Here is a 72089-nt window from a genome sequence, read left to right as displayed (position 1 = left end):
AATAAAAGAAACTACAAATATAGCATCAGTTCTCGAATCATGAGGACTCACCAACAAGCTAGGAGAAATAATCAAGTCCAAGCTTTAGTGACAATGGGGACCACCTTGAGAACCGGACCCTTATGGGTTAGCACAAAATTGCACTAAGTATGATAGCCATGCATAAAAATATTGAAAACATGCAAAAAGGACATTTTATTTGAATGCATGCACTTTGCTAAGTTAAATCATCATTTTGAAAATAGTGGAAATACACAAGTAATTAGCATAAAAGACACCACAACAAGACATAGGCTATAACATGGTAGACAATAATCATAACTAGTGAACATAAGATATAACATCATAGACATAGACATAGTCAATACAATCTAGTTTTAACATAACATAAGAGAAACACTTCATGAGCCACCACAAGGCAAGCTTGGGCAATGCATGGATAAGACCCCATAATCCCACCCATGCTAAGAAAGTCATTTTAGGTCCTCATTCACGTATACCATCTTTAGATCTCATTCTTAGCTTATTTCTCATAGACAAGTGAATATTCACCTTTAGTCAATCATACCAAGGAAATCAACTCATGACAATAATCCAAGTTAAACAAACATCATTACAAGTAGTCCTCATATCAAACATACTTAGCACATAGTCATAAGCATATCCATTACCTAATCATCATAACATAAGGGGAACATACCATAACTACCCTCAAATCATACTTGTGCAATGCATAAATAAGATCCCATACTCTTACCCATACTAAGTAAAGCTCTTTGAGTAGCCATAGTTCATACTAGACTTGACCTTGTGGGAAATTAGCCTTAACCGACATAGACCACGTGAGCTTAACATGGAATTTATCAAGTGTTACCCACACCGAAAAGGGTTGTCCTACTTAACTAAGGTAGAACCATTCACTTAGTTTAGGTGGATCAATTATCTAAATAACCTACGGGGGCACTTAGTTATGGGACAAGGAGATTGTTCCTAGATACACGGGCTTAACTTTCGTGAGGGCATCCATCTCATATCAATATCCACTTGGTGATAAACATATGTGCCACAGAATACTTCATTAAGTCATAACTTCATTCATGTCTTATGGAAGGATGTCCTTGACAATGAATCCAAAGAAGTTCATTAGGATAGCTCTTAGATCATGCGTGAGAATAACCTTTCATCATCCATGTCTTCATTTAGATTAAATTAGGTGAGAATAGCCTTTCAACCTTAGAATCATCATTATGTGAGAAAACCTTTCACATCTTGTTCATTACGTGTTCAAGACAATAGCCTTTCAATCAACACAACAAAATTATAATAATCATGGATACTTCACTCTGAAAGTGTTCTTAAAGCACATACATAAATCTCATAATCTTGCATAATTCTCATACTTTTACCCGTAAAGGATCAAAGATCATATTCAATAAACAGATCTAGAATTACTACATTATACATGGATAATAATACGATTCAAATAACTCAATTACTACAAGCATAATCTCATAATATCCTTCTTCTATCAACAAACCTGCATTCACAAGATCATAATTGGGAATTTAGGGGATTTCATTGATTCTTGGGAGATTTCATCATAAAAAACATAATAATCATCAATTCAATCATAATATAAGGTATATAAATAATTAGATTCGTTTTAAAAAGGAATCCATGATTTGGAGTCAAACACCTAGTTTTTTGGGAAAATTTCTATCTTTGAAATTGAGTTTGGAGGGACTCCATGGATGAAGGACTACGATACCTTCATGATGAATCCACACGAAATTGAGAAGAAAACCCTTGCCTTTTGAAACCCTAGGCTCCAACTTCCTTCTTCTTTTTCTTCTTCCTTGAGTTATAGTGAGAGAATCTTTTGTGAAAGTGAGTACTTTTGGGAATTTAAAAATAATGATTTGGATGAGTTAGTTTAAGGGTCTAAAATACATATATAGGTGTTTAAAAATAGGCTAAAAGGGCATCACTTAATATTAATTAAAAATGGAAACCCCCAAAGTACCCCTAGACTTAATTGACAAAAGGCAGTTTCCAGGCCCCATCCACGACCCTCACCGATGAACTGTGGTTTGACCCATGACCCGTGATGGTGAGGCGTGGGTTGAGTTACTGGAACTGGAAACTTGGCCCTTAACCCACGAGACAAGACCACTGGGGTGGCCACACCTACAAGGTGTAGGTTTTGCCGTAGGTCATGGTCATAGGCAGATTTTGGGGTGGTTTGCTAGCGTCCTCTTCAAGGACCTTTGGTTGGTCCTTGGGGAGTCGTATCTTTACGTATTAACCTTGAAACACTTCACTCTAAGTACGGGACGTTAAATTCACAACTCTAACCCTCACGTCAAGCCCTATATTCCTCATGTAAAGCTCTAGTGTAGCCTACTAGTTCCCGGGGTGTTACATTATCTCCCCCTTGGGAACATTCATCCTCGAATGACAATCTAGAAACCTTACGAAAGTAAAGACTAATGATTCGCAGCCCACCATGCATGAAACATCAAAATAATGCACAATTAAAATGAGGAAACCTCAACTCCATCTCACACATACTCAATGCAACACAAGGAAGCAAGAACTACATCTAACAACCCATTAAGCATGACACTCAACATTTCCCATGTTCATCGGATGAACTACCTTCTCCAACTAAAAGCATACTCGAAGTAATCCATGAAACCATTAGGAAAACTATTCAGGAGAAGCATATACATATTAGGCATGTTCATCAATACATCTCATGAAGTCAAATAGGAAACTCATACTAAAAGCACTACAACATGAGGAATATAAATCATGAAAACTCATTTTCTTTCTAAACATGAATTTCTAAAGAACATGCATATCATAAGAAAACCATGGAAACACATAAATCACACATGAACCCTTACTTCAAGCCCTAAAACCCTCACCTAAAGCTCTAGTTAAGCCTACTAGTTTCCGAGGTGTTACATCTATAAAGTTTTGGGGATCCTCACCAATCTACGACCCTAGAAACTCAGGTGGATTCATCCTAACAAAATACAAAACTCTAGTTGCAGCTTACCCAACATTAGTGTTAGTAGGAACTTGGCCTACTGATTGTTCTGGTTGGTCACACTCTAAGCCAAAAGCTGAATGGCGTTTTGAAACTCTACATTCTAAACTTCCTGATCTGGGATTGGAGAAGTTGTGTTAGCGTTACGTGCATTAGCATTCCTTCCATAAGCTCTATGAGGAGGCATGATCTAAAATGCATAACATTGGATTAGAAGGAGAGATCATACCAACGCACGATAAGAAGATCAAGAAAGTGAAGTTTTCCCGTAACACTTCGTAGCCTCCCTCTCATTAGATGTGGTTCACTTTACACCCATGAAAAAGACTCTACTTAGTGTGGCTTTTCATAAATCCTAGGACTCCTAAACCTAAGGCTCTGATACCAAGTTTGTCACGCCTCGAGGCTACCCTCAGGACGTGGACACGAGACTAGGATCACGAGTGACCCCAAGCTAACCCTGAGCTGGCATATCATATCATACTAAGATAAACTGAAATAAGAAATACTATGTGGAAGCTTAAACATGAAATAAACTAAATGATGGGGAATACCCAATCGAAGTTTGAATAAATAAACTGTGAGTTTAATGACATATGGAAGATCAAACTCCAAAGCTAAAGATGAAACTAACTATGTCTGAAATAAAGCCTTAACTAACTAGAGATGATGGGACATGCCCAAACTAAATCTAGCAAAACTGAAACTTAGGACTGAAAGTAAAAAGATAATCATGTCAATCGTCCTCAAAGAATGAGGACTCACTGTTGCTACCAATTGCACATGCAAGTGTACGCGGTCGCAAGTAATATAGTGACTCTTAAAAGAACCAGATTATCGAACCCAAAGGACTTGTCAATTAACTATTTTTACTAAATTATACTGGTTTAATTATTGATTTAAGAGTGTCAAAAGAAAAGAATGCAGGAACAAAATAATAAAATTACTTACACTAGTTGGAAATTCCAAGGCTGCAACATTCAATGAATCTCATGTATCATATTCTTGGCTTAGAACTACTTTTAGTTGTTAAGTTACTGATTTATAGGGTTAATTATATGAGTCGGGCTATACACCTCTCGTCGCCTAGTCCAGTTAGCTATCTAACTACATCGTTGAGCGGGGATAAATAGAATAACTGGCGAGCATTTATACTTCATCATACTTCGTAACCAAGCAAGGTGTTCGTCTGGGTATCACTCCTGAACACTAATCACCTCAATCTAATGGGTGGATCGAGCTCTCCATATTCTTTGGTCTATCTAACCCTCTCATCACCCTATTTTAAGATTAGACGATAGATTTATCTCTAGTTGGCTAGTCAAAAAATACTAAAACAAGAATATAGAAGTAACTTATAATGACAACCAAGAATTAATTCATAAACCTTAAATATTCAACATTCGATTCGTAGCTATAGCCCCAGAACAAGGGTGTTTAGCCACTAATCTCTAAGAAAGCATGAAGAAGAAAAGAACACTAAAAAGTATTAACGACTTTCTACTTGATGCCCTATAATTGATCTCCTCTCCTCTTTGATAATCTCTATAATTATTTCTATGAACTATTTATAGATGTATAACTATTTATAGATGTATAAAATAATTGAGTCCAAATTAAATTATGATTCCAAAACTAAATGGAATTCGACTTTCGTACAGTGGTTCGCCGCCTCAAACTCTTTGCTCTCTTCAGAATCTGCCACGTGGCAGCAACTTTGCATTTCAATTAGAATTTTGCCGATCTTTTCCATATATATATATATATATATATTAATATAATATTCAATTTAATCCATTTAGCTGCCTACTTGATTTTCTTATTCAATCTTCCATCTTTAATTCATTTTAGCTCCAAACGTCTTCAACTTTACACCAATTTACTCCTATAAATAAAATACACTATTTAACACAATTCATAAAATTAATGCTGAAAAAGAACAAATATAAATAATAAATCTGAGGCAAATAATGATTAAAAATATATATATTTGGCCTTACATCAACACCCCACACTTCAACTTTTGCTCGTCCTCAAGCACACATTAAAGTTCATGTCAAATAAATCATACTAGATTTGTCATCACTTGGGTTAATACAAACAATTGGGCCATATACCAATTTCAAAACATCAAGTACACTTCTCAATCATTATGAAAGACATCCAAATAAACAACAAACCTCTAACCTCCTAACCTCACGGAAGGACTTTAAACTCATCAAATTTTAGCTTGCTCACCTACTCTCATCAAAGAAAGTTAATAAAATCACCTATCCATCATGAAAAAAGTGCCCTCATAGGAAGAAAAAGTCCACACACTCAATTCAAAGGATTGAATATAAATTAAGGACTTCATATCAAGAACAACTCTCACACTCACAAATAAATTACATGTATGCACAAAGAACCATAAGCTTGCCCATTATGTATATCTCCACTAATTAAGTATGCTTGAATAAAATCAAATAGGACTTTAACGGGTTGTAATGTAGGCTAGGGGACACGTAGGAAAACTATATAATAGTGACTTACACTTCCTTAAGCACTTTGCAATTTTAGACTTCATCACCCATTATTTTCTTCTCTTTATTTTCAGCCCTCTCTTCAACAATTATTTCACAAGTAATTCTCCTCATCTCAAGAATGTTTCAATCATTATTTTTATCTTATATATATATATATGTGTGTGTGTGTGTGTGTGTGCCTTTTCACTAGCCACCCTCAATTGAGGTGCACAATATCCTTGGTAGGACCAGAGCCATGTTTGAACATACTTTTATTTTCCACACAACATAACAGAGCAATTTCTTTTTCACATTATTTCAAAGAGGGCTTTTTAAGCATTTTGATTACCTTTTCACTCAATCATCCATTTTCTCAAAATTGATAATTAGAATAAGTTTATGCTATAATGCTCAAGGAAGCAAGGTGCAAAAACTAGGAATTCAACAAAATAGTTTAGGCAAAATATGGCTACCAACAAAAGGCTATAGGCTCAAAAGGGCTAACTAGTGATATAATATCTAAAAAGGCTAAATTTTACCAGACAAGTCAAAAAAAGCCTATTATCATCTCCTAAACAAAGCAACACTTTTTATTTTGCTTCAATAACATGCATGGCAAGTTATAGACTAGGATGCAAAACATGGAATAAACAAATTCTCACCACACATGGCACAAGTATCAATCAAGATGGATAAATTCCACTTCTAAGAGATATAGGATCATAACAAACTACAAAATAAAATAACCTATATACAAAGTCACAACCATGAGCTTAGGTGTCAAAGAGTCTGCATTTTTTTTATCAAGCATTCACAAGAAAGTACTACTCAAAAATTAGACCTAAATAGCAAGTATCACACCACTCAAAAGAGTCTTTTCTTTTCTCTAAAAACACAAAAAAAAAAATATTCCTAAAAATAAATAAAAGACACTCGGTTCAAAGGGACTATCCTCAGGAAAAAAACCGAAAATAAAAGCCAAGGAACCATCCTAAGAAAAATAAAAGACTCAATAAAATAATAAAAACTAGGAATTTATTCTTCCACACCACACTTAAAAAGATGTTATGTCCCCAAAGCATCAAATACAATTAAAAACAAGGGTTAGAAAAACTCCCTCAAGCCTTTATGCCTAGCTAATAGCATGTTCTATTAATTTTCATCAAGGGTCGTACGCACCCCACAGTTAAGCTCAAACGTGCTCCTTAGCTTCAAATTTCGGATACTCAAACTTCTCCAAAACCTGTAAAAACCACACAAAAAATGACACTAAAAATAAAATAAAAAAAGTAAAAAATAAATAAATAAGAAATTACACTATAAATTGGGTTGCCTCCCAAAGCACCTAATTTATCGTTGCAGCAACCACAAGTAAGTTCACCACTTTTCTTTCCACTTTAAACTTATGAATTGTACCCCTAAATTTACATCTATTTTTTTGCTTCTCTCAAGGGGTGGTGGTATAAAGATAAAAGAACCAAGTAATATATGTCGCATTTTGCACTTCTTGTCCCTTGTGTGAGGAATATTTGTTTGTCTACGTGGACTAGAAAACCTTCAGATGTAGGGGCCTTGTTCCTCATCTATACAATTCTCCATTAGTTCAGATGACTCGAATGATACATCAATATCTAAACATAATGTAAAAAAGTGATTGGAATGGGGCCCAATACGTCCCTCTTCGGAACTTACACCAATTGCAATATGCTTAGGTTTATACTCTTTCCCAAATGTGGCATCTTTAAGAAAAGTCTGATTGCATTGCATCTCCTCCCGTTTTAGATCCTCAATTTGATTTCTGAGTGCCTTTTCAGTATCACAAAACTCATAATTGAATTGCTGAGCGTCAAACGCAGTAGCCTTTCCATTCAATTCATTGCTTAAGTTCTGAGTATGCAATAAAAACATATTAACATCTTGAAAGTGCTTCATTTTTCTATTTGTAAGGTGTGACATCACATATATGATTCTCCTACGGCGCTCTTCATATTCCTCTATTAATTTCCTACAAGATTCCATATTATCAAAGGAACAAAGATTATTAGCATCATCATGAGGGGGTTTTGGAGTAGGGTAGCAATACACGGTGCAACCGACCCACAACCCCCTACAAAATTCATAGGATAGAGATGGTGCACACAATTCTCCATCGAGAATATAATTACATTATTGTCAAAAGTGAGTTGCTTTGCAATAAGGACAAGGTCTTACCACTTGTGAATAATCTTCATTCCCGTTCATCCCAAGAAAAGTATTAATTAGTAAAAATAATATGTATCAAAATAAATAAATAAATAAAAAGAAAAAGTATAACCTAGAAGAATAGTTAATTTCTAAGTCCTCCGCAGCGGCGCAAAAAACTTGTTGTTCCCAATTGCAAACGCAAGTATAAGCGGTCGTGCAAGTAATATAATGGCTCTTAAAAGAACCAGATTATCTAACCCAAAGAACTTGACAATTAACTATATTTACTAAATTATATTGGTCTAATTATTTATTTAAGAGTGCCAAAAGAAAAGAATGCAAGAACAAAATAATAAAATTACTTACACTAGTTGGAAATTCCAGGGCTACAACATGCAATGAATCTCATGTATCATATTCTTGGCTTAGAACTAATTTTAGTTGTCAAGTTACTGATTTATAGGGTTAACTATATGAGTCAGGCTATACACCTCTCGTCGCCTACTCTAGTTAGCTATCTAACTACATCATTGAATGGGGATAAATAGACTAACTGGCGAGCATTTATATTTCATCGTATTTCGTAACCAAGCAAGGTGTTCGTCCAGGCGTCACTCCTGAATACTATTCACCTCAATCTAATGGGTGGACCAAGCTCTCTATATTCTCTGGTCTATCTAACCTCTCCTCTCCCGATTTTAAGATTAGACAATAGATTTATCTATAGATGGCCAGTCAAGAAATACTAAAACAAGAATATAGAAGCAACTTATAATGACAATCAAGAATTAATTCATAAACCTTAAATATTCAACATTCGATTGATAGCTACAACCCTAGAACAAGGGAGTTTAGTCACTAATCTCTAAGAAAACAAGAGGAAGAAAAGAACCCAAAAAAGTATTGACGACTTTCTACTTGATGCCCTATAATTGATCTCCTCTCCTCTTTGATAATCTCTAATAATTATTTCTATGAACTATTTATAGATGTAGAAAACCCTAAATAAAATAATTGAGTCCAAATCAAATTATGATTCCAAAACTAAACGGAATTTGACTTCCGTACAGTGGCTCGCCGCCTCAAACTCTTTGCTCTCTTCAGAATCTGCCACGTGGCAGCAATTTTGCAATTCAATTAAAATTCTGCCGATCTTTTCCATATATATAAAAATTAATATAATATTCAATTTAATCCATTAAGTTGTGTGTTGAATTTCCTTCTTCAACCTTCCATCTTTAATTCATTTTAGCTCCAAACTTCTTCAAATTTACACCAATTTACTCCTATATATAAAATACACTATTTAGCACAATTCATAAAATTAATGCTCAAAAAGGACAAATATAAATTATAAATGTGAGGTAAATAATGATTAAAAATATATATTTTTGGCCTCACATCACTCACCACTGATGCAAATAAACTGGAGATCAAGAACTGATCTATGTGTGATCTTAATGTTGATGACCTGAACCTATATCACGAGAAGATGTAGCGCAAAGTATGCATCAGTACTTGAAAGGTACTGAGCATGCAGGATAGAATAAAGTTGTATAAAACATATAACTGAACAAGGCGATAAAGCGATGATATAATTTGAACATGATAAATATGGTAAACATGCTGAATATGAACTAACTGGATGTAGTGACCAAGATTATAACATACTGAAACTGAATACTGAACTGTAACAGATAACCTGGTCAATACACTAGAATCTGTCTGTGGGAGCTACTAATAATCGATTTAAAACCACATGAGCTAAATGTGGAGTCTGATGTATACGCCTCATCGATAGGACCCAATATACCTTGCCAATGATATAGAGGCATGACTAACGTGATCACTGAGTATAAAGCTCGCATAGGTGACTTACCTACGGGGGAACGTAGTTCTGGGACTATAAGGGTGACTGACCCTAGTCTAACTCGGTATTAAATCTACTCCCAACTGAAAACGTGGAAATTATATCATAGCTGAAGTAAACTGGATAGATCAATAATCTGACATGCAATTCTGAAAATGCAACATTTATTTATGATAATGCAACATTCAAAATTTGAAACATGTATATTTGTGTATCTATCCTAGCAAATGTAATTCATGAACTAAAAGAACTACATAACTTGGGTTCTGAGTTTATTCAAAAATCTACGCAAAATAATACTAAAACGTGATAATCTAATTAAGATCGTTACAATAACTAAATCATAGTAATTTGCTAAAATTCTAGAAACCCTAAGTCTAGATAGTATGGAGGGAATCAAGAATCTGACTAGATTCTAGGGACCTAATGGGTGAAAGGAACCCACTAGTGAAATCCCACATATTTGGTGATGAATTTCACCGAGAAATCTTTCTATTTTGGGGCTGGAACTGACGAAACCTTGTTGCATTCTTTGACTAGGGCTGCTCGACTTTTCCTCTTGTTTTGCTCTAAGATCGATGAATTTTGGTGAATGATTGATTAGGTTAGGTTCTAATTTAGTTCTAGGCTAAAACTGACAAAACTATGTAATTTAGTGGTTAAACGACGAAGTTAAGGAGTCCAATGCATAGGGAAAAGACCAAATGACCCATGACTTAAAAGTTGTCGGGGGTCACCGACAGACAAGAATGATGGACCGTGGACGGATTGACGGTCCGTTCTGGTCGTCCGTCTTTCGCTACTGGGATTTGAAGACTGAGGGTCTGACCTACGGCCCTGGACCACGAACCGTAGTCTGACCTATGGTCCATAAGTCCTGGCGTAGGTTGACCCTTAGGGAAAATTTTCTGGTGTTCTGGTATGGGGCTGCAGGTGGCCAATCCATGGACCCCACCTACGATCCATGGACCCCACAACGGTCCATGGGTAGCAACCGTGGGTTGCACCTGTAACTTGTGGAAATATGTTGGTTGGTCTATTTTTGGATACGGGGTGTTACACAACTACCCATATGTTAATAAAGTACAAGAAAGTAAATGGAAGTCAAAGAACCTTAATTAAACAAGTTGAGGTGAGGATATAAAAAGAAAATATCGATATTAAAGTTGATTTTGAGTCTGAAGTGGATGGTTGGGTCAAAAGATGCTTAGTTTAGTGTGTCAAAAAGTTCATTGAAAAGAAACCCAACCTACCTAGCATTAGAAGACTATCAACATCCAACTGGAAATCTAATTTTGTGGTGAATATAAATGAGATGTATGGAGAATTATTTATTTTTGAGTTTTCAAATAGATTCATGGCTGAGAAAATTCTCCAAGGTCACTCAACCTGGAATGGTGTAATCCCCATAGTTGGTTGTCTAGTTAAGACTATTTGGATTAAAGTTGTTGGTGTTCCTCTTGACCCTCTATCTAAGAAAGTTTTTCAAGAAATTGGGGAGCTTTGTGTCGGATGGATTTCCATGGAGAAAGGGGCAATTAGAAATCATTTGAAGTGGGAAAGCATTCTAGTTTCTAATGATAGTAGGAATGTACCAGACGTGGTAATAGTTTGAGAAGGAATCATTTATCATATTTCGATATAGGCAGAGTGTATTATGAGATTTCAAGTGCAATCGGAATCTACTTGGAAACTCGCAGAAGAAGGAGATGTAGTTGCTGAGGTTTTTAATAGAGTTATGGGCTGCTAGATTAAAAAGGGATCAGCCCTGGGTAAAGTACAAAATCCTTGATTCCAGGGATTTGAAGGATGTTAAACATGTGCGGTGTACTTTTCTAACAACTGGCATTTTAAAAAGAGGAGGGTCACATGACATGAACATGGGGCTTTTAAGCGAACTTTCAAAGATGTGCCTAGCAAAAGAGTCCATTCTTGCATCCTTTATTAAAAAAAGAAATCTGGAACTGATTTACACTACTAAAAAACTATTAAAAATGACAAACATAAAAGCGGCAGACGGTGTCGCTCATAAAGTGACGCCATTTGCCACACTGTCCATCACCTTTTAATCAAAATAATTATTTTACAAAAAACGATGGACCACATCTCTTAGTCCATCACTTTTTTTGAGAATTTTTGCGCCATGTATATATAATTAATAAATAATTATTTAATATAGGTAGAAACGGTGTACGTCGCTTTTTATTAAAAGTAATTATTTATAAATTATAAAATAACCACGACATCCGTCATTTTTATTTAATTTGAATCTATTAATTATTTTTTAAACTAAGCAACGGACGACATCTGTAAGTCCGTCATTTTTTGGTCAATATATATGATCAAACATTTTTAAAAAGTGGCGGAAAATGTCTCTTAGTCCATCGCTTTTTGATCAAAATGTTGGTCAGCTATTTTTTTTTAAAAAACCAAGGACAAATAGACGCTGTCCATCACTCTTCTTAATTTGTGTTGGAGACCAAACGCGAAACTTCCCCATTTTCTAATTCCCTCATTCTCTCTTCCTTCTTCTAAGTTGCGTTGTGCCGTCGTCGGGAGACCCGATCGATAACGTTGACGACATCGTCCCTGCCGCTTATCATCCTTGCCGCCTACAGCCGTCGACGATGCCATACATACCACCTGCCGTCCTCGCCTTATGTTGTCGCCGCCAACGCCATCTTCTCTCTTCACTATCTCTTTCTCCCTAAATTTAAGGTTAGGGTTTCATCAATTTTAGTTTTTAGTTTTTTGCAATTTGAGTTATATTTGATTTTTTTAATTAGCTTATTGTAATTATTTTATTGAATTTGTGTTTTATTAATTGTTAGTTTTAATGATTGATTGTTAAGTAGTGCATGAATTAGGATTTTTTTATTATAGGACCAACTAGTTTGAATTTGAGAATATGTAAATTGATTGTGAATTGAGATTTTTTTTTAATTTGACTGATTGTTAGTTAGTGAAGTGTTTTGAGTATAGGATGGAAGTTTGAATTTCATGAATATATATTGATCGATGAAATTTTCTTTTTAATTAGTAATTGAGGTATTTTGAGTATAATTAAGTGAATTGTGTTAATATTACTGAGTTGAGAATTGATGAATAGTATATGAAAGTCAAATTAATTAGATTAGTTGAATTTTACAAGCTAGAAATTCTTCAATCTAGTAAGTTGAAGTTAGAAAATCATTAGATTGTACATGAAAGTTAGAATATTTAGAAGTTAGAAATTCCAAATCAACATGAATTTAGAACTTAAAATTGAACTTAGTACCTAAATATAACTAATTCTTGTTGACCTTAATTAATTAGAACTTAATAATTGAACATACTTAGAATATTTGAACTTAATTAGATCTTAGAACTTGAATATAAGTAATTCTTGGCATGGATTTGAAGTTTAATTATATATAACTAATTTTAGAAATTCTATATGAAATTGAATTTAGAACTTAAACTTGAACTTAGAACTTGAATAAAACTAATTCTTGAATATGAATTTTATATATCACTAATTTTAGAAGTTAGATATGAACTTGAATTTAGAACTTGTACTTGAACTAAGAACTGGAATATAACCAATTCTTGGATTTGAAGTTTATATATAACTAATTTTAGAAATTCGATATGAACTTGAACTTGACCTTGAATATAACTAATTCTTGTTGACATTAATTAATTAGAACTTAATAATTGAACTTAATTAGAATATTTGAACCTAATTAGATCTTAGAACTTGAATACAATTGAATCTTGGATTTAAAATTTATATATAACTAATTTTGGAAATTCGATATGAACTTGAATTCAGAACTTGAACTGAAACTTAGAACTTGAATATAACAAATTCTTGAATTTGAAATTTATATATAACTAATTTTAAAAATTCGGTATGAACTTGAATTTAAAACCTGAACTTGAACTTAAACATGAATATAACTAATTCTTGTTGACCTTAATTAATTATAACTTAATTGTAACACCTCAGTGTTAGAAAGGACTAATTTTAGAAAGAACTAAATTAGAAATAGCCAATTTGAGATTAGCGCAAGTTATTATGAAATTATGAGTTTTGGGTCAACTACAAACGACTATAACTTTCAGCACATGATGAGTTAAGTGGCCCATAAGATATCCAATCGAAGGTTATTGAGTCCTCTTTCAAACGCCGCCGAATTTACTGAATTCCGAGTTCGGATGAGGGAGATGTGCCCATTTGAGTACTGCCTGTCTAGTTAAGGAAATTCATCCGAATTAAGGAGGGGTATTTTGGTCTTTTTATTACCCCACTAGGCCTACACCTTTTTTTTTACCCAATTAGGGGTCAAAGCTAATTAAAATCAGTTTACTCTAAAGTCTAAAGTGTTCAAGAAACTAGGGCAAAGTTCAAGAGGAGAAAAGAGAAAGTTTCCAAGAAATTCTTCAAGATTTTGGGGAAATCTCCAAGAAGGTGGCTCTTTTGAGGTATGTAAGTTTTCATAGTGATGGGTTTGTTCACCCAAACACCAATCGTGAGTTTTCAATTTAGAATTCATCCATGAAACTTAGTATCATGAAATTATTGTTGAGTTCTTTGAGTTTTGGGCTTCGTTCTATGATAATGAAGATTTGATTGAAATCTTAAGGTGAGCGTTGATCTTGAATGATTTTGAGTAGATTTTTGTTTACTTGTGTTGGTTTAATGAATCTAAGGAAGTTAGGAAGAAACCAACCGATTTTAGTTAATTAGGACCCAAAATCGAGAACAAAAATTTGTCGGAATAATTTGGAAATTGTCTGGGCGGCATACCCAAGATGTGCCATAAGGGCTGGCCTGGGGCACCAGCAATGCGCCAAAAAAGACCCCTAGTAAGTGGAGGCCTGATCCGATGCGCCACCCTAGCCTGGAATGTTAGGCCACTTTCCTTCCTCGTTCTCGTTTTGTACCTGTTCCTTTGAGATGAGCTTTCATTCCCTTCTCGATCCTAACTATCTAAACCTTCTTAAATCATTGAGAGATCCTTCATATATCATCATCATGTCTCTTAATTTCACTTTTTAAATTAAAGTAAATATTAAGAGTAGAAAATTGTTTTGAGTCACTTCGAGAAGTCTTTTTCAATCTTTTTTAACTTGAATTAAGACTTGTGTAATTGAGAATGAGGATGAGGAGATTTGAATTCATTTTTCAAAATTAGTATGAGGGGACTAAGTATTCCCAATTATGTAACACTTTTACATCTAAAATGAGAGAAACACTGATTTCTAAATGTGTTTATGAGGAGTTTTGAGCATTATCTCTTTTAAGGGAAATCGTTTGAGTAATTATCTCAAATTGAGGAGGATTTATGTTTTATTTAAAACATATGAGCATGATATATATATATATATATATATATATATTATTGGGAGTAGTATTGAGCACCGACAACTCAAAATCCCCATAAAGCATGTATGCAAACATGGGTAAAGGGTCATCATTTTTAGATGATTCCTTATTGCTTTTAAGCATAGCTTAGTGGATCCACTTAGTTGAGTATGTCCTATACTCTCGCAAGGTATATGACAATTATGGAAGCGTGGGCGAGATGTTGTATCATCACATAGCTCCTAGTGATGGTTGTCGGTTAGAGAATATCCCAAATAAGAGTAAAGAGCTTATTATTATATTTTTATATACATTGAGTTATTATCTACTCTTTTGAAAGAATTCTTTATGTTGTATCTTTATTGTTGCTCTTATATTGAATTGAGTTGAGTATTCTGGAGTTGAGTTGAGATGAGATGAGGTGAATATGTCCTTCCTTTTAATCAATTCAAAGTTATGTCTATACTTCAGAGTTCTGTTTGCATGCTCGTACTATTTGTCTTGCATATTTTTATGATGCAGATACAAGTATTCAGGGAATCAACAGGCGCTCTATTGATACCACTTGTAGTTCCAGTTAGCTTTGGTGAGCCTCCTTGCTTCCGGAGGATTCAACTTTTATCTTCACTCTTATTAAGATGTTGTTGGTCTTGTCCCAACGTCTACCATAGTTATTAGAGGCTTCATAGACAATAGCGTTTTGAAAAGTCTTTTCCATTTCAGTTTTTAATGTTCAAGACTTGAGTTGCCTCTTTAGGCTTGTTGAATGTTTTTCTATGCATTGATATAAAGTCTATAAGTTGAACCTACAAACAGTAAGAAGCCCTATGGGTCCTATGACTACGATTGAATTTTGGAAATGTAAAGTCACTGATGTTTGACCTACAAATGAACAAGATGATTTGTAGGGTGTTCGATGAGCCGTAAGAGGGTTTTGTAGAAGGGATCTAGACTTAGTGAAGTCTTTGACTTGAACTTTTATTTTACGAAAAGGGTCTACAGATTGTAGAGTATATTATGACTTGTAGAATGATCTCGTAAGAAGTTGGATGGATTTTGGGTTTCCAAAGTTGGTTCTATAGTTGATCATTACGTCCTATAGAAAGACCTAGGGATTGTAAGTTGAAATCATAGACCTAGCATAACTGTTTTAATTAAGGGTATTTTGGTCTTTACTATGTATTTAATGCATATACTATGTCATTTAGACTCTATTTCTAGGTCCTATAAATGATTTTCAATTCCTAAAACAACCTATACCCCCTGTTTCTCTCAAAACCACAATTCCCATTGAAGTTCATCCTCTCTATTTCTCCCTCAAGCTAAACAAAGTAAAGATAGGGTTTCAAACTTCAAGGTTTCAACCTATTGCATTCTTAAGGCTTTGATAATCAAGGTATATGGGAATTCACCAATGGAATCCTTTCATCCATTAGGTCCCAAAAGAATCTCAATCTCCAAGTTCAATTTTACCCAATTCTTTTATGGTTTCATGCCAATCTCCATAGGTCCTATTTATTATGATTCAATTGTTTATTTTCAATCTTATTATGCATGGTTTGACTCAATTACATGGTTTTCAATTGATTTAATATGGACCCATACTTTTTACTTGATCATTATTATGAACTTCTGAACAAAGCTTATGAAGCTATGAATTATGATAATGAAAGTTATGCATGTTTTATGACAAAAATAATGATTTATGAACTAAAGATGCTTTTGAGAAAAATATTAATGATTTGTGAAAGGTTTTTCCCACATATGAATGAAGTTATAATTTAGATGCTTAAAAAGGTATTTATCTAATAGGAAAGTCTTATGAAATCACGATTTGAAAAGAGCTACTCTTACATGAACTTATGATTAGATTGGTAATCTTAATAATGCCCTTCGAAGTATTTTCATTATGAATATGATTGTTGATGAGTCAGAGATTTGGACTCATTTAGGGCTTTGTTTATATAGAATTAGTGTTCTCAAATGCTTAATTTGTGCCAATAACTCATGTAAAACCCTTTATTTCCAGGTTTATAGATTGAGGAACAAAGCAAGGACACTAACAGGCAAAAACGAACAAAATAGGCTGAAAGGATGAAGAAAGGCAGTCTAGTGATAGCCAAGTTTCGTTGGCGAATCACGAAATGGCTATTTGACCGCCTAAAGTTCCAGTGTGCCAAACCATGAAGGAAAGAACCAAGTTGGTAATGGAAAGGAGCAGTCGACTGATCGCCGCGTGACTCCGCAAGGCCAAGATAGATCACCAAAAATTACAGACCTAGAGGATGCTGAGTACCAAGGCAAAAGGCCGATGAAATATACCAAAGGGCGGCTCGCCGAGTGTTTCGGCGAGCCTGACTTACTTCACCGAGGGACTCTTTACAACACATTTTGGTGACTACATATACATTTTTAAAAATTTAGTTTAGTAGCTTAGGTCATATATTTTTAATCTATTTGGGAGTTTTGAACTGTGAGACAATTTTCTCTAATTTTTCCTAAGCTTTGAAGAATTGATGTTTTTCACTTTTGAGAAATTGAAAGTGGGTCTTTGAGATTCTTCGAATTTGAGCATTGAAGGAAAAATCTACACTTACCCAGTTGATGGATAATCAATTTGGTAACTGTTTTTATCTTTTTATGATGTCTAGCTAAAAACCCAATTCTTGGTGTGTGATTATGTGATTATGGGTTGCTTTAGTTTATGGGTATTGCTAATTGTTAGTTTAAATGTTATTTAGAAGTGAGTCCAATAATTGATTGTGGTTTAATTTAAGAATTGTAGTTGCAAATGTAGTTCTAACTTTGTGTTCTTGGCTTGCTCGAGAGAAAGGTTCTACAACTAAGGTTTTTGATTGATGGTTTGTGGGTATTGGGTTGACCTGGGTTTAGCTCGAGAGAGTGAATCCTAAACCCAATTCCACACATTAAGCTCGAGAGAGTGAATGGATTAAAGTGGAAGCTGGTGTTATTTTTTATGCTTGTTGATGTTGGAGAGAAATCAACTTAATTCGGGGTAAATTGTTGGAGAGAAAATTTGCTTCCTCTATAGCCTAGCTTACTCACTAATAGCTAGCTATTTACTAACAGTTGTAATTACCCATTCGCCTATATTAGCCTATAATCGATCACATCCCAAGAACCCGTGTCATTATTGTTAACCATATTGTTTGCCATTGTTTATAGTTGATAATCAAAACCAAAACTCCCATTTGACATTCGTGTCACCCCCTAATTTGAATGATGTCTTTATTCGATAATGTTTATTCCTATGACTGATTTGACCATGTTCATATCTCCAAATTTAATCTGAAACACGTACCACTCCCTGTGGGATTCTACCCCAACTCACTTAGTTGGGTTTTATACTGATTTGCGATCATTTAACACCTATAGTTGGATGATTGTGCTTGAAACGTATATCAAAATGGCACCGCTGCTTGGGAGTGGTGTTGGTTGAGATTCTTTTGGTGAAGTTGAATTTTGTTCTTGTTAGTCATAGTTAAATCTACTTATTTATAGTTTTGGTTTTTGTGTTGCTATTTGAAACAGAGGAAATAAGTGTCAATGGAAACAATGGTAGCCAAGTGGGCACCAAGATGACATCAGAAATCTTAATGATGTCAACAAACAGAATGTCAATGACCCAAATCTTGTGGGTGGAGTTGGTGCCATTTGCTTGCCCCCAACTATAGGGAACTGTTCCACATTACAAGCTGTCACGACCCAAGCCTAGGGCCTAGACGTGACCGGCGAATGGGGAACCCGAAGGAACCCCAAACAAGCCTCATAGCATATCATTACACATCCTTGGTCGCGGATGCAATTAAAATGACCATAAGCGATAAGCATAATCAAAGGGGGAAATCGGGACTAAGGGAGCAAGAAAAAAGGAAGAAGAAATGATACATAAATACCATAGATGAGTCAAGCTCAAGCATAATACACAACTTGTCCAACACCACCTCTAAACATGAATACTTAGCGGGGGCCAAGACAAACTACCGGGCTCACCCTCATAGTCAAAACATAACTAAAAAGAAAAGTCTTATACATAGCAAAAGATCATGAGCAACGTCCCCGGAATGGAGGACTCACCAATAACCTTGATAGGAAATCGTATTAGCCACGCGGAGGAGGATGGTCAAGCGGTGCTCCGGTCCCTACATGGTGACATCATGTAGGCATAGAGTATGCATTAGTACGTTTGAATGTATTAAGTATATGAGATGCAATGCAATGCTACAATAGATGGACATCATAGGATAAATGCATAATCATACCCAATAGATAGCACATTAATGAAATGATATATATAATGACGCTTACATAAAAATCATATTTAGTGGGACGTAGTACATGTGTGGTGAGTGACCATCAATATAGTATTTCCAAGGCCTACCACCCCCTTGGAGAGGCGAAAGAGGTACAAACCCCTCAATGTGGTTACCCGGGCCTACCACCCCCAAGCTAGGGACCAAGGTACAAACCCCTCGATGTGGTTATACGGGCCTACTACCCCCCGTACTAGGCAACCAAGGTACCAACCCCTTGATACGGTTATACGGGCCTACTACCCCCCGTACTAGGCTTGGTCGACTCACAACACTTTTATAGAGAAAATCATATACATGTATCCCTTTCATCATCATTTCAATAATTATATAATCATCCGACTCATAGGATGTACCTTGGACCTTCCATTTCCTATGAATTCTATAAATGACATTTTATCAAACACATGGTGGGCTATTGTTCATGTAGATAAAATCATGTCTTTCAAGAGTACTAAGTCCAACCAATTCCGAAATACATATAAATCAGCCCACCAACAACATACATATATATATCAACCTTCATAATTTGATCATGGAAGCATGAAAACCATAACATCACATAATAATTCCATTTCATGATAATATGCAAAAATAGACCATAATAGAATGTGTAGTAGTAATTCCATAATTCAAGAGTTCATAAATGATCATAAGGACCCATAAACTTGAAGTAAAATAGAGGATAAATGGTTGGACTTGTGGAAAGAAAGGTTTCCACAATCAACCCACATACCTCAACTTTGGAGAATCCTTGATGAGGATTGGAATGGAGAATTGATGCTTGAGATTGAGTCTTGAATCCGGAATTAAAACTTGAGATGTTTGAATTTGGTTGAAGATCTTGGTGGAATTTTGGAGAGGGATTAGTGAGTGTTTTTGAGTGTTTTGAAGCTAGAAAGAAATATAACTAAGTATGGGACAATCCTCTTTTTTATAAAAGAAAAACGTCCAGCCGCTACAGTAACTTTAGTTACTGGAATTTGAAATTCTGCTCTGACAGGTTTTACGAAAATGATCATAACTCCTTCATCCTAACTCAGAATGAGGTGAAACCAATTGCATTGGAAAGCTAACTCGAAGGGCTTTAATTTAATAGGTAGCGGCCCTTCCAGTTCCTTGTGTGCTAAGAGATATGCCCCTTTAAAGTTGACCCTGAAAATCGCATTTTTTGCGATTTTCGAAATTTGATACGGTTGTTCTAAAATTTGGGTTAGACCCATTTCCCACTCAATTTAACCCCCTGAATAAGAATATGAAGTCGAATTTCCGAAATCATGCACGGATTTTGAGATATATGGAAATTACAATTATAGGTGTTTCCGAAGCACATTTTCGGGCATTTTTGGGGTCGTTTCACAAGCACCATGGTGTAGCTCTAGCAATTGAAAGGATTGTTCAGTAGGTTGGCTCATAGGATCCCCATGAGCACATTAGGAACTTTGTCAATGTTTGCAGACCATTCTCCTTTAAAAACATTTCTCAAGAGTCGGTCCGGTTGAGGCTATTCCATTTTCTCTAATGGGAGAAGCATGTAAGTGTTGGCAGGGTTTCCAAGAGATTCAATTATTGCGTGGAAAGAGCTTGTCACCGCATTCCAAGTGCGATTTTTCCCTCCTTAGAAGATGATGACTCTTCGGGACAACATCCAAAGCTTCAAGTGTTTGGAGGGTGAGCCAATCCATTAGAATTTGCTAAGATTTAAGAAGTTGGTGCTGCAATGCGCAACTCATGGATTTTCCGACAATATTTTGTTGTTATACTTTTAACGAAGCCTTGATTCGGTGAATAAGGGAGTGGCTGATCAACTTTCTCTAGGAGGTTTAATGTAACAACCTTACATTATAGCAACCCAACTCTAGGATGGTATGACCAAAATTAATCGGGAATGGTACACCCGTGAAGATCAGGTCTCCCTTCTCACTTTTAAATTAACTAAGGGGCAGCTTGAGAAAGATCAAGAGAGAGACCAAAACATGGCACATATGATGACCCAACTTGAAATTTTGGCTAAAAATGTCATGGGAACTGGTGCTAGAAGTGTCAATGTTGTGGGTGTGGGTTGTGTCAACCCCGATGAGGCCAAGTTTGAAGCATTGTACAATGAGGAAGTGAACTTCCTAGCCAACCAATGAGGAGGTTATCGTGCAAACTACCCAAGGTTGGGTGGCAACCAAGGTTGGAACAAAGATGAGTGCTGGAGAGACTAGGATAGAGAGTGGCAAGATCGTAACGCCACCTGGAAGGAAATAGAAGGGGAGAAGGATAGGTATGTTCCTCCCTACGAGCATCAAAAGCCCAAAGATTCTGAAGGTGGCCGGGATGAGGATATTCTCTCTCGTATTCTCAACAAGGTTGAAGGGTCTGATAAAATTTAGAAGGAGATGAAGGAAGATGTATCGACCCTTAACTAGACAGTGACCTCTCATTCAATCTCTATCAAGAAGTTGGAGACCCAAATGGGTCAAATTTCTTCTCATTTAAACACGAGACAACAAGGCGGGAGGATGGGGGTTTCCTAGTGATACTATGGAAAACCCCAAGCATGAAGTTTGAGTGGGGACTTTCGTCATGTCACGACGTTAACTAATCTTCTTGGGAAGCAACCGAAGTGCTTATTGCTATGTATTTCATTTTTGGAATAACGGGTGTTGATTATGCAGGTTGAAGTGTAGAATGTGTTTGAAAAGTGCAGGTTGGCAAGAAAAATATCTAGTCGGTGATTCATTGAAGAGGTCGGTGAGCCATACTTGGACCGCCATTGGGCTCAGAAAGATATCAGGTTGGTTTCTGTAAAACTCGGTGGGACCATGGAAAAGTCGGTGACTCACCAAATAGGTCGGCGAGACCGACTTTGTCCGCCGTTTAGACCCCAACATTAACTGAAGGTCCTGTAAAACTCGGCAAGGTAAGTAACCACTTGGCGTGTTGCCGAGTGGTTTGGCGAAGTCGACTAATATCTCCAAAAGGGCGCGAACTGGACGGTTTTTAAAAGCCAAAGGTTTAAAATACCAAACTCTTTTACATTCCCTCACTTTTAAACTTTATACAATCACACCCGTACTCTATATTTCCTATATTCTTGCCGTTTACCACTTTTTGGTTGTCGATCTTGTGTTCAGAGTTGGAGTTCTTTACCGTCTAGCATTACAAAACGTATTTTCGCATAAAAGGTTGGTCTTCTGAACCTCAAATTGTTAAATAGCGGTTAAACTCAAATGCAATTATGTAGTTCTTATTGATGTGTGTTGGGCCTCTCTGAAATCGTAAATGTGTGCTAATTTGTCGATTTTAATTTCAATATCGTGCCTTGATTGCCTAAATTGTTGATTCCTTGATTTTTGTGCTTTAATATAGATCATAATCTTGTGGGTTGTGCTTAATTGTTGTTGAGTCTAGTTGGGTGAAGTCTGAGTAACCCAAATTGTGCTAAATGATGTGTTTTTCCCAATGATTGAGCATTTGACGTCATTATTAAGGGCTAAAGTCGTCAAATTGCCAATTTTGGCCAACCGAGGGAAGTTTGAGTACCCCGGTGGCATGGGTCTAATGGGTCTGAGCCTAATTGACAGGGTGGGTTGTTTGATTTTGTTTTCGGGGCTACGGGTTTGATTTTGGAAGTTGAGGTTGAAAATGGCACGTTGGGCAGTTTGGCGAGCTGGGTCAAGCTCATCGAACCACTCGGCGAATCACCAAAGTCCCTCTAGATCCCCCTTAATTTCATGATTTAGTTGAGTTTGGGTCTGTAACTTTCGGCGAGAAGCCTGAGCTCGCCATGTGCACTAGGCGACTTGCCGAAAGTCTTCTTTGATCCCCCTTTCTGCTCCCCTAACCCCTAAAATACACTATAACTTTCGGTGGGCTAGTTTGAGCTCGCTGAATAATGTCAGCGATTCACCGAATGGCCCTTCTCCTCGCTCGCATGCCAATTTTTTGGGAAATTTTTGCGCCAATTCTTTCGGCGAGCCCGATCTGGTTCACCAAAGTGATTCGGTGACTCATCCATCCGTTCGATGAGTCTTTATGCAACATGATTTCTGCACTTTTCTTAGGTGGTTTCTAACTCATTTTGGGTGTATTTTTGTAGATATGCCTAGACTAATAGTAGCAGGCCAAGACATGTCACCCCGCATGAGGGAAAGGCTCACTATAAATGAGGATGCAGCCGCATCCCAGGAAAAGGCAACAAAACTTCACACCACAGATGGGAAAGGCAAAGGGATACGAACGGCACCTGCTTCTGCATCATCGGAGGTCAACTCTGATAGTAAAGGAATATATGCCACTCACCTCACCACTTCTTAGAGTGAGAGTTAGCACCAGGATCCTTAGGCTACCATTTCAGAGCCTGAGGATGATGAGCTACTGTTAGCTCGGAGAGCTGAGCTGCGATCCAAGATGATGCATGATCCATCTAGGATTAGGGTGCCTGAGACCCATACTCCTCCACCCATTCCAGATCAGGCTGTGGTCCCGGCACCACCTGCATAGGTTCCTCCTTCCCACTCTATGAACAGATTAAAGGCCAAGGGACTGAGGACGATCATAGAAGAGAAGTGGTTGTCTACATATGGAGTTATAGGCAGATATTCGGAGATGTAACACACTTTGAGGTTCCACAAGTTTAAGATTTTCACAAAACCCTATGGCCCTTACATTCCTAATTGGGTCCGGGAGTTTTATACTACTTACGGAGCTCTAGTGCCACAAGGGAAGAAGCAGGCCACTAAATTCAAGACGGTAGATTATGTGGTTGTCAGGAGCAAGAAAGTGAAGTGTGATAGTTATGTTATCAATGCAGTTTTGGACTGTACAATGGATTTTGAGGATGACCGTCAATACATGATTAGGACAAAATCATTGGAAACTATGAAAAAGTGGTTGGCCCCTCTGTTCTGTGATGGTATAGTGGATCGAGGCTAGAGCACCCATAGAAAAGAAGGACCTCAATGTAGCAGCGAGGTACTGGTTTGGCTTCATCATCAGTTCTATCATGCCATCCTAGAATGAGTCTATCCTCCGCCACACGAAAGCAGCCTGTCCTGGTTGCATCATTGATGGGACAAGGCTAAATTTAGGTATGATCATTGGCCAAGAAATGGCCATGAGGGCCTGGCAGTGTCACGCTTCTCTTCCCTTTCCAGTGTTGATCACCGAGCTGTACAGACAAGCCCGAGTGCCTTTTGATGTGAAGAAGGATGTGGAAGTGATTCCAACATCTTGTACCGATATCCGACGAATTGAGGCTGAGAAGAAGAAGGCAGCCCTGGTGATTCTTCCCCGGTCGTGGACATTGAGACTTAATCTGTAGAGGTAGTATTGCCTACTCCGGCCGCTAGGCCTTCAGGTAAATCTAGTGCTGCCCCTTCTATTACTTCGAGTTCCTCTACCGCTCTCTTGTTCCCTAGGTCTGGTGCTACTATTGATCCTTCTTCCTGATCTCCACTCACATAGGATGCGCTACTACGAATGGGCATCTAACCCATTATGCTGATAGGCGTGCCTCTAGGCTTGAGGCCATAGTCCATGGGATGCTTGTAGGGTCCCCTACTAATGTTATGAAACCCCTTAGTGTGTCTATTGATGCGTTTGCGGCACATATAGCGGTTTGTTAGCGAGGCCAGTGGGCCACTGATGAGGTGACGACTCTAAAGGCCGCAATTGTTGAGCTAAGGAAATACGTGGATCAACTGAAGTCCACAGATATGTCCATGATTTTTGGGACTGTGGAGATTTCTATACATGCCAGCGGATATGGATGTGCCTCCGGCTACCATCGGATATGAGGTTCGAGTTGATGAGATGGTTGTTGCTGAGTCCGAGACTGAGACTGATGAGGAGAAGCTTGGTGTCAATGAGGAGCAGCTTGGTATCAATGAGGAGGTTACTTATGAGGGCCTTATAGATGTTGAAGAAGCTATGGTGTATTCTGCCGTACATATTTCATTAGCAGATACACCCATGGCAAAGTCTAGTGGAGCCATTGTTGATGTTACACCGGGCATTATTGCCCAGGATCAGAGTATTACACTGGGCATTGACGCCCCGATAGATGGAGCGACTGTGTAGATAGGATCCTTCTTTACCTCCCTCTCTTTCATTTTTATTGACTTTTTATTCTTTTGTGCATTTGAGGACAACTGTCTTTTTATTTATTGTGGGGTGAGGTATTTTCATACCTACCTCTTGTGACTATATTTTGTATATATTGGGATTTTGTGTTTTGAATTGTGTGTTGATATTGTTTTGTGGATGTTTGAGCTTATGACTCCTTGTTTTGAATAGAAATGGTTTTGACCCATCTAAAAAAAACTTTCCACCTCTTATTGTGTTTGAATGTGGTTGTTCTTGTACAAATTTGAGTATCGGTTATGATCAATACCTGTGACTTTAATAAGGTTCGTAATCGAACAAAAATGAATGTGCTGATACAATGTGGCCAAATGAAGTTACATAGACGATATGTGGACTTTTTGCATCTCATTGTGACTAGCCAGTTATCGAATGGAGTCTCTTGTGATGAACATTGCACACTAGCGAAAGTGTGGGTTCTCATTTGATATTGGTGACAATGCCTTGTGTGATGAGCTTACCGTCAACCTTGTGTGATGACACCTAGAATTTTCCCCATTGTCCGGTTCACTAAGTGATGCAAGTCTTGAAATGGTCTTAGGCCACAATTTTGAAGTGTGAAATAATTTGACAATATACCTCTTTTGTGGCTAACCTTGTGAGATATGTGAACTTCACTTGAACCCCCTTTGAGCCTTATCCTTTTCTTGGAAGGAACTTGATGCAATTGAGACCTCTCTTTATCCATTCACCCATAATACTCATGAAGTGTGGTTTGTTTGAAATGCCAACTTAGGCCAAAAGCCTAAGTTGGGGTGTGGTGAAAAGAGAATGTAAATCAAGAAGTGTGAAGAAGTCCCCCTTGATCCATGGATTTGAAAAAGATGGAACCCCTTCATATATAAAAAAAAAATAAAGAAAGAAAAGAAGAAAGCAAAAGAAAAAGAATGAAAAAGTTATGAAATAAAGTTGCAAAAGAAATGGGGTGTTCGGTATTCCAATGGAAGTGAATAATGGGTTGAATTTTGAGCATGAGTGAAAATGCTGAAGAAAAGGAAGGAAAGTGATGTTCATACCATATTTCATGAGGATAATAGTCATTAAGCCTAAATGACCATACCTTTACACTCAGCCCCGTTACAAGCCTTGAAAAGAACTTTTTGATCTTGAGTGAGCTGAAATGAATGTTGATTGGAAAATAAGGGCAAGCCTATTGGTGAAGTCATGCATGTGTTCATCTTTGTGAGTGTGAGAGTTTTATGTGATTCTGGAACTATAAATTGTTGAACAACTGTGAGTGAATATGGAATAATCTTTGTTGTGAGGGCATTTGAGTACCTCTGTTGAGCTTGAACTTGCATTTGAAGCAAGTATTGTGAACTTGAGAATCTTTGATAAAAGTGAGTCACAACTTGAATCTTTTAGTGCATAATTGATCATTACATGAGAAAGTTGAGTCTTGTTGTGTGCATTCCTGAGTCTTTTGTATCACTGTTTTAGACACCCTTTTTGAACTGCTGAACTTGAGTTTTACTTGAGGAAAGGAAAAAGTTTAAGTTGGGGGTGTTGATGAGTCCGAGATTTGGACTCATTTAGGGCTTTGTTTATATAGAATTAGTGTCCTCAAATGCTTAATTTGTGCCAATAACTAATGTAGAATCCTTTATTTTTAGGTTTATGGACTGAGGAACAAAGCAAGGACACTAACAAACAAAAAGGAAAGAAGTAGGCTGAAAGGATTAAAAAAGGCAGCCTAGTGATCGCCGAGTTCACTTGGCGAATCGCCGAATGGCTATTTGAATGCCTAAAGTTCCAGTGTGCCAAGCCCTGAAGGAAAGAACCAAGTTGGCGATGGAAAGGAGCAGTCGACGGATCGCCGAGTGATTCTGCGAAGCCAAGATAGATCACCCAAAGTTACAAACCTAGAGGATACTGAGTGCCAAGGCAAAAGGGCGGTGGAATAGACCAAAAGGCGGCTCGCCAAGTGTTTTGTTGAGCCCGACTTACTTCGCCAAGTGACTCTTTGCAGCACATTTTTGGAAACTATAAATACATTTTTGAGCCTTTAGTTTAGTATCTTAGATCATATATTTTTAATCTTTTTGGAGTTTTGGATTGTGAGACAGTTTTCTCTAGTTTCTCCTAAGCTTTAAGGAATTGAAGTTTTTCACTTTTGAGAAATTGGAAGTGGGTCTTTGAGATTCTTCGAATTGGAGCATTGTATGGACAGATCTACAGTTACCTAGTTGATGGATAATCAATTTGGTAACTCTTTTTAATCCTTTTATGATGTCTAGATAAACCCCAATTATTGAGGTGTGCTTATATGATTATGGGCTGATTTAGTTTATGGGTATTGCTAATTGTTAGTTTAAATGCTATTTAAAAGTGAGTTCAATCATTGACTACGGTTTAATTTAAGAATTGTAGTTGCAAATGCAGTTCTAGCTTTGTGTTCTTAGCTTACTCGAGAGAGAGGTTCTAGAACTAAGGTTTTTGATTGATGGTTTGTGGGTATTGGGTTGACCTGGGTTCAGCTTGAGGGAGTGAATCCTAAACCCAATTCCACACATTCATCTCAAGAGAGTGAATGGATTAAGGTGCGGGCCGGTCTTTTTTTTTATGCTTGTTGATGTTCGAGAGAAATCAACCTGATTCGGGGTAAATTGTTCGAGAGAAAATTTGGTCCCTCTATAGCCTAGCTTACTCACTAATATCTAGCTATTTATTAATAGTTGCAATTACCCATTCGTCTATATTAGCCTATAATCGATCACATCCCAAGAACCCGTCTCATTATTGTTAATTCAAATTGTTTGCCGCTATTTGTAGTTGATAATCAAAACAAAAACCCCCATTTGACATTCGTGTCACCCCCTAATTTGAATGATGTCTTTATTCGATAATGTTTATTCTTATGATTGATTTGACCATGTTCATATCTCCTAATTGAATCTGAAACACGTACCGCTCCCTGTGGGATTCTACCCCAACTCATTTAGTTGGGTTTTATACTGATTTACGATTGTTGAACAACTAGAATTGGACGAGGTGTGCTTGAAACGTATATCAATTGTGTATTTTTCATTCAGATTTACTTAGAACCTAGAAGACTTTTGAATCAAGGCCCTATTGCTAGTGGAGGTTTGGTATTTAGAAACAATTCTATTGTCCCAAACTAAATTCTCCCATAGTATTGTCTTAAATGACCTAGATAATGGATCCACAATAGCTAATATGAGTGAATGTGAAAGAATTCTACCTTTGCAAGTAGTTTACCTTTTCAGTGTGGGGGTCATGGTGGATTCCATGTTATAGCTCACATGGTTTTATTGTCAGTTAGTGGTAAATATTCCACAAATGTACTATGTTTTCTCAAAGGTTCTATGAAAGTTTCTCAAATTGTCTTAAGTATGCACTGACCTTGATTATGACTCAATCATTCTTTAAAGGTTTTTACTATATTTTATTTGGTCGTACATATCATTTCTAAAGTCATGAAATTATTATGCCTATGTTTTCGTGCATTTCTCCTTACATAGTACATTCAATTTACTAATGCATAATTGTGGCTATATTATCTTATAATATAGGATCTAATGTTCTTCCTTCCACTCGTGGCTATTTTGACCTATTCTACTAGTACATTTGATTGGTGAGTCCTCATGCTCCGAGGAAAAAAACATTGATGCTTTATTTCTTGTATAGTCTTTTCATGTGCAGACTTTTAGGTAGTGTATGGATTACGTCTCACCAACTCTTAAAATGTCAGACGTACACACTTTAGTATTCCACAGTTATATTCAAATTTCAATGATATGAGACTTTTATCATCTATTCTCCCTTGTTGTCTTTCTATTACGTTATGCTTATGTCAAGTGGAATATTTAGGATCTCTCTGGGTCTTATTTGCCATGTCATGTCTAGGGTGTACTTTGGGTCATGACAAACTTGGTATTCAGAGTATCATGATTTAGAAAGATTCTAGGATGTCTGATAAGCTATGTTAAGTAGAGTCATTTTTGTGAAGCGCATCACATTTATGAATAGGAGGCTACGAGGCATTTAGGAAACTTCACTTCACTACTCTAAAGTTGTGCCATAGAGTTCATCTCTATAAATGTCTTTTTTCTAACTCTTGTCCAATGTTATTCAAAATATGCCTCCTTGAAGAGTTAACACAAGCAGGAATATGGAGCCCAATGTTCCTCAAGTGCCGATCGTTCCTTTGGTTGAGAAAGGGACTCATGCCAAATTTTGAGCCGATTTCCAAGTATTGGCTCAAGCTATGACAGCCCAAGCTAATAGATAGGTCGTTGCTCCGATGAACCCAAATGTGGGTACGATGGTGGTAAGGGTGAGAGACTTCGTTAGGATGAATCCCAGAGTTTCATGAGTCGAAGTTAATGAGGATCCTCAAGAGTTCATTGATGAGATTTATAATACCATGGAGATCATGGGACTGTGAACGATATAGAAGGCTGATTTAACGTTTCAAGGACACTTCATCCAATTCTAAGTGTCAACGATCCCTTGTCAGTATATAACCCAACTAAATGAGTTGGGGTATAATCCCATATGGAGCAGTACATGTTTAAGATTCAATAGTAAAGTGTGAACATGGTCAAATCAGCCAAAGGAATAAACATTATAGAATAAAAACATCAAATCAGGGGGTGACACGAATTTCAAATAAGGGGGTTTTCGTTTGAAATTATCAACTACAACAGCAGCAAACAACACGAAATAACAATAATGAGACGGGTTCTTGGATGTGATTCGATTATAGGCTAATATAGACAAATGGGTAATTGCAACTGTTAGGAAATAGTTGTATAGTAGTGAATAAATTAGACTATAGACGAGGTAAACTTTCTCTCGAACAATTTACCCCGAATCAAGTTGATTTCTCTCGAACATCAACAAGCATGCAAAATAAGAACATCTTACGCTTTAGTCCATTCAATCTCTCGAGCTGAATGTGTGGAAAAGGGTTTAGGATTCACTCTCTCGAGCTAAACCCATGACAACCAAATACCCACTAACTATCAATCAATAATCATAGTTTTAAAACCTCTCTCTCGAGCAAGCCAAAAACACATTGGTAGAACTGCACTTGCAACTACAATTCTTAAATTAATACACAATTACTGATTGAAATCACTTCTAAACAACCTTTAAACTAAGAATTAGCAATACCCATAAACTAAATCAACCCATAATTACATAATCACACCCCAAGAATTGGGGTTTTAGCTAGACATCATAAAAAGATAAAAATCGTTACCAAATTGAGTTTCCATCAACAATTTCGTCCTTACAAAGGTCCAAATTGAAGAATCTCAAAGACTCACTTCCAATTTCTCAAAAGTGAAAAACTTCAATTCTTCAAAGCTAAGGAAAACTTGTCTCAATACTCAGAATAATTACAAATCTCAACTGAAAATTTACTATAATGAAATAATGATTAAACTAAATGTTTAAAAAATGTATTTATAGTCGCCAAAAATGTGTTGCAAAGAGTCACTCGGCAAAGTAAGTCGGGCTCTTTGATCCACTCGACGATCCGCCCTTTGGTCAATTCCATCGCCTTTATGCCTTGGCCTTCATCATCTTCAAGTTCTGTAACTTTAGGCGATCTAGCACTGCATCGCGGAACTACTTGGCGATCCGCTGATTGTTCCTTTCTCTCACTGACTTGGTTTCTTCCCTCAGGGCTTGGCACACTCGAACTTTAGGCAGTCAGATAGCCATTCGGTGGTTCACCAAGTGAACTTGGCGTTCACTAGGCTGCCTTTCTTCATCCTTTCAGCCTGTTTTGTTCCTTTTTGCTTGTTAGTGTCCTTGCTTTGTTCCTCAATCCAAATACCTGGAAATCAAGGATTTTACATTAGTAATTGGCACAAAATAAGTATTTGAGGACACTAAATCTATACAAATAAAGCCCTAAATGAGTCCAAATCTCAGACTCATCAACACCCCCAACTTAAACTTTTGCTTGTCCTCAAGTAAAACTCAAGTTCAACAGTTCAGAAAGGATGTCTCAAACAGTGCTACACAAGACTCAACTTACTCATGCAAGGATTAATTGTGCACCCAAAGATTCAAGTTGTGACTCACCATTATGAAAGATTCTCAAGTTCACAATACTTGCTCCAAATGCAAGTTCAAGCTCAACAAAAGTACTCAAATGCCCTCACACAAAGAATGTTTCCATATTCACACAATTGTTCAACACTTTATAGCTTCAGAATCACAAACAACTCTCACACTCACAAAGATGAACACATGAATCAAGCAAAGACACATGAATCGATCAATTACATGCAATTAGGCTCTAATTTAACTCATTATGGACAATCCGAAAATAAAACAACGATTAAATCATGCTACCCAACAAAAATCAGCAACATATTACCGATTACATTCAAGTTCAACCATATACGGAGTTTGAGGTTCGGAAAAACAAACCTTTAATGCCGAAAATGATATTTGTAAAGCTAGGGGGCAAAGTTCCATAATCCTAAGCAAACATTTCACAAGATATCAGAAAAACCACAAAAATGCGAAAGACCTAAAGTCGAGTGAGAGGGTACGAGAGTTGAAAGGTTAAGAAAGTGAAAGAATTTTGAAATTATAAACCGTTTGGCCTTTAAAATATTTAAGTTCACTCTCCATTCGATGGTATAAGTCTTGCCCACTGAACCACTAGACGATGCGTCGAGTGGTATTTTTGCTCGCTGAATTTTATAGGACTCCCAACAATTTGAGGTTTCATACAACTGAAAAAGGCAGGCTCACTGACTGAGCCTTTAGCTCGCCGAGTTTTATAGAGTTCCCCATCAAGCTGGGTGGTTCCAACGGCGGTCCAAGTCGGGGCTCGTCGATCTCTTCGATGGTTCACCGACTGGAATTTTGGGTGCCAAATTACCCATTTCCAACACTTTTCACTTTTCAACCTACGCAATCAACACCTATTATTTAAAAAAAACAATTAAAACATCAAAAACTTGGGTTGCCTCCTAAGAAGAGCCATATTTAATGTCGTGTTTGCCAAGGCATCACTTGGTAGGCCCCCTTTTGGCCTTGGGTTCCACTGAGAAAATATTTGACCTATTTGCGTTTCCAATTGCTTAATTGACTCTGAATTAGAGGTGGCCTTCTAATTAAGTGTAGAGACGCTTTCTTTCATCTCTTTCAACATTTTACCTGACCCTTCAATTTTGTTAAGAATGCCTGAAAGCATGACTTCCGTATGGACATTTTCCGACTCCTTAGGGTTTTGACGCTCATGGGGTGGGACGTACCTGTCCTTGTCACCCTATCTTTCCTTCCAAGAAAAGTTACGATCACGCCAATCTTTGTGACGGTCTCTCTATCCTTCATTTGTATTCCATCCCGGATTTCCACTCAGCCTTGGATTGTTTTGACGAAAACCTCCTCCTTGGTTTGCAAGGAAGTTCACTTTTTCATTATACAACGCATCAAATTGCAATTCATCGGGGTTCACTCCACCAACACCCACAACATTTACACTCTTCAAGCCACTACTCATCACATTTTTCGCCAAAATATCCAGCTCAGTCATCATTTTTGGCCATATTTTGGTCTCTCTCTTGATCCTTCTCGATCTGCTCTTTTGTCATCCTAAACCTAAGAGGAGACACTTGGTCCTCACAAGTGTACCGTACTCTATTTATCTTGGTCGTGCCATCAAGGAATTGACATGCTACTTCATAGGTGTTGCTGCATTATATCTCCGGGAACAAGTTGATCAGCAACTGCTTTATACACCGAATCAAGACTCCTATAAAAGTATTGCTGCAATATATGATTTGGCAATCCGTGAGTCAGACAATTAGGTACCAACTTCTTAAACCTCAGCCACGTCTCGTGGATAGTTTCACCTTCCAAGCATTTGAAATCTTGGATGCTATCTGTGAGCGTCATCATCTTTGACGGGGGAAAGAATCTCACATAGAATGATGTTGTCAATTCATCCCAATAAGTGATGGAATCCCTCAATAATTCAGCTAACCATTTGGTGGCTTCACCCATAAAAAAGAATGGAAACAACCTGAGACAAACTTATTCTTCTGATACGTTTTTGAATGAGAACAGACCACAACTGTCCACGAAGTTTTGAATATGATCATGGGGTCTTCATGAGCCATCCCTCCATACAATCCTTTCATTTGGAGGATTGTAGCATCGTGTTAGTAACATGGAAGACAACATTACCCTCAATTGGAGATAGACATATTGCACCAACACCACCCAATTACATTGGGTCATTCACATCATTAAGATTACCAATATCATCTTGGTGGCCCACTTGTCTACCATTACTCTTGTTTACGCTCATATCGTCATCTGTTTAACACAAACAACACAAAACAAAAACTAAAGTAAGTCGATTCAACTACAACCAAAAAGATCACAATTCATATTCAATAAAAGAATTTTAAACAACACCACTCCCCGGCAGCGACCCATTTTGATTAACATTTCAAGCACAACTCATCCAATTCTAGGTGAAAACAATCGTTAACTAGTATAAAACACAACGATAGGTTGGGGTCGAACCCACAAGAGGTGGTACGTGTTCAAATTCAATTATGAAGTACAAATGTTCTGTAATTAGTTATAGGAATAGAAATTATCGAAAAAGGTATGTAAAAAAGTCTAAAGAGGTGTCAACAAATGTCAGATGGGGGGTTTGAATTGTCAATTATCAACTGCAACACAATCAAACACAGAGAAAATACAAATATAGAGAGGAATTCTCTGGATGTGATCGATTATAAGCAAATTTCACTATATGGGTAATTGAAATTACTAATAAATAGCTAAATATCAGTGGGTAGGCTAGGGTATAAGTGAAACAACTTTCTCTCGAACAAATATCTCGAATCAAGTGATTTATTTCGAACATCAATAAGCTTAGCAAATAAGAACAACTCACACCTTAATTCATCTACTCTCTCGAGCTATATAGGTAGAATCGATGTTAGGATTTACTCTTCCGAGCTAAACCCATATCACCCTAATAACTGCAATCATCAATTGAAAGCTTTGATTCTAATACCTCTTTTTCAAGCAAGCTAAGAATTCTCAGTTCGGATTGCATTTGCAACTACAATTCTTAGTTTAAAACACAACTATCAATTAAAACTACTTCAATTAAGCATTTAAATCAGTAATTAATAATACCCATAAGCTAATTCAACCTATGATCACACCCCAAGAATTGGGGTTTTAGCCACACATTATAAAAATAGAGAAACGATTAATAAATGCATTCGCCGTGATCCGGGTAAAGGTTCCCATGTCTTTACAATGGTCCAAAATGGTTAAGTTCAAAAACCCAAGTCAAAACTCTCAAAGTCTACAATATGAATTCAAAAACATAGAGAGAAACTCTAACTCTAGAATGGGAACAGTAATGTCTGAGAGAGAATTCCAATATCTATATGTGAGAACCTGGAGAGAACTCCCCAAGATTCCTTTTAAAAATCAATTTACAATTTCCCACTTTTTGGCTAAAAAGTCCACTCAGTTGGATAAGTCGTGCCTCGCCTAGTTGTTCGGCGATCCGTCGTTTACTCTCTTCCTCGCCATTTTGCATTGGTCCTCAGCATCCCAAGTCTTATAACTTTGGGCGATCCAATGTGTTATCGCGGAACTGATCGGCTACTCGTTGAATGTCCATTTATGTCGCCTACTTGGTTTTCCCAGAGCTGGCACGATGGAAGATTAGGTGAGCTAAAATGCCACTAGGCGGTCCGCCAAGTGGTATTGGTGATCACTAGGATCACTTTTCTTCACTTCTTTAGCTCTTTAGTTCCTTTTTGTCTGGTCATGTCCCTGCCTTGCTCCTTAGATTCTATAGCTGCAAATCAACATTTAGCCATCACTTTAGAGCATAATATAGGCATTTGAGAACACTTATACTATAAAAACTAAGCCCTATAAGAGTTAAAATCTCGGACTCATCAACTCCACCCATAGGTTTGCCCTTATCTTCCTATTGACATTCATTTCAGCTTACTCAAGATCACAAAAGTCTTTTTAAGGCTTGTAATGGGGCTAAGTGTAAAGATATGATCATTTAGTCTTAGTGGCTTCTACCTTCATGAAGTGTGGCCTGAAATCACTTTTTCTCCTTCTCGTTCACATTCAAACATGTTCATAACCCACCCCATCATTTAACTAAACATGAATCAACGGATACCCCATTTTTCACAATTCTCACTTTATTTCACATTTTTTTCTCCTTTTTCAGTCTTTTTCGGTGTTTTTCTTTCTTTCTTCCTTTTCTTTCTTCCTTTTCTTTCCTCTCTTTTTTTACATAGAGGGGTTCCATCTTTTTCAAAACAATCCATCAAAGGGAACAAATTTCACACTTCTTGACTTTCCTTCCTTTTCACCATACCCCCAACATAGGCATTTAGCCTACGTTTACTATTCAAACAAACCCATACTTCATGAAGGTTATAGGTGATGGGATAAAGTAGTCAAAGTTGTTCAAGTTTCTTCTAAGAAAAGGATAGGCTCAAAAGGTGCCAAGCAAGGTTCACACATCTCACAAGGTTTGCCACAAAGAGGTATATTGTCAAATTGGCTCACTCTCCAAGAATTTCTCCTAAGATCATTTCAATTGCTTGCTTCACTCAATCAATTGGACAAACGGGGAATATTCTAGGTGTTATCAAGCACAATGTTCAAGACAACCTCACCACACAAGACATTGGTACCAATATTAAACAAGACTCCACACTTTCTAGCTAGCGTGCAATGTTCATCACAAGAGACTCATTTGACAATCGGCTAGTCACAACGAGATGCTAAAATTTAACATATTGCCTATGTAACTTAGTTTCCCTCATTGTAGCCGCACATTCATTTCGTTTAATTAAGAGCACTATTCAATTCATCGGTAATGACCACAACCGACACTAAAATTTGCGCAAGAACAACCACAATCACACACAAAAAAGGTGGAAATTTTTTAAGAACTTGGTTCAAAACTATTTTCATATCAAAACAAGGGGCCACAATTTATCACAACCACGATTCAAAAGCCAATATATATATATATATATATATCAATAAGCTCCAATATTCACAAAATAGTCCACAAGAGGAGGTAGGTATGAAAATACCTCACCCCAACAACAAAAAAATGCAGTTGTCCTTACATGAAACTAAACATAAAAATATTCTAAAAAGTAACAGAGAAGAGGCTAATAGAATCATCCTGCCAAGCTAGGCCTGCGGTGAAGTCTACATATCAACGACTCCCTCTGTCTGGGCATCAGTGCCCGGTGTCTCAGCATCCTTAGCTCTACTGAAAGACACCATATAAGTATCTGTAAGTGATGTCTGCCTGGAAGTATCTGTAAGTGATGTCTGCCTGGAAGTATCTGTAAGTGATGTCTGCCTGGAAGTCTCAAACAAGGCACTCTCCAAGTCAACTAGGTCATCGTAGATTGTCTCCTCGCGAACAACTAGCTGCTTCTTATCTGTCTTAGCCTCTGACTCAGCGAAAGAATCATCAGCTCTAACCTCATTTCCGGTGGTGGCCGGAGGCACCTCAGAACAAGCTGGAATAGATCCACTCATCGTGTCAGGAATCTCCACGGTCCCAAATAATGATGTAAAATCAATGGACTTCAGATGGTCCACATCCTTCCTCAACTGAGTAATATCGGTTTTCAAGGCCTTTAAAACATCACTGGCTCCCAGGCCCTTCTCACACTCTGCCACTCTCACAGTCAGGGCATCCAAAGCTAACTTGTCGTCCCTCGTTTCAGTCCTAAGTTGGGCCAAGGCAGCAACAATAGCCCTCTAAATCATCCCAAGCATAGCGCCATCTATTCGGAAGGCACACATATCAACAGATAGGGCCAGATATCCCATCATGTAGAGCATGATCTAGGTGATACGGGGTAAGGATGCAGAAGCATCAACAGATCTAGGGGTAGGGGGTGCAGCAGATGTACTGGGATCTTAGAAAATGAAGGTCTAGATGTACGTGATAGCCCATTGGCTTGAGTAGGCAAAGTTGTCTCTGGAGGTATCATATCGTCATTAACCTCTGGGGATGTGTCCACCGGGGGTCCCATCCTCCGGTCAGCCTCATCACAATGGTACTCGGCCTCAATATGCCAGATATCAGTAGAGGAGGTGGGTGTCACCTCCACATCAGTCTTCTTATCTTGAGGAACATGGGCGTATCTGCACAGCTCGGTGATCAACACCGAGAATGGGAGCGAAGTGTGTCTCTGCTTAGCCCTCATGGCCATCTCATGCTCAATCAATATCCCTAAATTTAGCAACTGGCGAGAAATGATGGCCCTTAGACAGGCTGCCTTCGGGTGTCCTAGGATGGACTCATTATAGGACGGCATGATAGTGGTGTTGATGAACTTGAACTAGTATCTAGCAGCAACATTCAGGTTCTTCTTCTCTATCGGTGCACCAACCTCTATCCACCTTGGGGTTGCATCAGATATAAGGGGTGCAACCTAACCCTTCAGATCTTCCAAGGTCTTCCTTTGGACCAAGCAGATCTACGAATGCATGAAATTATAAGTTCACCCCAAAACAACATTTATGTGAGCACTTTTGCACTTACCTTCTTACCCCGGACTTTCCAGAATCAACTAGTTTGAAGGCACTTACCTTCTTCTTCCCTTTCGACACCAAGTCTCGTTAAAGTGAATAGAATCCCAGACCCAATATGACATGTAAGTTCCCCGGGGTTTAGTGAGAATCTTAAACTTATGGAACTTGAGAGTATTCCATATATATGGATTCCTGTCCACTACTCCGTCTGTGGACAATCTTTTCTCCTTTAGGATGGTCCTCAAACTTCGGCCTTTAGTCGGTTGAGTGATCGGAAAGGAGGACCCCATACTGGTGGCGTCGAGACCACACATGAAGCTGGAGCTGGAGGAGGAGAAGGAGGAGTCTGAAGAACCAGGATCCTAGACAGATCATTTATCGTCTTGGAGCAAAACTCTGCTCTCTGTGCCTATATTAGTTGGTCATTCTCATGCTTATAGATGGAAGCCTGAGAATCCCGTGAGTCCCTCTCACTGCCTGATAAGGTAAGGTTTGTTTCGTAGACTCCCTCACTGTCGGAGCTAGCCTCTGGTGTCTCAATCATGGGTACCTTGCCCTTACCCTTGCCTTTGCCTCCCTTTGTAGGGAGTTTTGTCATCTTTTTTTGGGATGTAGCTGCATCCTCATTAATAATTATTCCTTGTGCCCACTTTCGGGGTGACATGTCTATTACGGTGACTTTGGGTCTAGCCATTCCCGCAAAACAATGTAGAAACACTTAGAAAAACTCAAGGAAACTTAAGGAAATAAATTGCAGGAAGACTCGCCGAACCGATCGGCGAGTCGCCGAATCACTTTGGCGAGTCAGATCAGGCTCGCCGAAAGTTCCAGCACAAAAATTTCAATAAGTCAAAGCTGGTCAGCAATGTCCAGGGCCATTCAATAGATCGTCGACACCAATCGGCGAACTAGGAGTACCTTGCTGAAAGTTACAATGTATTTTAAAGAATTAGGGGCATAGAAGGGCGATGAATAAGTACTTTCGGTGAGTCGCTGAGTGAACTCGGCGAGCTCAGACATATCGCCGAAAGTTACAGAAAAAATACTCAACATTTAGTGAAATTAAGGGCGATCTAAGGGACTTAGGTGAACCGCCGAACCCTTCGGCGAGCTCGACCCAGCTCTCCAAATGGACAACCGTGCCAAGTTTTCACTCCATACTTCCAAATCAAGCCCGAACCCACAAAAGAAAAATGAAACACCTACACTATGAAATTAAAGAAAGACCTATACTACCCATTCTCTCGGGGTACTCAGACTTCCCCCGATTTGGCCAAAATTGGCCAATTAAGTCTTTTTCCCTTAAAATTGACGTCAACCGCTCCATCATTTGACACAATAATACAGTTAGTACAATCCATGGTTACTAAAACTTCACCCCACTAGACCTAACACATTTTTAACACAACCCAACAATTTTGACTCGATTTTAAGCAAGCAAACACACGGGAAACAAGATTAAAGGCCTATTAATTACGATTTCATTCAAGATTAGGCAAACAAACAATCACACAATGATTACCTAACGATATTTAATCAACAAAACATTAATTTCATTCGATTTCAACCACATATAGAGTTTGGGGTTCGAAAAAACAACCTTTTATGCCGAATGTATTTGAAATGTTAAGTGACAAAGTATTCAAAAGTTAATCCCGAGCAATGATCCTGATAAAATGAGAGTAAATGTGTGAAAATATTGAAAAATAGTATCGGTGAGAGAGTATCTGAGTTGAAAAGGTGAGAAAATGAAGGATTGTTGAATTTAAAACTATTTGTCCCTTTTCAACCTTTTTGTTTGCACGCTAGTCAGGGGTATAAGTTGCGCCCATCGAACCACTTGGTGATGCGCTGAGTGGTAAATTGGCTCGCTGAGTTTTAGAGAACTCCCAACAATTTGGGGGTTCAAACGGCAGAAAAAGTTGGGCTCGCCGACCTCTTCGGCGAATCGCCAACTGAGCCTTTGGCTCGCTGAGTTTTACAAAGTTCTCTATCAAGCTGGGTGGTTCAAAAGGCAGTCTAAGTCATGCTCGCCTACCTCTTCAGTGAGTCATCGACTGGACTTTTGCCTCGCCTAATTGCCCATTTTCCAACACTTTTCACTTTTCAACCTGCAAAATAAACACCTGTTATTCAAAAACAACAATTAAAACATCAAAAACTTCGGTTGCCTCCCAAGATTCACCTTATTTAACATTATGGCATGACGGAAATACCAATTTAAGCTTCATTTTTGGGGTTTGAAATTGTATCACTAGGCAGCCCCCTTTTATGCCTTTGATTAAATTGAGTCGAGATTTGACCCATTTGTGTCTCCAGCTGCTTAATAGAGATTGAATGAGAAGTCACTATCTGATTCAGAGTTGAAACGTCCTCCTTCATCTCTTTCAACTCTTTGTCCGACCCTTCAACCTTATTGAGAATTCGTGCAAGCATATCTTCAATACAAAAATTCTCCGGGTCAACTCTCTGCTCTTAGGCTTTTGGCGTTAATGAGGTGGGACGTATCTATCCTTGTCACCATCCCTTTCCTCCTAAGTAGCATTACGATCACGCCATTCCCAATCACGTTATCTCCATCCATCATCTCTATTCTAACCCAGATTTCCACCCAGCCATGGATAGTTGGAACTAAATACTCCTCCTTGGTTTGCAAGGAAGTTCACTTCCTCATTGTATAATACTTCAAATTGTGCTTCTTCGGGGTTTGCTTCACTAACACCCACAATAGTTACACTCTTCAACCCACTACCCATCACATTTTTCGACAACAAATCAAGCTGGGTCATAATTTTGGCCATGTTTTGTTCTCTCTCTTGATCCTTCTCGATCTTCTCATATGTCATCCTAAAAGTGATAGGAGACACATGGTTACCAGTTTAATACACACTCTATTTATCTTTGTCATGCAATCAATGAGTTGAGACGCTACTTCATAGGGTTGTTGCATTATACGTACGGGAACAGGTTGATCAACAACTCTTTTGTTCACTGAGTCAAGAATCCTATAGAAGTATTGTAGCAATATGTGGTTTGGCAGTCCGTGAATCAAACACTGAAGTACTACCTTGGGAAATCTTAGTCGCGTCTTGTGGATAGGTTCACCCTCCAAGCGTTTGAAACCTTGGATACTATCTCTAAGGGTCATCATCTTTGACAGGTGAAAGAATCTCACATAAAATTATGTGGTCAACTCATTCCAATTGGTGATGGAATTCCTCGGTAACTCAGCTCACCATTTGGTAGCTTCACCCATCAAAGAGAATGGGAACAACCTGAGACGGACTGATTCTTGTGATATGTTCTTGAATGAGAATGGACCACAAACATTCACGATGTTCCGAATATGCTCATGGGGGTCTTCGTGGGCCAACCATCCATATAATCCTTTCATTTGGAGGAGTTGTAGGATTGTGCTTGTAACATGGAAGAAAACATTACCCTCAACAGGAGGTAGACGAATTTCACCAACACCACCCAATTTAATTGGGTCATTCACATCATTAAGATTTCCAACATCGTCTTGGTGGCCCACTGGGCAACTATTATTCCCGTTCACGCTCATCTCTTCCTCTGTTCAAAAGAAGCAATACAAACACAAACCAAAGTACGTCGATTCAACTACAACCAAAAAGATCACAATTCAACTTCAATAATAGAATTCTAAACAACACCACTCCCCGGCAGCGGCGCCATTTTGATTAACGTCTCAAATACACCTTATCTGATTCTAGGTGTAGACAATCATTATCTAGTATAAAACCCAGCAAAGAGTTGGGGTCAAACCCACAGAGAGTGGTACGTGCTTAAATTCTATTACGAAGTTCTAAAGTGGTCTAAATGGTTATAGGAATAGAAATTATTGAAAACATACAAACAAGTCTAAAGGGGTGACAAAGAATGTCAGATGGGGGGTTTGGATTGATAATTAACAGCTGAAATAAGTACGAAAACAAGAAAAACAACAAAATTAAGAGAAATTATCGGGATGTGATCGCTTATAAGCTAATTATGCTATATGGGTAATTGAAATTTTACTATAATATGCTGAAATATTGTTGATTGGCTGGAATTTAAGTGCAATAGCGTTCTCCCGAACAACTATTACGGTTCAGGCGATTTCTCTTGAACATCGACAAGCTTAACAAGATAAACAGCCCACAACCTTAATGCATCCACTCTCTCGAGCTAGGTGGGTAGAATTGAGTTTAGGATTCACTCTTCTCGAGCTAAACCATATCAACCCAATACCTACAAATCATTAACCAAAAGCTTTGGTTCCAAAACCTCTTTCTCATGTAAGCCAAGAACTCTAAATTAGAATTGCATTGGCAACTTCAATTCATAGTTTAAAACACAACTAATGATTAAACACACATTAAAACAACAGTTTCATCATTAAACAACAATACATATAAGATAATTAGACAAACAAACACATGATCACAACCCAAGAATTGGGGTTTTAGCTATACATCATAAAAATAGAGAAAAGATTACCAAATACATTAGCCATTGTCACAACCCAAGAGTACACCCTAGGTGTAACATGGCATACTTGACCTCGAAGGGGTCTCATAGAAGCCCTTAACATATCATAACATAAGATAATAGAAAAGTATGGAAATTTAAAAAAGTTTTATCCATACAATCGAAGTCTTTTCATAAAAGCAAGCGGAAGTCTTTACTACACTTTTGTCTAAAACCATCTAATACAACTTTAGAATAAAACTCTTGGGAAAAATCCCATACAATAGTCTCAATATGAAAATAAAAGACATAAAGGGAAATAGTGGGTTTGTCCTCGAAGCTATGAGGACTCACAAAATCTTCATTCCTTTGCTCCTTAGAAACCTAGCCTCAAGATTGGAACTCAAATCTCCGGACCCTACAATTGATGAGAATGTAGAAAAAGTATGCATTAGTACAAAATGTTCTAAATATGTTAGCTAGCATAATATCATAAGAGCTTATTATAAGGGTTAGTCAACATAAGACATAATCCAATACTTCATGAAACACCAACTATAAGCATAAGAAACAATATCATAATCACAAGTGAAGTCTCCAACATAGGCATCATATAAGCTTTACTCAACTCTTAGTCATTCATATCATAAAGGACTATTCTCAAGTAACCTCAAGGTATAGTTGTGCAATGCATGAATAGCATCCCATAATACCATCCAAGCTAAGTACCCCTTTTTGGTCATCTTAATCATAGTGTATACGCATAGTCAAATCTTAGGCTTTCACACTATAAGAGTACTATACCCCTAAGTAACCCCAAAGCATACTTGTGCAATGCATGAATAGCATCCCATAATAATATCCACACTAAGCTTAACCTTAAAGTCACCGTATGCATACTTATCATTTCTTGGGTCTCATTCTTAGCTTACTTCATATAGACAAGGGAACAATCACATTTAGTCAATCATATCATGGAAGGCAACTATAGCAACAATCCATTAAAACATACATCATATAAGAGAACACTTTCTTGAATAACCTTAAGTCATACTTGTGTAATACATTAATGGCATCCCAAAACACCATTCATACTAAGTACCACATTTAGGTCCTCCTACTCATACTTCTTAGTTGTAAACTAGTCCCTCTCTTTAAACCTTAGAACACAATGAGGTACTTCCTTAAGAACATCTTAGTTAATTATTAGGTTGAACCCTATGAGATACTTATTTAAGGATGTCTAGATTCATTATTAAGATGGATCTTATGTGATACTTCCTTAAGCATGTCCAAGTCCATTAATGCTTTTGAACACTATGACATACTTCTTCAAGCATGTCTTAGTTCATTTGATATGGAGATTGCTACTAGAAAACTTAACTCAACTATGTGAAGGCTTCCGTCTCATGAGACCTAACTTCACTACTACGTAAGAGTGCACCCTTTACCTTTGATAGTCCTCTTATCAACTTGGTGTGATTCTCTTTTGAACTTAGAGTCTGGACCTTTTCTTGTGTGACACTCCATCTCATTGTCAATATCCACTTGGGGCCAAGCATACACCCCAAGATTTTCACTATTAAGCCTTGCTTAACAATCATGTCTCATGGAAGGATGTCCTTGAGAACCAATCCATGTTCAAGTGATTTTATGACTTTACACTTTCAAGCATTTATAAGGTAGGTTAGATGAGTATAGACCTTTCATCACAATTCTACCTATTAGACTTTATTATCACATTCACTTTACTCTCAAAGCCCTAGTGATTCAACATTCATGACTAAAACCCTTACACTCAAAGATTTACTTCATTCTATCATCATTCATATCTAGATCACAAGACATTCAATCACATTCTTCATTATTAGGTGATTTTAGTCATAATTTATCATGTAAGTTCAATCTCAAGCCCTACTAATTAATATCCATCATATTCACATTATTCTAGTTATATTCATGTATATATGTTTCTAGCCTTATACAATTACTACTTATTTCATTAATTGAAGAAGATCACCTATGAACCTTCAATTTCACCTTTCATGGCAATAACCCACATAACTCAACTTCATAACTTTGAGTAGGGTAACCAAGGAAATCACATAAATTCATCATAATATCACAATTCAATTCTAAATCAATCATAATTAGGTATTATCCACTCATTTGGAATCATACCTAACACTACCCACAACATAGGAAGAAACCCTAGCTTAGATTGGGTTTTATCTTCATAATTGAGGGAAATCTAAGGGGCTCTATGGGTGGAAGAAACGATAGATGAATAGGCTAAAATACCTTGATTCAAATCCCTTACACAAGCTTGGAACAATGGAGTCTTGTTCTGGACTTAAGCTTCAAACTCTATCTTCTTCTTCAAGTCTTGGGTTTTCAAGAGAGAAATATTTGAGAGAATACTGTTTTGGGGATTTGATTTGGGTCTTGTGAAATAGTGACTTAATTGGATGGTTAAAAGCTTAAAATATCTTATATAGGGGTTTTATGACTAGGTAAAACGACCCCATCCATTAACTACCACTTTTGGAATTTCCTAAAACCTCCTCTACTTGGCAGCCTGCTGTCCAAGCTTCACGAGAGGCACTACGGGTCGTGGTCCTCACCACTAACCGTGGTCCTGCTCATGGTCTTTGGACAAGTATCTAGGCCACTTGGGTTGGCTTCCAAAATTCCATGGCATGACCACGAGGCTTCCCACGAGCCGTGGTCAAGACCACTGGCCGTGAAGTGGCTCATGATCCTTGGTCCAATAGCCTTGTCTCAAGGCCTTTCTTTCACCAAGCTAAGGTACCTTCACGAGACCTCCCACAAACCGTGGTCAAGACCACTAGTCGTGGTGGTAGTTGTGAACTTGAGGCAGTACCTTGCTAAGGTTGGGGCAGCCTTGGCCTTTGGCTTAGGCTTTGCCCCTTTGCCTTGGTACTTGCCCTTGTGACCCTCAACCAAACCTTAAATGGTCTTCTAAACTATGGGGTGTAATACGTGCCTTAACATTTAACTCCTAAAGCCCTCATTCTAAGTACGGGAAGTCTTATCTACGACTCTAACCCTCATATCAAACTCTAGAACCCTAACTTAAGTCTCTAGTTTAGTCTACTAGTTTCCGGGGTATTACAATATCTCTCCCTTGGGATCATTCATTCTCGAATGACGATTCTAAACACTTCTTAAAGGAAATGACTCTACCTATTCTTCTTTTGAGGATCCACATCTATACCACAAGAGGCAACTTGCTTATCCTCCCTACCCTTAGCCTTAAGAACCGGGCAATCTCTCATTTTGTTCCCACTATTTCTACACCCATAGCAACCATCCATGCCGACGGAGCACTTACCATAATGACCCCTCCCACACTTGGAGCACGTAGACTTAGGCAATTGAGACCCACTACCTTTCTCTTGGTCAAACCTAGGGGTGCTAGAAGAATCTTGACCGGAATACCTTTGTTTAGACTTATGCTTACCTTATCCATCAGACTTAGCATTAGAAAAGTTCCCTTCAACGGTTCTAGCTCTTTTCACCTCCTTATTTATTTTCATGAGTTTTTTCTCCTCAATTTGTTCGGCATGAACCATAAGACTTGAAATATTCATACGTGGGACAAGCATTTCCGAACAACATTCATTAACTACTAAGTCGGACACTCCCATCACAAATTTATTCATTCTAGCTCTCGAGTATACCACTATAGTTGGAGAATACTAGGATAGTTGGGTGAACTTAAGAGCATACTCATTCACACTCATAACTCCTTGACGAAGGTTAATGAATTCTTGCATCTTTCATTCCCTCAACTCTAGGGGAAAGAACCTATCAAGGAATGCTTCTTTGAACCCTTCCCACTCTATTGGGCCCACTTCTACCGGCCTATTGTCTTTCCATTGTTCATACCATATTTGTGCTATATCTCTCAATTGATAAGCGCTAGCTCTGCTTTCTCTACCGAAGTCAATCCCATGATAGCAAGCACCTTATACACCTCATCTATAAAACCTTGAGGATCTTCCTCCGCTTTGGAGCCATAAAACTCCGGAGGGTTCATCCTCAAAAACTTTCTCCCCCTCAAAGCTCCGGAATTCACATTTGGATTAGCCGGAGAAAGAACTTCCCAATTAGCTTGGGCTGTCATAGCTTGGGCTTGAGTTGTCACAGCTTGAGTCAATATTTTGAGACCCGACCTTATTTCCACATTTGCCATAGCCCCCATATCAATAGGAACTTGAGGAGAAGCTTGTGGTGGAACTTGGAGAGAAACCTCGTGTTCCATATTGCCATCCTCATCTCTCCTAGAATTAGCCCTTGTATTATCCATACCCTGAAAAGCCATAGGCCACAAATTAGAAGAAGGACCTACTAGAGCTAAACTCAATGGCATGACATAGAGAATGAAGAAGTAAAATTTCCTAAACATCCAATAGCCTCCTATTAATAAATGTGGCGCGCTTCACATTTATGAACAAGACTCTACTAGGCGTGGTTTGAGACAATCCTAGAACCATTCTAAACCTTGTGTTCTGATTACCAAGTTTGTCATGACCCAAAGGTACACCCTAGGTGTAACATGGCGTACTTGACCACGAAGAGGTCTCATACAAGCCCTTAGCATATCATAACATAAGATAATAGAAAAGTACGAAATTTAAATTTTTTTATCCATACAGTCAAAGTATTTTCATAAAACCAAGCGGAAGTCTTTACTACCCTTTTTTATCAAACCATCTAATACAACTTTAGAATAAAAATCTTGGGACAAAGCCCATACAATAGTTTCAACATGAAAATAAAAGACATAAAGGGAAATAGTGGGTTTGTCCTCGAAGATATGAGGACTCACCAAATGTTCATTCCTTTGCTCCTTAGAAACCTAGCTTCAAGATTGGAACTCAAATCTCCGGACCCTACATTTGATAAGGATGTAGGCAAAGTATGCATTAGTACAAAATGTACTAAATATGTTAGCTAGCATAATATATATCATAAGAGCAATTCATAAGGGTTAGTCAACGTAAGATATAATCCAATACTTTATGAAACATCAACAATAGCATAAGAGACAATATGATAATCATAAGTGAAGTCTTCAATATAGGCATCATATAAGCTTTACTCAACTCTTAGTCATTCATATCATAAAGGACTATTCTCAAGTAACCTCAAGGCATACTTGTGCAATGCATGAATAGCATCCGGCAATACCATCCAAGCTAAGTACCCCTTTTTGGTCATCTTAATCATAGTCTATATGCATGGTCAAATATTAATCTTTAACACTATAAGAGTACTATATATATCCCTAAGTAACCCCAAATAATACTTATGCAATGCATGAATAGCATCCCATAATGCTATCCACATTAAGTGTAACCTTGAAGTAACCATATGCATACTTATCACTTCTTTGGTCTCATTCTTAGCTTACTTAAAATAGACAAGTGAACTATCACCTTTAGTCAATCATATCAGCAAAGGAAACTATGCAACAATCCATCAAAACATACATCATATAAGAGAACACTTTCTTGAATAACCTTAAGTCATAGTTGTGCAATGCATGAATGGCATTCCATAATACCATTCATACTAAGTACCACCTTTAGGTCCTCATGCTTATACTTCTTAGTTGAAAACTACTTCCTCTCTTTAAACCTTAGAACACTATGAGGTACTTCCCAAAACACATCTTAGTTCATTATTAGGTTGAACCCTATGATATACTTCTTTAAGTGTGTCTATATTCATTATTAAGATGGACCCTATGTGATACTTCCTTAAGTATGTCTAAGTCCATTAATGTTTTTGACCACTATGAGATACTTCTTCAAGCATGTCTTAGTTCATTGGATATGGAGATTGATACTAGAAACCTTAACTCAACTATGTGAAGGCTTCCATCTCATGAGACCTAACTTTGGGAAACCCCAGACTCTACTACGTAAGAGTGCCCCCTTTACCTTGTATATTCCTCACATCAACTAGGTATGGTTCTCCTTTCAACTTGGAGTTTGGACCCTATCTTATGTGACACTCCATCTCATTTTTAATATCCAGTTGGGGCCAAGCATACACCCCAAGATTTTCACTATTTAGCCTTGCTTTACATTCATGTCTCATGGAAAGATGTCCTTGAAAACCAATCCATGTTCAAGTGATTCTATCACTTTATACTTTCAAGCATTTATAAGGTAGGTTAGGTGAGTATAGGCCTTTCACCACAATTCTACCTATTAGACTTCTATTCATCACACTAACATTAATCTCAAAGGCCTAGTGATTCAACATTCATGACTACAATCCTTATTCTCAAAGCTTTACTTCATTCTATCATCATTCATATCTAGGTCACAAGACATTAAATCACATTCTTCATTATTAGGTGATTTTAGTCATAATTCATCATGTAAGTTCAACCTCAAGCCTTACTAATCAAGATCCATCATATTCACATTGTTCTAGTTCCATTCATGTATATATGTTTCTAGCCTTAGACAATTACTACTCAAAGCATTAATTCTAGTAGAGCACCTATGAACTTTGAATTTCACCTTTCATGGCAATAACCCACATAACTCAACTTCATCAATTTGACTAGGGCAACCATGGAAATCGCATAAATTCATCAAATATCATAATTCAATGCTAAATCAATCATAATTAGGTATTATACACTCATTTGGAATCATACCCAACACTACACACAACATAGGAAGAAACCCTAGCTTAGATTGGGTTTTATCTTCACAATTGGGGGAAATTTAAGGGGCTATATGGGTGGAAGAACCCATAGATGAATAATCTAACATACCTTGATTCAAAGACCTTACACATGCTTTCAACAATGGAGTCTTGTTCTTAACCTAAGCTTTAAGCTCTATCTTCTTCTACAAATTGTGGGTTTTCTAGAGAGTGAAATATTTTAGAGAAGACTATTTTGGGGATTTGATTTGGGTCTTGTGAAATAGTGACTTAATTGGGTGGTTAAATGCTTAAAATATCTTATATAGTGATTTTAGTACTAGGCAAAACGACCCCATCCATTAACTACCACTATTGGAATTTCCTAAAAACTCCTCCACTTGGCAGCCTATTGTCCAAGCTTCACGAGAGGCACCATAGGTCGTGGTCCTCACCACTGACCGTGGTCCTACTCGTGGTCTTTTGACCAGTAGCAAGGCCACTTGTTTTGGCTTCCAAAATTCCATGGCATGATCACGAGCCTTCCCACGAGCCGTGGTCAAGACCACTGGCCGTGAAGTGGTTGTGGTCCTTGGTCCAGTAGCCTTGTCTCAAGGCATTGCCTCCACCAAGCTAAGAGGCCTTCATGAGACCTCCCACAAACCGTGGTCAAGACCACTGGTCGTGGTGGTGGTTGTGACCTTGAGGCAGTTCCTTGCCAAGGTTGGGGCAGCCTTGACCTTTGGCTTAGGCTTTTCTCCTTTGCCTTGGCACTTGCCCTTGTGACTCTCAACCAAACCCTAAATGGTCTTCTAAACTACAGGGTGTAATATGTGCCTTGACGTTTAAAACCTCAGCCCCTCATTTTAAGTATGAGAAATCTTATCTACGACTCTAACCCTCATATCAAACTCTAGAACCTTAACTTAAATCCCTAATTTAGTCTACTAGTTTTCGGGGTATTACAACCATGATCTGGGTAAAGGTTCCCAAGTCTTTACAATGGTCTAAAATGAATAAATTTTAAGACCCAGTTGCATATCTTCAAGTTTGAGCCTCAAAAGCTTCAAAGTCAACAATGGAACTCAAAAATTAAGAGAAAACTCTAACCCTCAAACTTGGGGATCAAAAACTCTACTTAATAATACTCCTTCCTCCTACAATTTCATTTTTAAATTTCAATTTATAGTTTCCCAATTTTTGGTCTGAAAAGCCATTGGGCGAGATAAGTCGGGACTCGCCGAACAAGTCGGTGATCCGCCGTTTCCTCCAATCCATCGCCAGTTTGCATTTGCCATTTTTCCTCAAGGTTGTGTGACTTTAGGCGATCAAGGTTGCCATCGCGGAGTCATTCGGCAATTCATCGATTACCCATTTTTGTCGCCAAGTTGGTTCTTCCCCAGGGTTGGCATGCTAGAACATTGGGCGGGTTAAAGAGCCACTCAATGGTTTGCCGAGTTGTCTTAGCGATCACTAGGATCGCTTTTCTTCACTTCTTCGACTTGTTTGTTCTTTTTTTTCGCGGTAGTATCCTTGCCTTGCTGCTTAGCCTACATAACTGAAAATCAATGCTTTAATCTTAGTTTATAGCATAATTTAGGCATTTCAGGACAATAAAACCATCAAAATAAAGCCCTAAATGAGTCCAAATCTCGGACTCATCAACACCCCAACTTAAACTTTTGCTTGTCCTCAAGTAAACCTCAAGATCAATCGACTAAACAAGGAAGTCTACAAACAGTGCTGCTTAGGACTCAACATGAATGCACACAAAAGGTTCAAACTACACATACAATTCTCAATTGTGTACTCAAAGATTCAGATTGTGACTCACCATTATCAAGGGTACTCAAGCTCACAAAACTTGCGACAAATGCAAGTTGAAGCGCAACAAAGGTACTCAAATGCCCTCACAACAAAGAGATTCCATATTCACACAAAATTCTTCAAAAATTTAAAGTCCCAAAATCACTTACAACTCTCACACTAAAAAAAATGAACACATGCATGACTCCACAAATAGGCTTCCCTTATTTACCTATCAACATTCGTTTCAGCTAACTAAAGATCACAACGGTCTTTTTAATGGGGCTGAGTGTAAAGGTATGGTCATTTAGGCTTAGTGGCTTCTACCTTCATGAAGTGTTGCCTGAAAATCACTTTTTCTCCTTCTCTTTCACATTCAAACATGTTCATAACCTATCCCATTATTCAACTAAACATGAATCACCGGATACCACATTTTTCACTATTTTCACACACTTTATTTCACAATTTTTGCTCTTATTCAATCTTTTTCTTATCTTTCTTCTTTTTATTTCCTCTTTTTCTTTTTTTCCTTTTTTACATGTAGGGGTTCCATCTTTTTCCAAACAATAAATCAAAGGGAAAAGATTTCACACTTCTTGACTTTCTTTCTTTTTCACCACGCCCCCAACTTAGGCTTTTGGCCTCAGTTGGCGATTCAAAAAAGTCAATACTGCATGAAGGTTATAGGTAATGGGATAAAGAGGTCAAAGTTGTTCAAGTTTCTTCGGAGAAAAGGATAGGATTAAAAGGTGTCAAGAAAGGTTCACACATTTCACAAGGATTTCTACAAAGAGGTACATTGTCAAATTGGCTCACTCTCCAAAAATTTCTCCTAAGATCATTTCAATTGCTTGCTTCACTTAATCAATCGGACCAACGGGGCAAATTCTAGGTGTCATCAAACACAATGTTCAAGACAACCTCACCACATAAGGCATTGGTACCATTATCAAACAAGAGTCCACATTTTCTAGCTAGAGTGCAATGTTTATCACAAGAGACTCATTCGACAATCGGCTAGTCACAACGAGATGCTAAAAGTTCACATATTGCCTAGGTAACTTAGTTTGCCTCATTGTAGCCGCACATTCATTTTGTTCAATTAAGAGCACTATTCGAGTCATCGATATTGACCACAACTGACACTCAAATTTGCACAAGAACAGCCACAATCACACACAAAAGAGGTGGCAAAATTTTAAAAACTTGGTTCAAAACCATTTTCACACTAAAACAAGGGGCCACAATTTATCACAGCCACGATTCAAAAACTAGGATATATATATATATATATTCACAAAAAATCCCATAAGAGGAGGTAGGTATGGAAATACCTCACCCCTACCAATAAAAAAATGCAGATATCCTCAAAAGAAACTAAAAATGAAAATACTCTGAAAAGTAACAAAGAAGAGGCAAAGAGAATCATCTTTCCAGGCTAGGCTTGGGGTGAAGTCTGCATATCCACAACTCTCTCTGTCTGGGCATCAGTTCCCGGTGTCTCAGCATCTTTGGATACATTGGAGCCCACCATAGAAGTATTCCTAAGTGATGTTTGCCTAGTAGTCTCAAACATTGAACCGTCCAAGTCAATTAGGTCATTGTAGACTGTCTCCTTACGAATACCTAGCTGTTTCTCATCCATCTCAGCCTCTGTTCAGCAGCAGCATTATCAGCTCTAACATTATCTCTGGTGGTGGCCGGAGGCACCTCAGAACAAGTTGGAATAGCTACACTTGGTGTGTCGGGAATCTCCATGGTCCCAAATAATGAAGTAAAATTAGTGGACTTCAGATGGTCCACATCCTTCCTCAGCTCAGTAATATCAGCCTTTAAGGCCTTCACATCATCTGTGGATCCATGGCCCTTCTCATACTCCACCTCACTCATAGTCAGGGCATCCAAAGCTAACTTGTGGTCCCTCATATTAGCCCTAAGTGGGGCCAAGGCACATTTATAACGCTCTTTATCATCCCAGGCATAGCGGCATCTACCCGAGAGGCTCACAAATCAGCAGATTGGGCGAAATGGCCCATCATGTAGAGCATGTCCTAGGTGATAGTGTGTCAGAATGCAGAAGCAGCAGAAGATCTAGGGGAAAAGGGTGCAACAAATATACTGGAGTCTCAGAAGAGGAAGGTCCAGATGTACCTGATGGCCCACTAGCCTGAGTAGGCAAGGTTATCTCTGGAGGTATCATTTCAACATCAACCTCCAAGGATGTGTCCATCGGGGCTTCCCTCCTCCGATCAGCCTCCTCCCGCTGGTACTCGGCCTCAATACACTAGATGTCAGTAGAGGAGGTGGGTGTCACCTCCACATCCATCTTCTCATCTTGAGGAACACGGTCCCCTCTGCACAGCTTAGTGATCAACACTAGGAATGGGAGTGAAGTTTGTATCTACTTGGCCCTCATAACCATCTCCTGCTTAATCAATAGCCCAAAATTCAGCGAATGGCGAGAAATGATGGCCCCTATACAAGTTTCTTCGGGTGTCTTAGGATGGAATCATTTTGGGATAGCATGATAGTGATGTTGATGAACTCGAATCAGTATCATGGCAGCAACATTTAGGTCTTTCTTCTCTATTGATGCACCAGCCTCTATCAACCTTGGGGTGGCATCAGATATAAGGGGTGTCTGCCAATCTTTCAGATCTTCCTTTAGACCAACCTGATGTACAGATGCCTGAAATTATAAGTGCACCCCAAAACAATATTTATGTCAGCAGTTTCACACTTCACCTTCTTACCCCGGACTATCACATAATCAACTGGTTTGAAGGAACTGGCCTTCTTCTTCCCTTTCGACACCAAGTTTTCGTAAGCCGAATAGAAATCCCATACCAAATTTGGAATGTAATGGCCTTGGGGTTTAGTGAAAATCTTGAACTTATGGAACTTGAGAGTGTTCCATATCTCTGGATGTCTGTCCATTACTCTGTCTGTAGGCAATTTTTTCTCCTCTCGAATGGTCCTCAAACCCTCGGCCTTAAGTCGGTTGAGTGACTGAGGAGGAGAACCTGTACCGTTGGCACCAGGAACACTGCTTGGGCCGAAGCTGTAGCTGGAGGAGGATACGGAGTCTGAGGCACTGGATCCTATATGGATCATTCATCGCCTTTGAGCAAATCTCTGCACTCGGGGCTATAATAGCTGGTCATCCTCATGCTCAGAGATGGAAGCCTAAGAATCCTGTGAGTCCCCCTCATTACCTGATGAGATGAGGTGTGTCTCGTAGACTACCTCACTGTCGGAGTTGGCCTCCGGTGTCTCAGCCATGGGCACCTTGCCCTTGCCTTTGCCTTTGCCTTTGCCTCCCTTTGTAAGTAGTTTTGTCACTTTTTCCCGCGATGTTGTTGCATCCTCATTAATAATTATTCCCCATGCCTGCTTCCGGGGTAGCATGTCTCTATCGTTGACTTTGGGTCTAGAAATTCCTAAAAATTGATGTAGAAACACTTAGAAAAACTCAAGAAAACTTTAGGAAATAAAATGTTGGAGGACTCGTCGAACCGGTCGTCGAGTCGCTGAATCACTTTGGTGAGCCAGATCCAGCTTGCCGAGAGTTCCAGCACAAAAATTTCAAATATTAAAAGCTGGTTGGCAATGTCCAGGGCCATTCGGCGGATCGTCAAAACTAATCGGTGAACTAGGAGTATCTCACCGAAAGTTACAATGTGTTTTAAGAAATTAGGGGTACTTTCGGCAAGCTCAGGCATATTGCTGAAAGTTACAGAAGAAAAAATAAATATTTAGAGATATTAAAGGCGTTCTAACGGTACTTAGGCGAACTGTCGCACCTTTCGGCGAGCTCAACCCAGCTCTCCAAATGGCCGTACGTGCCAGTTTTCATCCCGTACTTCAAAATAAAGTTTGCAGCCCACAAAAACAAAATTAAACACCTACACTGTGAAATTAAAGCAAGACCCATACTACCCATGCCCTCGGGGTACTCAGACTTCCCTCGATTTGGCCAAAATTGGCCAATTGGCATCTGTTACCCTTAAGAATGACGTCAACCGCTCCATCATTGGGAAAAATATGACATTTAGCACAATTTGGGATTATTCAGAATTCACTGCACTAGACCCAACACATTTTTAACACAACCCAACAATTTCAACTCAATTTTAATCAAGCAAAGACACGGGAATCAAGGTAAAAGGCATATTAATTATGATTTCATTCAAGATAAGGAAAACAAACAATCACACAATGATTACCCAATGATATTCAATCAACAAAACATCGATTTCATTCAAGTTCAACCACATATAAAGTTTGGGGTTCGGAAAACTAATATTTTATGCCTAATGTGTTTGAAATGCTAGGCGCAAAGTATTCCAAAGTAAATCCCGAGCAATGATCCTGATAAAATGAGAGTAAAAGTGCAAAAATATTGAAAAATAGTATCAGTGAGAGTATATGTTTTAGCTTGGTCATTGCATGTTATGAAACTTTTCTATTTTAGCATGATTTAAATGTTTATATGCATGGCTATCATACTTGGTACATATTTTGTACTAAAGCATACTCTTGCCAACAGTTCCCCAAATGTAGGGTCCGATAGTCAAGGTCCTCAATTTCATGGTTAGAGGTTGACTTGAGATATTTCCGAGCTTTTGTGAGTCCTCATGCTTTGAGGACAGATCTTCATTGTTTTCAGACTTCTTTCTTATTCTCAAATTTGGACATGATGTATGGGGTAGGCCCAATTTCATTCTAGTGTACTAGATGGCCAATGAGAAAAAGTGTTTAGACTTCCACTTTACTTTTATAAAAATATTGAGACTGAAAATGTGTTTCTTTGTCTCTTTTTTCTATATCTTATGTTATGAATGCTAAGTGGCTTGTATGGGGCCTCTCGTTGTCCTATACGCCATGTTACATCTACGGTGTACCCTTGGATCGTGAAAAACATGGTAATCAGAGCACAATGTTTAGAACGGACCTAGGATGTCTCATAAGCCACATCGAGTAGAGTCTTATTCATGAGGGTGAAGTGCACCAAATTTATGAACGAGAGGCTACAGGATTATTAGGAAAATCCACTTTTTTCATTACTCTAAAGTCGTGTGATAGATTTTAATTCTATAAGGTCTCTCTCCTAATCCTTATTCGATGACTTACATGATATGGCTACTCAAAGAGCTTATACTAGAAGGAATGTGGGGGAGAATGTGTGACAAGAAGCTCCTCCCTAAGCTCCTCAATTTCCAGTCGACCCTTTGATCGAGGAAGTGACTAATGCGGAATTTGTGGCTGCTTTTCAGGTATTGGCTCAAGCCATGATAGCCCAAGACAATACGGAGGTTGCGGTTCCTTTCAACCCAAATATGAGTACAGCGGCATCTAGAGTGAGGGACTTCACTAGGATGAATCCTCTGGAGTTTCATGGTTCTAAGGTTGAGGAAGATCCTCAAGAGTTCACTAATGAGGTTAACAAGGTATTGATGATCATGGGAGTGATGCCGGTGGAAAACGCAGAGTTGGTTGCTTATCATCTTAAGGGTGTTGCACAAATTTGGTTCAACCAATGGAAATAAGGGAGACCGGAAGATGCGGGTCCTCTTGATTGGGAAAAGTTTAAGGTTCGTTTCCCTTATAGGTTCTTTCCCCTTGAAATGAGGGAGGCAAAGGTGATTGAGTTCATCAACCTTCATCAAGGAATTATGAGTGTGAGGTAATATGCTTTGAAGTTCACAAAATTATCTAAATATGCCCCGACAATGGTTACCGATCCTAGAGCAAAGATGAGTAAGTTTGTTTCGGGTGTGTCCAAAATAGTTGTTAAGGAGTGTCGTACCGCCATGCTTGTTGATAACATGGACATTTCTTGTCTCATGGTTCATGCTCAACAGATCAAAGAGAAGAAACATAAGGAAAGGTCTAGGGAGGCAAAAAGGGCTAAAACTGGTGATGGTAATTTCTCTCATGCAAGGTTCGATAGACATGGTCGTCCTATATTTTGACAAAGGTTTTTCAGCCAAGGTTCCTCTAATGCTCCTCCTAGGTTCAATAAAGAGAGGGTGTCTAACCCTAAGTCTCAAGGAGGGAATGGTAGTGGGTCTTCAATGCCTATGTCTACTTGTGCTAGGTGTGGAAAGAAGCACAAGGATAAGTGCCTAGCCGGCACGGACGGTTGCTTCAGTTGTGGTAAAAGTGGTCATAAGATGAGGGATTGCCCAATGCATATGGATAAAGGAAGAGAGGGAAAGGAAGCTCATCTGAGTGGTTCGATTCTAAACTCCCAAGAAAAACTGATTTTATGCACTTCAGACTCGTTGTGAACAAGAGGGTTCTCCCGATGTGGTTACCGATATGTTAAAATTCTTCCAACTTGATGTTTATGCTTTACTTGATCCTAGTGCTACATTGTCTTTTGTGACGCCATATGTGGCTATGAGGTTTGCTGTTCTTCTGTATGTATTGTTAGAACCTTTTTTCTGTCTCTACCCCTGTTGGTGATTCTATTGTGGCTAAGAGGGTCTATAGAAAGTGTCTCGTTTCCTTGTCCCATAGAGTTACTCTTATTATTTGGTAGAGCTTGATATGCTGCATTTTGATGTTATCCTTAGTATGGATTGGCTGCACTCATGTTATGCTTCTATCGATTTTAGAACTCGTGTAGTTAAGTTTCAGTTTCCGAATGAGCCTGTCTTAGAATGGGAAGGGGAAATTCTATGCCTAAGGGTCAATTTGTCTCTTGTCTTAAAGCTAGAAAGATGATTTATAAGGGTTGCATGCACCATCTAGTTAGGGTAAGGGATGTAGATTCTGAAATCCCTACTCTTGAGTCAGTCCCCGTTGTTAATGTTTTTCAGGAAGTGTTCCCAGATTATTTACCTGGTATTCCTCCCAAAAGGGAAATAGACTTCGGTATTGACCTTCTCCCAGATACGCATCCTATTTCTATTCCTCCTTACTGTATGGCTCTGGTAGAACTAAGGGACTTTAAAGAACATTTGAAAGGCTTGTTAGATAAGGGTTTCATCCGACCAAGTATCTCTCTAAGGGTGCTCCAATTTTGTTTATTAGAAAGAAAAATGGTTCTCTTCATATGGGTATTGACTATCGTCAGTTGAACAAGGTGACCATTAAGAATAAGTATCCTCTTCCAAGGATAGATGATTTGCTTGACCAACTTCAAGGGGCGAGTTACTTCACTAAGATTTACCTCCGGTCGGGTTATCACCAATTGAGGGTGAAGAAAGATGACATTCTGAAAACAACTTTCCGAACTCGATATGGCCATTATGACTTTTTTGTGATGTCGTTTGGTTTGAGTAATGCTCCGGTGGCATTTATGGATTTGATGAATAGGGTGTTTAGGCAATATCTTGACATGTTTGTGATTGTGTTCATTGATGATATATTGATCTATTCGAGAAGTGAGGATGATCATATTGACCATTTGAGGATTGTATTGCAAATTCTGAAGGACCAATAACTCTTTGCTAAGATTAGAAAGTGTGAGTTTTGGTTGAGGTTTGTAGCTTTCCTTGGCCACATTATTTCAAGTAAGGGTATTGAGGTAAATCCTAAGAAGATCGATGCGGTCAAGAGTTGGCCTAGACCTCTATCCCCTTCGAATATTAGAAGTTTCTTAGGTTTAGTTATTTACTACAAAAGATTTGTTGAGGGGTTTTATTGGATTGCCTCTCCATGAAAAGCCTTGACTCAAAAGAAGGCTAAGCTCATATGGTCTGAAGCATGTAAAAAGAATTTTCAAGAGTGCAAGGATAGACTTACTTATGCTCCAGTGTTGACTTTACCGGAAGGGACTGATGGTTTTGTTGTCTATTCTAATGCCTTGAGAGTTGGGTTAGGATGTGTACTTATGAAAAATGGGAAAGTGATTCCCTATGCCTCAAGGCAACTTAAAGTTCATGAGAAGAATTATCCTACACATGACCTTGAACAAGCGACGATTGTCTTTGACTTAGATATACGGAGGAACTATTTGTATGGTGTTCATATGGATGTTTTTACCGACCATAAGAGTTAACAATATGTGTTTAATCAGAAGGATTTAAATCTTCTTCAAAGAAGGTGGCTTGAGTTATTGAAAGATTATGATTTGAGTGTTCTTTATCACCCCTGTAAAGCGAATGTGGTGGCAGATGATCTTAGTCGGTTATCTATGGGTAGTGTTGCTCATATTGAAGAAGATAAGAACGAGTTGGTTCGATGTTCTTTGATTGGCCTGATTGGGTGTTCAGTTAGTGGACTCCATCAAGGGTGGTGTTATGGTCCGCAATGGTTCTGAATCATCTTTTGTGGTGGATGTGAAAGCCAAGCAATGTCTTGATCCAATTTTGGTTGACTTGAAAGAAGCGGTGCTTAAGAAGTCCGTAGAGGCTTTCTCCCAAGTGGGTGATGGTGTACATATATATCAAGGTCATTTGTGTGTACCTAATTTTGATGACTTGAAGGAACAGATCTTGTCAGAAGCTTGTCATTCTCAGTATTCTATTAAGCTGGGAGCCACCAAAATGTACAGTGACTTGCAAGAGATCTATTGGTGGAGTGGGATGAAGAAAGATATTGCAGAATTTGTGGCTAAATGTCCTAATTGTCAACAAGTGAAAGTTGAGCATTACAAACGGGGAGGTTTATCCTAAGACATTAGCATTCCTACATGGAAATGGGAAGATTTGAAGATGGACTTTATTGTAAGTTTGCCTCGCCCTCGGCTCCAACATGACTCGATTTGGGTTATAGTAGATCGAATGACGAAATCAGCTCATTTCATTCTCTTCAAGGTTTCTTATCAGTGGAAGATTATGCTAAGTTGTATTTGAGGGAAATCTTAAGGTTGCACAAAGTGCCTTTGTCCATTATCTCCGATCGTGGTACCAAATTCACTTCTCAGTTTTGGAGATCTTTTCAGAAAATACTTGGTACTCGTGTTAAGCTTAGTATGGTCTTTCATCCACAAACTGATGGACAAGTGGAGAAAACTTTTAAAACTTTTGAAGATATGTTGAGAGTTTGTGTGATTGATTTCAAGGATAATTGGGATGATCACTTTCCTTTGTTGAGTTGGCTTATAACAATAGTTATCACTCGAGTATTGGTATGGCTCAATTTGAGGCATTGTATGGTTGGAGGTGTAGATATCCTATAGGTTAGTTTGAGGTGGATAAAGTGGCATTAGTGCATCCATTTTGGATGTCTCTATGTTGAAGAAACGTGTTGGTGATCCGACATCTATAGTTCCCTTAGAAGGTTTGGGGGTTAAGAAGAATCTTTCCTATGAAGAAGTTTCGATTGAGATTTTAGACCGGCAAGTCAAGAAGTTGAGGAATAAAGAAGTTGCTTCTGTGAAAGTGTTGTCGAGGAATCAGTTAGTTGAGGGTGCTACTTGGGAGGCCGAGGCCAATATGATGTCCTGATATCCTCATCTCTTTCCTTCTACCCCTACTCTAGCTTGAGGTAATGAGTTCCTCATGGTTTTCTTTGCCTTGGGGTCATGTGTCTTAGACATTTCCGTGATTTCCTCAATTACGCATGCTTCTGAAAAATCTTAAGTGTTAAGAAAATGAGTCAATATGATTGACTTCTACATATTTATGTCCATTTGAGTATGAGTTGCATATAGACTTCATGATATAATGATTGAGCATGGTTTTAAGCTTGGAGATGGTGTTTCCTCCTCGAATTTGTGTAATCTTGTAATTGCATGCATGATGGGATGCTAGGTCTAGTTCCTATTTCCTTTATGATGTCTTGAGTATGTTTTAGCTAGGAGTCATATTTCCTCCTTTGTTATATGCATTTTGATGAAGTTGCATTGTTGATTAGGTTGTTAGTTTCTCTCCTACTCTTTCCATACTAGCTTGAATCTCATTTGAGGATGAACGATCCCAAGGGGGGAATAATGTAACACCTCGGATTCAAGAAAGGGCAAAGTCTCAGTTTTTAGGAAGATTTGGTGCCATCCGACAGAGACCAACCACGGCCATGAACTGATCCACAAACTGTAGGTCTGGTCCGTAGATTGGCCACCCAAATGAGCTTAGAGGACCACTAACAATTGCCTAGACCAACGTAATGTCGTTGGGTCCACGGTCTGTGAGTCAAGGCCAGTGGATCATTGCCTCAAATCCACTTTCTAATGTTGGACGCGGACCAGCAAGACGGATTGTCAGTCAAACCGTGGTTCATTGGTCAAGGCATCGTTTGAGGTCAGAATTTGCCTCCCTAGAGGCAGTTGGGTATTTTCCTAATTACTCTAGCCTAATACTATGTCGTTTTACCATTCACCAAAACCACTATATAAGTGTTCTACCACTAAAATTTACCTATTGAAAATTATTCTCTCAAATTTACAAAAGAATAACAAGTCTTCATCTCAAATATTTCTCTCTATAAAACATGAAGAAAAAGGGTCTAACTTAGGGTTTGCAAGTAAATTCTCCAATTCCTCCATTGAAGTTAAGCAATTGGCATTGAGGTATGATAGTTTTCATCCATGGATTCCTTCCATTTATAGAGTTTCCAAATTCTCCTATATTTAAAGTTACAATTCCTCAATTGAGTTAGGGTTTTCTTCTATATTATGGGTTCTCTTGATTATTGATTTGATTGATGGAATTATTATCTCTTATGCATAAATTGATGAAATTTTATGATTTTATGATGACTTCCCCATGAACCCATGTTTTCCAAATTATGATGATATGATGTGGATTTTGAATTATGAATGAAGAGTTTATGAAATTAATGCTCCTATGCAATTTATCTAAATGTTTTAAAGATCTTTTGAGAGTGAAGTATCAATGATGATGTTGTTGTTGTGTTGTTGAAAGGATTTCTCACATACACATGAAAGCATGATTGTGAAAGACTTTCTCACATAGTAAGGATTCTAAGATTGAAAGGTTTTCTCACCTAAATGAATTAAAGAATAAGAGCTATAATAATGAAACCTAGCGTGGATTGGTTATTGAATGATACCTTTCCATGGATGACTTATGACGTATGACCTAGCTTGGATTGGCAAGATGACATGCCTTTCCATGGATAATAAGAAAAAGTAAGAAAAATGACTATTCTGTGAGATTTATGCTTAGCACCGAGAGGATATTGAGATGGAAGCTCTTTTGTTTGTAGAGTTCGGGTTTGAAGAACCAATCTCCTTATCCCTTACCAATTTTCTCCCATATGATGATTGTCAAGATAGACATTAGCTAGTGGATCCACCTAAGCTAAAAGTTCATGGTCCTTACCTTGGCAAGTAGGACAACCCTTTTCGATGTGGGTGACACCGGGGGATCGTGTTATATCTCACATAGTCACCATGTCGGTTAAGGCTACTTCCCACAATAATAATGAACTAAGGTTACTTCAAGAAGTATCTCACATGTGTTCACATATTTTAAAGAAGTTAGCTTGCAATGACCATGTTTTATGACTCATGTTTTCTAACCCTTTGTATATCATGTTTTAGCTTGGTCATTGCATGTTATTAAATGTCCTATTTTAGCATGATTTAAATGTTTATATGCATGGCTATCATACTTGGTACATATTTTGCACTAACGCATACTCTTACCTACATTCACCAAATATAGGGTCCAACAGTCAGGGTCCTAGGTTTCTTGGCTAGAGGTTGACTTCAGAGATTTCCGAGATTTGGTGAGTCCTCATAATTCGAGGACGGATCTTCATTGTTTTTAGTATTCTTTCTAATTTTTAGTTTTAGACAAGATGTATGGCCTAGGCCTAATTTTATTCTATTTTACGAGATGGCTAATGAGACAAAGTGTTTAGACTTCTGCTTTACTTTTATAAAAACTATTGAGACTTGAAATTTATTTCTTTATCTCTTTGTTGTATGTCTTATGTTATGAATGCTAAGTGGCTTTTATGGGGCCTCTCGGTGTCCTATACGTCATGTTGCATCTAGGGTGTACCCCTGGGTCGTGACACAAAGAGTAGCGTGTTGAGTTTTTGGGCCAAATTTTGAGAAACTATAAATTGCCCAAAGGAGAGAGAAATAGAGAGTTTTCTTTCGGCGAGAGTTTAGAATTTCTTAGTGTGATGGTGAAACACTTTAAATTGTGAAGAATACTTTCTAGCTTTTGGGTTTTTCAACTTTGTTCTTTAAAATTACAAATTAAAGTTTAATCCAATGTGGATTTTCTTGTAATTTCTTGATTTCATGTTACTCATGACTGGTTTCATGGAAGGTATAATTTCTTTGCATTTTGTGATGGGTGGCTAAAACCCAAAGATCTTGGGGTGTAATTATTGGGTTAGGTGTTAATTTAATGTAGTGGGTATTTTGTTATGCTCTATTTTGTTGTTGTTCATTTATGAATTTGGGATAATTAGCATGGGGTTAATTTATGGTTTAAGGTTGCAAACTTAATTCCTACTTCGGATCTCTGGTGGATGCTCGAAAGAGATTGATTGGAGTGGGTAATTAGTCTGATACTAGCAGTTTAGGTTTTATGTTTGTAACTTTCTTGAAAATAAAGGTTAAGGGTCTGGTCTGTTTAGCCTACTTCTGCATCGAAAGAGAGAGTAGATTAAGGTATTTGGTTGTTTGGTAAAGTGCATAGATGAAACTGAAAGGAGATTCTATGCAAAGATGCTTTGAGATCGAAAGAAGATTAGCATTATTGAAGATGACCTAGCCTATTAATGAATGGTCATCACTATAGAGCAACACAATTACCCATATCTGACATCAATTTTCAATCCCCAAGCCCCTAGATTGCTTGTTAACTCTTGAATTCTCTAAAATCTTAGTTTAATTGTGACAATTGATAACCAAATCTTCTTATTAAATTGGTAGAATCATCCACCCACTTGATTTTACTATTACAAATGAATGAGTTTAGAATCCAAATTTCTTGATAGAATTCTTTACAATATACCATTCTTTGTTGGATTTGACCCTGACTCTTAGTTGGGTATTTTTATTTACTACGACCATTGTCCCTTTTAATTGATTTAAGGAGGACGTTTGAGCGTTATCAAAAAATGGTGCCATTGCCGTCGAATGGTGGTTGATAATTGTATTTTAGAAATTAGTTTGTAAATTTGTTTAGTTGTAGTAGATTGTTGGTGTGTGTTGTTATTGGGAGATTTTCAGGTTTAATACAATGAGTGGCCATGTAGTTACAACGATTATCACTATGGTCAAAACGACAGTATGGGTGATTTGAATTGTATGCATGTGAATATCATTCAAACCACGGGAACCATCCGGATACCTCTCACAAATGGGAGGGTTGTGTTTCATATAACCAGAACAATGCTATAATTGCTCCAATTAAAGGGGAATTTTTGGGGTCTAGCTTATGAGGATACCTATGAACACCTTAGAAATATTGTGGAGGTATGTGGACCATTTGTGTTCAATAACATCTCTCAAGAATCCATAAGATTGATATTATTCCCGTTCTCTTTAACAGGTTAAGCTATAAGATGGTTGGTAGAATTGTCGATAATTATGTCACTTCGTGGGAGGATTTGAACGATGATTTCTTGGAGAGATTGTTTCCATCCTTGAAAATGGTTAAACTTCAAATCCAGATAAAAAATTTCAAGCGCATTGATGGTGGAACTCTACATGAGACTTGGCTGAAGTTCAAGAAACTACTTTTGTAGTGTCCAACACATGATGTTCCAGACAATTTGTTGCTACAATACTTCTATTGCAGTCTTGTTTCATTTAATAAAGGTGTGGTTGATCAACTAGTCCAAAGAGGATTGATGAGACAACTGAATGATGGTTGCTTTGTTGCTAAACGACATGACCAAAGTTAACTGAGCATGGCATACTAGGGAAGATCTAGTGTCTACTCCACAATTGAGTTTGAGCAAAGAGAAAAATGATAAAGACAATGAACGAGATGGAAACATGGCCAAAATGATGACCTACTTGATTTGTTTTCTAAACATGTCATGGGAGGTGGACTTAAATTGGTTAATGTGGTTGGAACTAATACTGGGAAGTGCTCAGATGATGCTAAGTTTGAGGTGTTATACAATAAAGAAGTGCAATATCTGGGAAACTAGATGGGAGGTTCTCACCTAAATTAACAATGACAAGGTGGGAACCAAGGTTGGAAGGATTTGTGATGTTGAAATTGGAGAGATAGGGAGGCCGACAAAGATAGATATGTGCCTCCCCATTATCGTCAACGAACAAAAGACCTAGCTGAGATAGAAGGAAACTGAACTGAGGAAATGCTTTCAAGGGTCCGACAATGTGTTAAAGGAATTGAAAAATGAATTCTCCACTTTATCTCAAATGGTGACCTCTCATTCGGTATCTATCAAGTAGCTAAGAACCAATTGTGCAAATTGTGCTAGATCTCCACCCATCTCAATCCAAGGAAAAAGGGAAAATTGCCCAGTGACACCGTCCCAAATCCAAAAAATGAATTTAAAGGAAATGAGAACTATGTCATGCCACGACGTTAAATAACGCACTACTTGGGAGACAACCCAAGTTGTTACTTTTTTTACAACTTTCAATAATGTGTGTTGTAAGTGCAGGTTGAAAAGAAGTTCAGAGGTTGCAAAATGAACATTGGGCGATGCCAACACCACATCGGTGATCTACTGAAGGAGTTGTGCAGACTTATTTTTGTCTGCCTTCTGATCTAGAAAATGTGGAAAAAGTGTATTGTCAATTTCGGTGAGTTGATCTCCATACGGTGATATTCCAAAGTGCACTATGTGGACTTTATCGAGTCTACTGAATCAACATTTAGGTTTGGTATTCGTTCAGGTATGTTTGGTGAGCTTCAGCTTCCATCGGTGATTCACCTAACCTGGTCGACGAAGTTAGTCATGACCGTTGAATGTGCCTGATATAAAAAGGCCAAGGGTTTTTACAATTCAAAAAGAAAACCCTTTGAAATCCTTGAGACATTTTCTTTTCTCTCTCTTGAAATACCTTGTTTGAGTAATTGTGAGTCTTTAGTGTGTGATTTCATAGTGCGTGGAGTGCATTTGCTTGCTATGGTAGTCGAGCTAAACCTACTTTCCTATTAGTTTCGAGTTTGCTTCATATTGAGGTTGGTTTTCGATTTTCATTGTGCATTTTGAGCTTTAAATTTCATTTTGTGTATGGCCTTGAAGTGATTTGATTATTATGATTGCTAGATTTCATTGGGTAGCCCTATAATGCGAGTACTAGAATGTACCCATGAATCGAGTGTGTTCGTTTTTGCCTAGAACCTGTTTATCTTGAATGTGTTGATTAATTGTGAAATTGAACTTGTAAAGTTGATGAGTCTTGATTTAATTTGAGGTGGGTGAAGTCTGAGTAAACCAGTGTTTACCCAATTGCATGATTTTTTTCAAATGTATTAACATTGTTTAGTATAGTCAGATATGTATGTTGTTAGCCTCATAAAAATTACAAATAATATTAGGTATATTTTTATATCTTGAACCCACTTCGTGAAAATCCTGGGTCCGCCACTGTGTGAATTTATCAATACAATTCATATATGCTAATAAATATTTTTTTAAAAATTATGTACACCAATATTCAGCCATTTAATATACAAATATTTGAACCAACTATAAAATGAACATTATACCAAAAATTATTATAATATATACTTTTAAATATATCAATATAGATGAAACAATTTCAACATTTAATTTTCCCCAAATAATCAATTGTTATATGTTCCAACTATACACAGTCTTACACCATAATACCATTAACAATCTACCAATCAAATTAATGACGAGAAAAGACATAAAGTCACCACTGAAGTTGTTCCGAATTTAAAAAGAATCCTTAACTTTGCGGGTGTCCTATTACTACACGTAACCATTTCTAACAATTATAAATACACCATTTTAACTCATTCTTAGAGAAGGACTTATTGGAGGCACGTGAATTAAAAAAAATCACCCACAAACCAATCTAAAAATGCCACGTAGTGAGATTGTAATCCTCCATTTTCTAAAGAAGTTCAAGAAATAGAGGATTTATTGGCCAATGTCTTTCATTGTGGTTATTGAAGAACAATTTCATATTTACTAAGAATTTAAGAAGATTTTATAAGATTCCTAAAAGAAAATTATCTCAACGACACAAAGAATATGTGAATAATTCAATGAAGGGAGCTGTGAAATGAGAAAATGAAGAAATTACAAATGAGGAATTCACCATCTTCACTGTTATGTAACAGTGAAAACAAAGGATTCCACAAAATCTCATGTTCAAAATCTTCCATTGTCCACCTCTGCAAAAACGCATTTTAGCTCATTCCATCTTCGTCTTCTGCAACAACAACAAAAAATAGAGCTACATCGGTACGACGCTAAAAGAACCCATCAATTGAAATTTCAAAATTATCTCAATGCTTTTGAATTCTTTCCTCAATAATGCAACAACTCGTCAAGACCATTTTCACGAACAATTTAGATTATTAAACCCAAATTAGTATATACACCCATTTACATTGAAGTTTTTGAGTTTGTACTCATATCTTGTTTGTGTTTTTGGACTTGACTCAGAAGATTTTGAGGATCAAAATGTTAGTGAGTTAGGATTTTACCCAATTCATTATTAAATGATTAAGAAAAATACAATTATATTATTTAATTTGAGGTGAAACACACACACAAGCTATGAGATTACAAAAGCTGTGAAAAGGGTGTATTTATAGTTGTTGGAAATGGTTTTGTGGGTAATAGGACACCCACAAAGTTAAAGTGTCTTTTTAAAAATTCGAGAATCAGTGGTGACTTTATTTCTTTTCTCAATTAATGAATAACTAGACCAACATACATTAAAAGTTTATTGGTGTTGGCAAAAATTTCATTCGTAAGAAAATTAAATTACAAAGTATTGTATCTATGGTATTGTTTTACAAAACAACATCAACATATCAAGCAATTATACCAAAATATATATAGAAATTATAAGTTTACACCACAAAAATATATTCAATTGAATTTATTTTTTTCCACAATCTTAATTACGTTGTCATAATTGATATTTGCATCATGAATAACTCCTTTGATTTTGATATCCACATACCTTCTTGCGATAAATTTCAACGGAAAGTTAAAAAATATATTAAACACAAGTTTTAAGAACCAAATTTTAAATAAAACTTGGATATCAAAATATATTAAACACAAGTTATATCACCAATAAAACTCATAATGGAATGGTGCATATTATGGTTAAACTATGGTATTCAGTTCAATATAATCAAAAATATATGGCCTACACCAAGATATACACCATAACTTTATCCAAAAAATACCAAATATATTGTATAATGAATTTAATTAAATGACGGTATACATTATGATTAAACGTTGATGTACAGTACAATGTGATACAAAATACATAATTTAAATCAAAATATACATCATAATCTAACCAAAAATTTACCAATTGTTTTGTATAATTAAATTAATTAAAAATAGTGTACTAATATTGTCTAGCACTGATTTTCATATCAATATTATCCATAAATAGTGGTAAATATATACAATTTTATTTTTAATTAATTCTAACTTTTATATTGGTTATATGTGAAAACTTACAATGCATAATATCATAATATACAAATGATACTAAATGTTCAATTTTAACAACTTCAACAATTTAAAAATGAACCTATATTTCAAATCTGTACAAAAAAGAACAAATCATTTGCAGTTACCTCCCGTAGGAACCCCAATATCATAGCAATTATCAATTTTCGATCAGATCCTCACAAAAAAGTTCAAAATAGACAATTGCTAGAAACAATTCATGAGGAAAATGGTTAAAAATTACATATAAAAAAAAAAGAGAAAGAGTACAAATAAAAAAAACATTAAATAATCAAATCCAATACTAATATTTCCAAATTACAAGATAAAAATTATGGGAAAAAAAACCAAATATGTTAAATACATAAGGTAAAAGAATCACAAATCCAGTCGTGATTTATCACACATACCTGATGCGTCCCAGCGTCCATTGTGTTAAATTAGACTTGAAACACTTTGGGTATCGATAATTGAACAATCTTTAAGAATAGAAGAGGTAGAGATTTTTTTTTTGGTTGAATTTTTTTTATGAGAGAGAATGTATAACCAATCTGAGTAAATTATGAAAGGTAAAAGATTGGAGAAAATCAATTAATGGGAGAAAATCGCGTGTCATTATTTCACCATTCCCATTTCATTTTTAAATTTTACTATTATTTTATATAATTGAAAACAAAACTATTAATATGTTGGTGAAAATTAAAACTATTATTATATAGTGGTTATTAAGATACTTAATTTGTATATTTATGTTTTTTTTCCCAAAAAAGATGAACGATGAAAGAAATACATGATAATATTTATGTTAGAGAAGTAGAAAGTTCAACCCACCAACTTATGTTCATAAACTATGAAACATATGTACGATTCAAATGAAGCATGACTATGTACTTTTAAGATCTTTTCTCATTATTATTATTCTCACTTAACAGTTCACTAATTGATTTTTGAAAAAAGATTTAGTATCTTTTGATTTGAATATTTTTTAGCAACTATGAAATGGCCGCAGATGGAAACTTTTCAGTTTTCTCAATAGAACAAAAACATTAGTGAATGACTAAATATTCATAATTTTCAAGGAAAAAATTACATCTTGAACTATTTAGTTTTCTTCTACTTTCCTATCCATCAATTTATATGTTCATTGTTACGTCCTTTAGTTATAAATTATTTAGCAAATTATGAGTGTCAAAAATAAGTGATAGAGGTATGTTTCATATTATTTGAGAATGTATGCTTCTTAATTGAGTCATATCCTTTAGTTGTAAATTTCTTATTTTTTATTATTTGTGTTTCATAATATTTTAATTTGTTTAGACCGTGGTATAATAGTTATTTCATTATTATTTTATATTGGTAGTTAAATACTACCCGAGAAATTAATAGGGAACTGTAAATTTGTAACTTCTAAAAGAGGTGCTCCAGAGAAACAAAATAAGAGTTTTTGATCTATAAATAGAAATAAATCAGCTCTTTGACACTTTGACACTTTGACATTGCACTTGAAAGATGTTAAGTTTCCTCTATTGATAATCATTTATTAACTTTCAATATGAGCAATCAAGCTTCAATGTGACAGTTTTCCTCTTTGTCATAAGGTATTTCAAATTCGTATCGTCGGCCATTAGCAATGGATTTTGTCACGATCTGAGTCTACACCCTAGATGTGGTTGACACTCGAGAACCATTGTTTGTCACCAAGCGAACCCTCATCCTGGATGACTACAAGCAGAAGACTAACTCAAGCACACAAAAGCTTAAAACTGAAATAAATTCAATAACTCAAATACTCAACTATGAAATATTCTGAACAATACTCAATAGATGAGCTCAGAGTTTGTAAAAACAACTCAAAGAAGATACATACTGAAGCTACTCAGCTTTTTCTATCTATGAAGCCTTTACTATTATAGAAAGATATCGAGACAAGACCCACAACATCTCAAAACTACTAACTGTAAGGTAAAGGTGAAATCCTTCAAAATATAAGAAGGCTCACCAAAGCTGACTGGAACTACAAGTGGCATCAACGAAGCTTCTGTTGATGATCCTGAATACCTGTATTTGCATCATAAAATGATGTAGGTCAAATGGCGTCAATACATTGAATGTAGGAGCATTTAAGGGGAATTATAAAGCATAAACATAAGCTTGAACTGATGGGAAAGAAACATACTTACCTCTTATCAACTCACTCAACTCACTCAACTCAACTCAACTCAATTGAATGAAACATGGTTGAACTAAACTTAGAGAAAATAGGGCTCAACTCAATAATAAGATACTCAACTCAGTGAAACATAGTTCAACTCAACTCAGTGAGACATACTTCAACTCAACAATAAGATACTCAACTCAGAGAAAATAGGGCTCAACTCAACAATTAGATACTCAACTATGGGAAACATAGTTCAACTCAACTCAGAGAAATAGGGCTCAACTCAACAATAAGATACTCAACTCTGTGAAACACAGTTCAACTCTACTTTGAGAAAATAGGGCTCAACTTGATAAGATACTCAACTCTGTGAAACGTAGTTCAACTCTGGATACTATAGGATAAAGCAACAATAAAAAATGCAATATCTGGAAAGCTTTTAAAACAATGGATAATAACTCAGTTTTATGCAAAATATAATAATAACGCAATTGTATGTAAAGATATAAATAAATCTATTTGGGAGATTCTCTAGCCGACAACCATCACTATGAGTTATGTGATGATACAACGTCTAGCCCAAGCTGCCAGAACTGTCCTATACTTTGTCGGGGTATACAACCTACTAACTAAGTGGATCCACTAGTCTATGCTAAAAAGCAATAAGAAATAATCTAAAAAGTATGACCCTTTATACCCACGTTGGCTACATGGTTTATGGGGGTTGTGAGTTGTTAGGACTCTCCCCCATATCGGTGCTCAATACTACTCCCAAAAATATACATCGCTCAAATGTTTTGAAGAAAACATAACTCTTTATGTGTCTTGAGATTATTACTCTAAAATTTTTCTCTTAAAAGAGATAGTAATCAAACTGCTCAAAACTCTTTCTAAAATATCAGTTTCCTCCTCTTTTAAGTGTGAAAACATTTACTCTTGCGAATACTTAGTTCTCATATATTCATTTTAAAGAAAATGAAACTTGACTCTATTCTTCCTCATACTCATTTACTCAAGCCTTTAAATAAATTATGAATAATTGTAAAAGACTTCTCAAAATATGGTTCATGCCGAATTATGGGCATGAACGACTCAATTCAAGGTTTTCAATAACCATGTAAAGAACTCAATACTCGAAACTCAATGAATCCAGAATTCAACGACTCAATGATACTATTCATCCCATGAATACTAGACTCATAGGGTTCATGCGGGATTACTCAAGGATCTCCATGTATAACATATAGTAATCCAAAATTATGAAATATAGCTTCAAAAAGTATTAGGAACTCAATACTCAAGAACATAAAACTTGAAGATACTACTCCTCTCAAAGATACTCAATTTATAGAGTTCATGCGAAATTATGGGCATGACTTAACTCGACTCAAGGATCTCAATGATAATATAGACTCA

This window comes from Solanum verrucosum, unplaced genomic scaffold, assembly GCF_900185275.1.
Source record: "Solanum verrucosum unplaced genomic scaffold, falcon-dt-bn FXZP01000210.1, whole genome shotgun sequence".
Classification (NCBI taxonomy): domain Eukaryota; kingdom Viridiplantae; phylum Streptophyta; class Magnoliopsida; order Solanales; family Solanaceae; genus Solanum; species Solanum verrucosum.
Note: the sequence above shows the minus strand (reverse complement) of the source record.